The following is a 58,502-nucleotide window of genomic DNA, read 5'->3' on the forward strand; positions in this document are numbered from 1 at the left end:
ACTGTGATGAAGTGTTTTGTGGGGGCAAATCACAAAAGTCACAAAAGTGATTGTGCTGATTTTTGTAGTGGGCTGCATGTGCATGATATCTACTGGAGGGGCAACCACCCCCCAACCTATATATAAATTCCTGCAACAAAACCACTCTGAAAATTATAGCTCTGCACCCTTAAACTTCCAGTATCCTTTGGGGGAAGCCACAACAGTTTAAAATATCATGATATTGCTTTAAATGGATAGTGCCGATGCGGCGTAGAAGATACTTGGTTATGTTGATGTTCCAGGGAGCTGTATATATCACACTGCTGTTATGTTTCCAATACATGTGTGGAAGGTGAATGAGGTATCAATGTTCAATAGACATCATATAGATGTCTTGAAAAGTCTCTGCAGAAAACCACCCTTTATCAGCAATGCACATGTACACATATGCATATAGATGAATTAAACTGCATGCAGAAATTTCAGTACAATATCAAATGTACCAGTCAGAACCACGATCTGGCCAACTCGCATTACAGATGTGGCTGTAGCACTAATGGACTCCAGAGTGGTTTTTATAATGATCATGCCTAAAGGGTTTTGCCACTCATTTAACTGGGCAGCTTGACATCCAACCCATTGCTTACAACTAAATCTAATTACAAATTGCATGTCCCATGCAGTGTAAACACAAAGTCCTCAAAAGGTCATCAGATTTGATGTTTTTTTTTTTTTTTTAAAGCCACAAAGTTCATTAGCAGGACATTTTCCAGTGCACACTTTGGTCCTTGGATATAATTTTTTGGGAAGTTGCTGAAGTGAGTGTGCTTGCAGCTGAAGGCTTTGAACATTTGTATAAGAGGGTACAGCTCCCCTTTTGCTGTTGACTACTATGTTTGTTTTTAATATAAAGAGCAACCTTTATGTCAGATGGGAACTAGAAATAGTTTTTAAAAAAATCTTGAAGAATAGTGGAAAATGAGGCCCTTCATTTTTCATCTGAGATGTTCTCTGGTAGGAGGACAGGGTCCGGGGTTCGGTTTTTCCTCCATAGACAACATGCCAAGTCCAGCTCCACATCCAGTTCCACTTCGACGTTTCCATAGTTTACTCCACGTCCGTTACTGCAGCTGCAGAAATGCAAACACCCAAATATATTGATATACGCAACGGGGAGAAACAAAACCCAGTTCAGCAATTGCTAAGGAATTGACAGCAGCATAATTGTTGACCTCACGCCCTGTTCCCATGGAGGTTGCAAAGCAATGGTCAAGCCACACAGGCTGGCACACTGTGCAATCATGACGCCAGCTGTTGAGCATTGCTTGACGTCTGGCTGCTATTACTCCATGGGGTTCCTTTGTCTGCATTTCTCTGCCTACCACCTGATCCATTTTTTTATTTGTTCTTGGCAGTTATTCCGTTAAGTTTTTACAACAGCTTTTTTAAAAATATTGAACTGTTTTATATTGACGTGAGCTTCTCAAAGAGTGTGAAGAAGGGTGGATAAGAAGGAAGGATTTTAAAAATACAGTTTTGGCAGGCGGGGAGCGTATTTTTGAGCCACACACTGTGTCAAAGAATGGATGTTACTCCTTTTCAAACTGCTACAGGAACAATGTGCCACATATGTTGTCATTGTGGAGCAATGCACTGGTTTGATGTGCATGACGCATCAGTATTGGTTTGAGATCAGTTACGTGGGTGATGCTTTGGTCTAAACCACTCAGCCTCTTGGGCTTGCCAATCGGAAGGTTGGCAACTTGAATCCCCACGACGAGGTGAGCTCCCATTGCTCTGTCCCAGCTCCTGCCAACCTAGCAGTTCGAAAGCACACCAGTGCAAGTAGATAAATAGATACTGCTGCGGGGAGAAGGTAAACAACGTTTCCATGCGCTCTGGTTTCCGTCATGGTGTTCCATTGCGCCAGAAGTGATTTAGTCATGCTGGCCATATGAACTGGAAAGCTGTCTGGGGACAAACTCTGGCTCCTTCGGCCTGAAAGCAAGGCGAGTGCCACAACCCCATAGTTACCTTTGACTGGACTTAACCGTCCAGGGGTCCTTTACCTTTTTGACCTTACTATTAGCTATCACAGGCCTGAAGTGGGGAGGGAGTATGTTTCAGGAATGACAAAAGGAGAAGTTTCTTGCTTCTCTCCTCTTCCCACAACTTTTTACACTGCTATTTGAGGCTAGAGGATATGTGCTCTCTAGATGTTGTTGGGGACTCCCAACTCCTGCCAGCCCCTGCCAGCATGACTAATGGTCAGGGATGATTGGCCACTAATATATTCGAGAAATGCCTGGAGCGCCCACAGATTGCTCATCCCTGCCCTAAGTAGAAAAGATTGAACACGGCCAAGACATAAGTAATGTCCATGCTTGGACTACCACTAGCCAACCATGGCTACCCGCTCCTGCATGAAGCATTCCAGTGGATCATTTTGGGTTCACCCACTGCCTACCTGATGACCAACACTCACCGCTGACTGAGGAAACCATTGGCTGCCATCACAAGAAGGCCAATGGCATAGTGCCAAAAGAAGCACATGGTCAGGAAGTTCTTGTTTCCATGCTCCTCTTGTTTCCAGCCTGGACCTCCCCATGGTGGATACAGAACAAAGCCAATCTGAGGGTTGCAAAGAGAGATGTCATATCATCCAGAGCTACAGGAGTATAATATAGGAGTTACCAGGATAGCACCCGCTGGTGTACAGGTGCCCAACAGAGGCCTTCCCTGGTACCCTCATAATCCCCTCTTCTTCCCCATCTCTACTGAAATTCAAATGAAGCGTTTTGTTGCAGCCAGTTAAATTGGGTGTGTGTGTGTGGTGCCCAATAATTTTTCTCCATTTCGCAAATGAACCCTTAAACTCAAAAGGAACTTTGGTTCACAGAAGTGGTGCTGTTAGCTAATCTTAGGTTGCATTCACACCAAACCTCTAAAGCTCTGTGATGATACTACTATTACAGTCAAGACTTCCCCTCCATTTTTTTTTAAAGGAGATGTAATTTAAGAGTGTTGGGAGTTATTAGAAGTCCTTTATTCCTTTCTCAGAGCCACATTTCCCAGAGTGGTTTAACAGTCAATCCCTCTACACAGCAAACTCTGGGAAATGTAGGATTGGGACAGAAATAGGAGACAACTCCCAGCACTCTTAACACAGCTTCTAGAATGCTTTGGGAAAGAATCCATGACTCTTAATTTAAAGTTCTCCCATAGGGCTTTAAAAGGATGGGGCAAATGGTCTCCTCCCTGCTCTTTTTTAGATGGCAATGTGTACCACTTCACTGACTTCAAAATGTGATAAGCCTGCCTTGCTGCAACTGAGGCCCCTCCTGGTCATTTTGCTGCGTGGGTCCCTGGACTTCTGCCCTAAGGTCCTGCCCTGATGTTGCCACTGGCTCACAGCCACGTTTTATTATTCCAGTGCATTTCTCATGGCAACACTTTTCTCTTGGCACACACTTGCACTCCAGCACATATTGTGTGTGTGGGGGGGCGGGGGTTATTGATTTAAACATTTCACAGACCTGGACATTAAATCTGAAGCACAGGCATCCCCCCCCAGGCAGTCCCCCTGCTACTAACCTGCCAGAACCAGGATCCTTGGAGGATGAAGAGGCTGGCCCTGAAGAGCTCCAGGAGGGTGTGATCTCGTTGGAAGACCTCCAGCGAGGCACAGAGGGCAGCTCCAAACACAGCGATGCTCATGAGATTATAGAGATGTTCCGTCAACGCGGCGTCCTTGTAGTCATGGAAATGGAACAGGAAGCCTGCCAAGTCCAAACCACAGGGGACGATTACTCAAGAGCATTAGCAAAATTGGACCTTCAAGGATTCTTAAATCAATATGCGTTGGGAAGCCTGCCTGCATGTTAAGCAGGTGTTTCCCTCTGCTTTCTATGTGTGGGCAGTCAAAGGCCATTTCAAGCTTTGGCCCATTTTGTCCCTGGCTGGCAGTGGAATATATTTTGATCATGCCTCCCAAGCTCCTCATTCCATATATTCTGGGGTTGCTGCAATCTAAACAGAGGTGGTGTTTTTACTCAATGAGCATTGTTCATTGCACTGCAGCTCTTTGAGCTTTTGAGTTGATCTTGGCTGCAGAATGTGGACATTTGTGAATGACCCAGAAGCTGTATGCCGGCTCCCTCAACCAATAAAGCGAGATGAGCGCCGCAACCCCAGAGTCGGCCACGACTGGACCTAATGGTCAGGGGTCCCTTTACCTTTAACAGTACGACTAGGGCATGTTTAGCGAAGCTGAATGCTGGAAGATTCGGGGCAGATAAAAGAAAGCAATCTCTTCACACAGAGCATAGTTAAAGCATGCAACTCATTTCCTTGGTAGGCAGTGATGTTCACCAACTTGGCTTTCAAATAGGCTTGCACAAGTTAATGGAAGGTGAGGACTATCAGTGGCTCTTCTTCATGGCGGCTGTGCTTGGTCTCCATGGTCAGAAGCAGTCTGGAAATCACAACAAGGGAGAGGGTTCTGGTGCTTCAGAGAAGTGTGGAAGACGAATACTGTAATAGCTGTGTTGTGGTTCACATATGGATTCAGGAAGTACGAAAGAGGTAGGTTCACATCACATTGCGAGCTGAACAGATTCCGTCCCTTAAAAGCAGGATTGTTTCTTGCCACCCTGCTAACATTTTCATTCGATAGCAGCTGATTAAGGTGGAGTTCATCTGCAACAAAGGAGGCTTTTTGTTTCGACAGCCTTTGGAAAAAAGCAGCCACTGAAGGTGGGATCCTATGCAGTGAGGGATCACCAGCTTTGCACGCAGAAGAGACTTTGTCTGGTTCTTGGACCCTTAAATTATAAAAGGATGTAGAGCAGCTGGGCTGATTGCGGGGGAAGTGGGGAGAAATACCCCCTGAAAAGTGTTGGAAAGGTGCTGCTAAGAGCAGACAGTACTGATCTAGATAAACACAACAGTGTGACTCAGTATAAGGCAGCTTTGCGTGTCTGGTTATTGCTAAATTAATACATCAGGGTACATTCAAAAAAAATTTTTTAAAGCTGGGGTAGGAAACTATAATGGAAAATAAACTAGCCTCTTCCATAAACCGTAATTGCCCCCTAGTGGCCATTTTATGTAAATAAACTACTCGCCAATTCTCCAGTTGCCTATTTGCTGCGATTAGGTGATCTGCATGTATATTCAAGATCACATAATACAGTCTTGCTAAGCCTCAAAGTACTTAACGCCCCATGATTCTGTGCTTATAATGGCTAGCAAACATTAGAACATTAGAATTACCGCTCCACACTTGAGTGCATGCTAAAAAGACGGAGGAATAAAGGCTTTCCCCCCATGTCCCTAATTATGTGTACAAAAGACAGTTACTCGTCAATAAATCACAATGGTCCTAGCCCACAGGCTTTTGTGCTCTGGTGCTCAGGGTGGGAGTGCCATTTCTTACGTAGTCCAAATGGCATCAACCTCCTGCAGAAGAGGTATCAGCAGGTGTTGGGGAAACTGTGGTTTGCAGAACCACAGCTCATAGCAACCATGAGCTGTGCCTTCAGTTTCGTGGGCCCAACTCCATGGAACTCCCTGCCACAAGAAGCTAGGCAGACACCATCTTTACTGAGTTTCAGATGCCTAGTCAGAACTTTTTATTTCAGAAGAGCACTCTGGCTTCCCGAAACTGGTATTTTAAAGCATTCTTGCCTTTGACCACCAAGGCAGAACACAGCCATCCTGGCTAATAGCCATTTATAGCCTTCCCCTGCTTGAATTTTAAAGCCATCTAGGTTGTTGGCAATCACTGCCTCCTAGCTAGCAAAATGTCTTGTGTTTACCCTGCCCCAAGGCTCCAAAGCTTGGAGAACAATCCCTGAACAGGGTCTTTAGTTGGGGGCAGCTGCCATTTCCCATCACGACCCTTTTGACTTGTCCATAAACTGCTTCGGACCGTTAGCCTCTGTTCATTGCTCACCTTCTGCAAACAAAGCCAGAGCCAACAAGAGGCGATCCAGCCCCACTGGCAGCTTGAGCGACGTGTGGACGAGGACATCCGCCACTCCAGAAAAGCCATAGAAGAGGTACATGGTCATGTGCTGCCAGTTCATCAGCTGGACCCAGTCTTGGGTCTCACTGTCGTAGAGAGAAAGGTGGGGTCCTCCCGGGACCAGCTGCTCAGCCAATATTCCTGTAAGGCAGGACACAAGTCATTTTGCTTCCTTAGCAGAGTGAAGGACTGGGCAAAATTTGAAGGCAGATGTACATGATAGGGTGGAAAGGAAGAACAGAGCACACAGCAGAAAGAGCTCAGTAAGTGCAAGAATTAAGGAAGCCTCCTGACCTTTAACTCTTACTGGGTTAGCAAGTAATCATGTGTCTCACTGGGGTTCTTTACAAGTTATGACAGGCACCCCCAAACTCGGGCCTCCAGATGTTTTGGGACTACAACTCCCATCATACCTAGCTAACAGAACCAGTGGTCAGGGATGATGGGAACTGTAGTCCCAAAACATCTGGAGGGCCAAGTTTGGGGGTGCCTGGGTTACACACAGGCTAAGGATGAGCCGCATGTTTGCTGATTTCACACTAAAACTTGCTATTTCAATGGCATTTTTTTACATACACACAAACTCAGCAACTCTGTTTCCCCAGCTGTTTGATGTGAGGCAGTTATTCAACTCAGTGGACTTTCTCAGACCTAGAAGACTAGCCACAATGTCTATGCTCTGTCTCCGCCATGGGAGGCAATCTGTCTCTGAATATCCACCGCTGAGAATTGCAGGTGGGGAGGGTGCTGTTGTGCTCACATCCCGCATTCCTACAGGCATCTGGTTGGCCGCTGTGAGAACAGGATGCTGGACTAGTTGGCCCTTTGGCAACTCCAGCTCAGGCTGATTTGAGATTTGTGGCCCTGCCTAGAGAAAGCCGACCAAATGACACGTTTCTGTTAAATCCAGACTACCGTATGGGGCTGCCCTTAGAGATGGTTTGGAAACGGCAGCTGGTACAGAATGCGCCCAGCAGGACACTTGTGGCTAGTCTGCAAAAATGGGCAGAAGATCCCACTACACTTACTCTGTGCCAGTTATATTGGCTGCCATTTCAGTTCTGGGCTCCATTAAAAGTGCTGGTCTTGCCCCCTGATGCCCTAAACGGTGTGGGACCAGGTTGTCCGAAAAGTCGCCAGCATTAAGATCAGCCTCTGAGGCTCTGCTCTCTGGCTTGCAGTCAGAAAGCTGGCGCAGAAGGTAGCGGCCAGGTTGCTTTGGAAGCAAATTGCCACCAGCACATAGCACCGTGTGTGGAGTATTTGCACTGCCTGCCATTCTGCCACTGGCCCAAACCCAATGTTTTGGTGTCAACATATAAGGCCCTGTGCAGCTCAGGACCAGGTTCCTTGAGAGACCTTATATACCCATTAGGTTGCTGCATTCTACAGGAGAGTTTCTCCTTCATTGGAGGCTTTGTTTAGAGGTTGGGTGGCCATCTGTCAGAGACTCTTTAGCTGTGATTCCTGCACTGCAGGGGGTCAGACTAGATGACCCTTGGGATCCCTTCCAACTCCACAAAGTCCCTAAAGTATCAGAAGCTTTGCTCTCCAGGAACTCAGAGCAGGGCTTTCAGTGTGGCTGCCCCTGCTTTGTAGGACAGCATTCCCATTGAAAGTGCATATCTGCACTCTCCGAAAACAACTGAAGTCATTTTTTGTTGCAGCTAGCCTTTCCAGGAATATGAAAAGGTCTCTGCCCTTAAGGGTTCATTTTGTACTGTTTTCAAACTTATTTCCAGTCGTTTCTATGGAAGAAGAAGAAGAAGAAGAAGAAGAAGAAGAAGAAGAAGAAGAAGAAGAAGAAGAGTAGGAGTAGTAGTAGTAGTTTGGATTTGATATCCCGCTTTATCACTACCCGAAGGAGTCTCAAAGTGGCTTTCCCTTCCTCCCCCACAACAAACACTCTGTGAGGTGAGTGGGGCTGAGAGACTTCAGAGAAGTGTGACTGGCCCAAGGTCACCCAGCAGCTGCAAGTGGAGGAGCAGGGAAGCAAACCCGGTTCACCAGATTATGAGTCTACCGCTCTTAACCACTACACCACACTGGTAGGACTATAAATTTCCCCCAGACACAGTGCCGGAGCAACATGCTCTGGCACCCGGAGTGGCGCACAGGCGGGGGCAGGGCTGGTGCATGTCGCCCCCCCCCGCCCCCACGTTCATCTGCCAGTGCCAAGACATAGATGTAAAAAAGATGCTTCATAATGGTACACCATCTCTCTTGCAGAAGGTTGATGACGTTGGAGTATAGTACCTCCTAGAGCAAAGAAAGCTTTCACTGTTCCTTCGATAATATCCATAGATTGGGTCCAATGGCTGTGTGGGTTGCCTGAATCCAGCTTTAGAAGAATGTACTTTATGGGGTATTTGATGGACCACCACAGGCCGAGCATCAGGAAGAAGTTCCCGCGAAGAGCACTGCCAATAAAGCTCGGCATCGTTGCGCTTGACCCTTCAAAACAAGAAGAGGAAACCCACAGAGAATGTCAGTGACTGCATGTGCTATATGTGAAACCGTTCCTCTGCCCAATGAAACAGCACAGTCAGTTGAGGATGAGATTCTTAATCTCAGGGTTGTGGGTTCAATTCCCATGTTGGGCAGAAGATTCCTGCATTGCAGGGGTTTGGACTAGATAAACCTTGTGCTCCCTTCCAACTCTACAGTTCTATGGTTCTATGTCCTTATTTCTGGACAACAGTGAATGCCGAGACCCAGAAGGGGGGGGGGGGAAACGAACTGTGTCAAGAGTGCTGTGGCTGGCTCAAATCTGACTCAGTGAATCACTGAGGTCACAATGCTGACGTCGGCTGCATTCATACGACCGTTTATTCCATTTCCCTGTCAGTTCCAATATTATATTTGAGCTTCCACACACTGTAAAAGCCACTTCTGTAAATATACAGTGGTATCTCGGGTTACATACGCTTCAGGTTACATACGCTTCAGGTTACAGACTCCGCTAACCCAGAAATAGTGCTTCACGTTAAGAACTTTGCTTCAGGATGAGAACAGAAATTGTGCTCCGGCGGCACGGCAGCAGCAGGAGGCCCCATTAGCTAAAATGGTGCTTCAGGTTAAGAACAGTTTCAGGTTAAGTATGGACCTCCGGAACGAATCAAGTACTTAACCCGAGGTACCACTGTAGTGGAATATAGCTTGACTTGAGTGCCTTTACCAAAGGTGTCATGGGCTTTGAAGATGCTTGAACTCAGGATGCAAGGGAGAAATGTGCTAAGAGGAAGGCACGCTTGGCAAACTCTCACCATGATCAACTCCTGCCCAGAAACCAATGTCCCCACTGTGGAAGGATGTGTGGATCCAGAATCAGCCTCCACAGTCACTTACAGACTCATTGTTAAAACCGTGTTTATGGAAGACAATCTTACTCATCTACAAGTGATCGCCAAAGAAGAAGATTTATTTCCAGGGGAAAAAGTCCGTCTGCAAATAACACAGAAACAGGCGCTTTATTTGTGCTATATTCTGCTATATTTATGGAAGTGGCTCTTATGTCATGTGACGGTTCAAATATTATGCAGAAATTAACAGGGAAATGTCGGGAGAACGGAAGCTGTCGGTTACCAAAACCAGCGCATGAAATTTGGAACTCTGAAGAATGTTACATACTAGATATCATCCCTTTGGATTTTCAGGCACTTTGGGGAAACTTTTAAAAATGCCGATAGGCCTATGCTGCTCTTTAAAAGCATCTTGATTAGCCAGGCATTCTAATGATTATTTTGTCCCATTTTTAATGGTTTTTCACTTTTCATTGTTTACATGCTGTTGTACACCCCTCTTATGTATAATGAGATGCTAGAAAAGAAATACGTTCCTGGTTTTCTTTTTGTATTGTCCTTATAATACACACACTTATTTGCACAACACCCCAATCTCTGAGCGGTACAAGTGTCCAGGAGCTCCAGGAGCTTCCCCAATGCTCATGTTTTATTTTGGGAATGAGGCACAGGGGAGACTGTAGTGTCTTTAGCATATATGGTTTATTTACACATATGTACAAGCCAAGCTTACAGTGGAGGGATTTGCAGTATCAACACCCCAAAAAGGTCTCGTTTCTCCCATAGCCACAGCTTTGGATTCAAGCAGAGATCCACCATTTCTCTACCTCTCTGGCTTTTCCGCTTGCTACCTTGCTTCTCAGCCACATAACTCCTAACTCTCAACACTGCCTTCATTCATTCTCACTGTCTGCGAGCTGAGAGATTTGCGTCTCCCACAAAGCCCCTTCCTTTGGTCTCCTTTCGCCTCACCTAGAAGCTAGCCTAGCTTGATTAGCTTTTAACACCTGTTGAATCCAAGTCTGGCACCCATCTTAAATTCCCACATTTACTGGATCCAGGGATTAGAGAGGTCTTGCGCCCACAAACTCAAAACAATATAGATGCAGAGGCAAACATAAGGCACATTGGTGTTTTTCCAGAGACCATTTGTCTCTGGAAAGCTGCAATTTCGTACCCTGAATTTTATGCTTTGAGCTTTTATTTCATTTTTGTTTGAACTGCAGTTATTATAAGCATAATTGCAACACCATCTTTCACTCTGCTTCTCTCTGCAATTTAAGCCTAACTGTATATATCTGCCTGCCTGCCAGGTGGATAAGTACTTCCACAGCAAGGTCTGCATGTTTTCCATCTGCTCAGCCCCACTCAAGGGAGTGGGGAGGCTTTAACCCTTTCTGAAAGAACCTTGTTCCTTCCCTGCATAAATTTGCTTGCCTGCCCTGAAATGTCACTTCCTCTGGTTTCATGCACCCAAAACGCTAAGCCAATTTATACACATGAAAGCTCTCTAACACATAGCATCAAGAAAATTTGGCAAAGTATGAAGGCAGTGCTGAAGGAAAATTGCATAGGAACTCCCTACGAAGTGCATAGGGAGTCTACAACACATTTCCCAACAAGAAGAAAATAACCCTGTTGTGCAAGGAGGACAGCAAACTTCCTTTCCAACATGGCAATTAATTTGGCAGACCTGTACCAGAGCCAGGCTGCATGTAGCTTTGCCAGAGCTTTGAAAAACCCATTTAACGTCTTTATCACCAGTGAGCTGCAGATTCAAAAGCCCAGCCAATGATGGTCCTAATCAGAGTAGACCATAGGCGCCGACTCCATGGGGCCTGAGGGGGCCCGAGCCCCCTCAAAAATTCGTTTGGGGGGGCTCTGCCCCCCCAATAATTTAATAAAATTATTAGTTATATTATGCTTTGTAAAATCACAAAATTATGTTGGTATTTTTTATTTTCCTTGTTGGACGATAGTTACCTTTTAAAATACATTCAGTAATGAGTTAAAACAAAGCCACTCCCGATCTAGAGAGGGGGTGGGGTTGCGGGCTCTCGACCCATCAACAATCTCGCGGGGCTGGCGTCAGCCCCGCGAGAAGCGGGGATTCCCCCTAGCTCATTAATATTCACCGCCAACGGCGGCAGCCAATCGACTGCCGCAAAGGGCGGGCCCTCACAGGTTCACTTAAGGTCGGGGCAGCCCGGGGCTCGCCCCTTTCGTTCCCCCAGCAGCAACGGTTTGGAGGTCTTGGGCCCCCCCAATATTTTTTATAAGTTGGTATGGGCCCCCGCCCCCCCCAATATTTTTTATAAGTCGGCGCCCCTGGAGTAGACCTATTCAAGTTGATGAACATGAAGTTTGTGGAATGCTTTCCCCAGGAAGGCTTGCCCAAGCACCTTCATTGCATATCTTTTGGTGCCAGGAATACATTCCTTTTCAACTAGGTGTTTGGTTGTTAATCTATGGCATTTTAAAGTGGGTGGGTCTAACAACAACAACAAAACAGTGTTTGAGAGAGGGAGAAAAACAACAACAACAACAACAACAACAACAACAACAACAACGAAACAGTGTTTGAGAGAGGGAGAAAAACTTCTCTAGCCACTTTCTCCAAATCAAGCATAATTTTCTCCAAATCGTGCATAATTTTATAAACTTCTATCATTCCATGCTGCAACGTTCTATTGCAGGTCCCACTAGTTTCCTCCAAGGTGCTCAAGATGGCATGCAGTGGTCTCCCTCCTAGAGAAGGAGAGGGAGATAGACTGGTCTAGTGGGCATCACGGCTGAGTAGGGTTTGAACAGGGCTGGATTAAGACACACTGAGGTCCCAAGCTATGCCAAGCTAAAGATCCCCCATAGCAGCACCAAAAAACATTTTTTCTAAAGGAATGGACAATGAAAATAGAAATAATAAAGTAACTATTTCTTCCACATCAGAATAATAATGTCTGATTTAGCCTCTGTAACATTATGTTCCAACTGGACTACTGCAGGACGCTCTGTTTGGAGCAACCTTTGAAGGTTGTTTTCTTTTTCCTTTACCGAGTTATGCAAAACTTTAAATTTAGTCATTCATTTTGTATTTAGAGGCTCCAAGCTAAAGCTTCCTAAGCTTGTGCATAAAACTGCTGGTGGTTTTGAACCTGGGTCTCCCACAGGCACCCCTTTTTTCAGCTGGAACTTGCTGGAACACAGTTCCGACACTTCTCAGGTGGGTGCCATTGCCATTAAAGTGGTACCTCCAGTTACAGACGCTTCAGGTTACAGACTCTGCTAACCCAGAAATAGTACCTCAGGTTAAGAACTTTACCTCAGGATGAGAACAGAAAGCACACACTGGCAGTGTGGTGGCAGTGGGAGGCCCCATTAGCTAAAGTGGTACCTCAGGTTAAGAACAGTTTCAGGTTAAGAACGGACCTCTGGAACGAATTAAGTTCTTAACCCAAGGTACCACTGTATAAGAGAACAAGGGAGGTGTTCATGGTGAGTTCCAGAACTTCTTCTTCTAGGAAAAAAACCCATCACCTCAGTCCTCCCTATACATTCCCCTACTTTCCTTTACTGGATTCGGTTTCAGAAATACTTGCTCCGTAAGGATGTATATACATAATCAAAAACGTCCCTTTCAGGAGGGCACAGTGTGGTACTTACTGGTGTGGCGGGTGCTTCTTTTGCTTAGGCCCCGGCAGATCCTGCCAAATTCAGGCTCTCAAGTGTGAACTGTGGCAAGCAGGTCTGTGTAGGAGTAAATCACAGCAGGCAAGGGGAGGAGCAGGGCAGGGAGGAGGCTGCCCTGCTGAGCTCTCCACCCTATACATCATTTAAACCAGTCGGCACACATTTGTAATTGGATATGCCTTCTGGAAGCCAAGGGGTCAACTTCCCAGGAGACTACAGGCACATTCCAGGCACACAGTCACCCCAGCCTTTTTGTTGTTGTTTAGATGACTTCCTCTAACATTTTACACACTATACAACAAGTCATAGCAGCACCCATGGCTCCAATAAGGTTCTCACCTGCCCTTCCTCCTGCAATTTCCATCCCTCTCTGAGCTGCATCAAGCTGCTGTTTTCCTTCTCCCAGATGGGAATGTGTCCTGTGTGTGTTTTTGAGTGATTTTTCAGAATAGTGGAATAACAGGAAGAGCAGCAGCAATCATCATCATCATCATCATCATCATCATCATCACGCTGTATTCACCATCCTCTCCTGGTAGTTACCAATAAGAACAGGGATTCCCTCCCTAGCCACCCACAGTGGTGGTTGTGATGGAGTCCCTCAATCTCAATTAGCAACCCCCGTTGCTGGAAGTTCCTGCCCCCACTTGGCAAATGGCTGCCTGCATTCGCTTCAGTGCCATCAGATGATGCAGATAATAAACCCAAGAGCCCAATTAATTGCTCTGATTCAAACGACTGCCTGGTATCCCAACCACGGGGAAATCTCTGCTTCCGGTTGTAACATTCTTCTGCTTTTTTGGCAGCGATCCTGCATCGCTAATGGCATTTTCCTCCTGCAGAGAAGGATGCGGTAGAGGTAGTTGTGTGAGTGCGTGTGCATTTAATTAAAGTTTTGTCAAGCAGCAGATTGAGGGGTTCTGTTGTTTGATGGCAATGACCATTATTAATCTGCACGATAATCCAGAGGGAGGCAGGGGACCTGTGCGTGGGCAGGGCTGGTTCTGAATCATATTATCCCGTCTTGCAAAACATCTTGCTTTGAAGTGGAGGAACCAGTAGGAAGGTAAGAGTTCGGTAGGAAGGTTAGGAGGAGGAAAAACCTGCTAAGTGTCAGGAGCCAGAGTTAACTCTTTATTCAAAGAAACCCAAACAGCTCAGGCCTAGTGATCACAGCAACTCTTCCCAGTAGGTCTTGTCCCAATGAGGCAGTTGTGAGAATTGAAGGTCTCCACCTTCCCTCTGGGACGCAGGTGGTGCTGTGGGTTAAACCACAGAGGCTAGGTGGGAAGGTAAACGGCGTTTCCGTGCGCTGCTCTGGTTCTCCAGAAGTGGCTTAGTCATGCTGGCCACATGACCCGGAAGCTGTACGCCAACTCCCTTGGCCAATAAAGCGAGATGAGTGCTGCAACCCCAGAGTCGGCCACAACTGGACCTAATAGTCAGGGGTACCTTTACCTTCCCACCACTGTCTAAGGTTCCTCCCCTGGTTCCTTCCCTAGCAGCCTAAGGCTGTGTCACCTTGCCTTCCTTTGCTCTGCCCTCTTCATACCTCTCTTGTTCCTGGGAGACTAGGGGGAGGGGAGCTGGTCGCCACAAGAGGGGGATACCCCTTCGCTTCTTCATCAGCCTGACTCATCTCTGCCTCTTGCCCCCCCCCCCTTTTCTCCAGCTCCCGCTTCTGCCTCCAATTCTGGGCTGCTCTCTTCCACAGCCTCTTCCTGCTCACTAAACCCTGTTGCTTCTTCAGCTTCTGACACAGTGGGGTGTGTGTGGGTAAGTCAGCACCCCTGTCCTGACTGTTAGGATAGAGTTCCATTTCACCTTTAGAACAGGCATGTGGAGTTGTTGTATGTCACATGTCTGTTTACTTCCAGCACAGTCTGCTGGAAACGTCCATTGTATATAGCTTTTGCCTATGCTGCTGTTTTGCTTGGACATGAAGGGAAGCAGACATGTTTTTCTTTTGTCCTGATGCTGAATAAACACTTGTAAATATGCTTACATATGCCTCTGTCTGCTACTTCCGTTGCAAAGAGTTCTTATCTCTGCTGGCTTGCGTGCTCAGTCTCTAAAGGTCTCTGAGGCTTGAGTCGCAGTTTTTGATGCTGTTCCGAGAATCAGAGTTCGCCCGGCTGCCAGCCGGTGGGCTGGAACCAGCTGGGGGCCTGCCAAATACCCGTCGGATGCATCCCAACACTGACACCTCTTTCTCCTCCCACTCTGCTCCCTCTTCATAGTCGTCCCACCACCAATCCCTTGGCTCTGAGCCTTCTTCTACTTGGGGGGTTTCTCCACCTGATGCCTCCCACCCCTCCTCTTCATCCAAGCCAGTATAGGACACTGAGCTTGAATACTGCTACGATGGAGGCGCTGTGGGTCTGTAGCTCCCACGTCCAAGAAATGGGTCAGTTGCCTACCCTGGATGGGGTTTCACGCCCCCTGAAGAAGCAGGTTCGCAGTTTGTGAGGGCTTCTTGGTACATCTCTGTGGCTGGAGTCTCAGTTGCTAGAAGTGCCTTTTATCAACTGCAGCTGATTCTACAGCTGCAGCCGTTCCTGGACCACGAAAACCTTGCCGCAGTAGTTCATACGTTGGTTACCTCAAGACTGGACTGCTGCAGTGTGCTCTGTGGGGGGCTTCCCTCGCACTTGAGCTGCAGTTGGTGCAGTGCTGCAGTGCAATTGCTGACACTAGAGCTCAGTGGTCTGTGCTGTTTGTGCCAATTTGCTACTGGGCCAAGATCAAGGTTATTACCGTTAATATAAAAAGCCTTTAGCAACTTGGGAACTAGTTTAACCTATGAGATCTCCTCATCCCACCTGTGCCCACTCGACCACTTGGATCCGTGGAATGGCCACAGCTGCAGGTGCCACATAATCCTCTTTCCACATTTGTAAGAACTTGGTCATTCAGTGTGTCGGCACCTACGCTTTGGAACTCCCTGCCTCTTGATATAAGGCAGCTGCCTTCATGGTACTCTTTTTGGCACTAGCTAAAAGCGTTCTTGTTTAGACAAGCCTACCCAGATGCTTTGGGTAGGCAGCCCTGTTTAGGGAAGTTTTTAATGTTTGATGTTTTATCGGGTTTTTAATATTCTGTTGGGAGCCGCCCGGTGTGGCTGGGAAGACCCGGCCAGATGGGCAGGTTATAAGTAAATAATAATAATAATAATAATAATAATAATAATAATAATACTATTTGAAAGCTCAGGTAATTTTAATCCATTTTTGCATTTTAACTTCTGCATGTTTTAAAGTCTGACTGTAATTTGTTTCTTTGTAATTTAATCCTTTTGTGAAACACTTTGAGAGTTCTCTTTTTTAAAAAAATGAACAATCAAACTGTGTCTAAATGTTATGCAGTAAGTAAATAAATAAACCCCCATCATCACTCACCATTGGACCTGCTGGCTGGGACTAATAGAAGTCCAACAGCACCTGAGGAAGACACAGGTTCTCTGTCCCTGACCTATTTTGCATCCTGGTGGCTGCTTCTGGTGAGCTCAGAAGCAGGGTGCGAACAATGGCGATGCAGCCATTTATTCCCACACACTCCCTTATTAATCGGAATCATAGAGAGTATCTGGGTTTATGATCATGAAAGAATCAGATTCTGTTTCCCTTTTAAGAAAAATTGCAGATTGTTTTAACCAGGAAAATGGATGCAGAGACTCAAAACTGCAAGTTGTTTAAATAAAACAAGGCCCCCATCTGCAAGGTATACAGTGGTGCCTTGCAAGACGAAAAGAATCCGTTCCGCGAGTCTCTTCGTCTAGCGTTTTTTTTGTCTTGCGAAGCAAGCCCATTGACGGCTTAGCGGCTTAGCGCTATTAGCGGTTTAGCGGCTTATCGGATAAGCGGATAAGCGGCTTAGCGGCTTAGAAAAAGGGGGGGGGAGGGAAAAAACCCCGCAGGAACTCGCAAGACATTTTCGTCTTGCGAAGCAAGCCCATAGGAAATTCGTTTTGCGAAGCACCTTCAAAACGGAAAACTCTTTCGTCTAGCGAGTTTTCCGTCTTGCGAGGCATTCATCTTGCGGGGCACCACTGTATTTAAAACAGTCTCTTTTTACCACTTTACACAGTCATGACTTCCCCCAAAGAATCTACACTGGGAAGTGTAGTTCAGAGTTGTTAGGATATCCCTGTTCCCCCCGCATAGAGCTACAATTTACAGAGTAGTTTATCAACCCCTCTTTCCAGGGAACACTGAGAACTGTATCTCTGAGAGGGAAGGAGGGGCTTCCCATCACCCATAACAAACTACAGTTCCCAGGATTCTTTGGTGGAAGCCATGGCTGTTTAAAGCGGCATGGGTTATTATGGGTTGGAACTAAAACCCCACACTTTGAGATGACAGGCAGAATCCGTAACCTGGGAGAAGAGAAGATGGAGGAAGACTGGGAGAAATTCAAGAAGTATCTACAAAAACATTGTAATTTGGTTGAATGCTAAGAAGGATGCTAGATTATAAAAAACTGGCCACCACTAAATTAGATTTGAAATTTGATGATAAGTGAGACTAAAGAAAATATAAAATTTTTTGGAAGAAGTGCTAGATTATATTTGAATGAGTGGACATGAGATTGTAAACAAGTTGATAATTTGTTTGGAAAAAACTTTTAACGATGTAAATGGGAGCAGGAGACGTGAGGAAGTCCAAAGAAGTGATGAAATTATGTCTGTGATAGAAGTAAGACTGTTTATTATTTGTGCATTTATATTTAAAAACTTTAATAAATATTTATAAAAAAAAAAAAAAAAAACCCCACACTTTGGTTTTGAGGTTCCTTCCATTTCCCTGTGTAGTTGTGTGTTAGCCTGTTTCTCAATAAACAGCCACTTGTTCTGGGCTTATAAAATGAGCACCCCTGCCTTATATTCAGTGGGGCTGGCCTCAAACATAAAAGCCCAGACAGATAGGGCTTTTTCTTTCTTTCTTTCTTGGTTGGGAACCCTTCTCTGATGAGGCCCCTCCAACGGTAGACTGTGTTGGAGAGAACCACTGCAGTCTTTTTCAGGAGAAAGATTAATGGTGTGGAAGGAGGAGGAACAGACCAGGAGGAAGACACACACAGAGAAATGGACTGGTGTGTTCAGCTAAGATGAAGACCAAGACTGAAGAAGTATCTTGTATTGCACCACATTCTCTACAGCTGCACTCAACCCATACATTCAAAGCCCATGACTTTCCCCAAAGAATCCCAGGAACAGGTCATTTCTTGATGGTGCTGGGAATTGTAGCTCTGTGAAAGGGGAAACTAGAGTTCCGAGGACTGCACGGAGGAGATGTCATGCTCTTTCAATGTACTGCGTGGTACAGCAACCTATGTCTTTACTGAGGCTCTGCTGCCCTCTTTTGGTCCTGTATTTATTTGTTTTTTGCACTCAGAGAACCTTTTGAGTCGTGTTCATCACATTAAAATAGCAATGCTTTTCAAAAGCAGAAACTGGAGCATGGGAGAGGCAGGAGGTCGATGTGACAGATCTCTGGGTTTTATGATAATAACAACAAAATTGCACACACATACCAAATTAGTACTAGTAACAAGAAGGAAGCTGGTGCAGGTGAATGGCTTAGGTGTCACCAGGAGCGGATTTTGTGTGTGGAAGGACTATGATGAGCTCAGTTCAGCTCTAGTACACCAACCAAATTTCCCTGGCTCAGAATTTTTCAACCCTTAAGGGTACATCTTTCACACCAGGCTCTGAATCGTGGATCTCAGGGTTCTAGTGAAAAACAAAGTAGATCATGTGAGCCTGATTTTTTTTTTAAAAAAAAATAAATTCCCAGAGGGTGACTTTAATATCTGCACAGAGCCTTCTCTTGGGCCGCCTCGAGACTTCATGGCCTCCATAGGTCTCTCTTGGGCGATCATCAGGCCAACACACCAGGCAGGGCACTCTCTTGATTCACTGTAACTAAGTCAAGTTTTACAGCCTGTGCTTTCTGACTGATGTATGGAGAGGCACATGAACCTGACCTTTGAAGAGCTTGTAAGTAAACCAATTTTTAACTTACCAAACTTGTGGCCTTTTAGGGAAAAAGGGGAACTTTGGAAGGAACTTGATAGAGCAATTTTAAAGGTCTAACGGTCTGTATTTCCATGCTTTACTTTGCTGCATGTTTTGTGATTTTAAATCTCTGCTGGGGTTCTCTCACCAAAGAATACTTGCCACAAATCTAGATCTTAGCATACAGGAATTCTCATTTTATACTTTTTCCTTGCTGCCAACACCTTATGCTATATTATTCTGATTAAAGATTGTATCACTGCTTTTTAGTCTGTATTCAAGCCTGATAAAGAGCACTGAAATTCTTTCCACTAGTGTTGCTGTTGCTACCGACTCCAGAAGAACTCTTGCGTTTGGCAAAACATTTATGTATTTATTGTATTTTTTAAAAATAATATTTATTAAAGTTTCAAAAATTACAGAAAGAAAAAGTAAAAAATGCCACATTAAACAAAAGCAAAACAACACATCACAATATATATAAAAAGAAAAAAAGACACAGAGAAATAGAACCCGCTAAACAAAAACAAAAACACAAAGAAAAATGCATCAAATCTCCTCATTACTAATCTTTCATTAGCTTATTTCCTTGACCTCCTCCCACCTCCCTTTTTTGTATTCTAGGTCAATTATCCATTTCAGCAAATCCTTTCCCTCTTTTAAAATTTTTGTCCTGTAAATTGTCTTAATATAATGTAACTTTACTTTTCCTCCTTTCACCAATTAACAGTCAGTTATTCCCAAATCCTTTATATCATTCCTGCTAAAATCATATAATATTATTCCAACATCCTTCTAACAGATATTAATTTTACAATGTTTCTGTAAATAGTCTTTAAATTTCCTCCAAATAACATTTCTGCTAAATCCCATTTATGTATTTATTGTAAGCCACAGCGATTAATTAACAGGTGCTAGAATTGCAATGAGTTACAAACTGAAATTCAAAGGCATCTCATTGACAAAATGGATGATGAGAATCTGGGATCTGCTGCTTGTGTGGAAACTTTGCAAATACTATTGCAATCGCTGAAGTTAGATTGGGAAACAAAAGCTTTGTTGAATAATGGACCATTTCTGTTATGCTTTAGAGCAGTACAGTGTCGGGTGAGGTTCTGTCTTGTGATTTACTGAGAACACTGTGAAACAGACCACATGAAACAGGGTTGTGATGAGATAGAGAGGGCAGGATATGAACCTAGAAAGTTATTGCGACACATTTGAAAGGGCAGAAAACAATGATATAGTATTTATTTATTTATGTACGAACCCTTCACCATAAGAGCAACATCATAACCATACAGATACCAAAAACATAAAATGATTCTTTTGATGCCACTCACAATATAAGCGACTGCACCAAACCCTCATGCTCATTTTCCCTAAGAAATTTGCGAATATGCAATTGCTGGTATTGAGATTAACACTAGAGGGGGCTTTGAATTCACAAATGCCTTCAGAAACCCCCAGAGGAGCTGAAAGGAGCTACTTCAGTCCATTTTTGAATGTGGCAAGGGAAGAGATCAAGGACTTTCTTCTGGAAAGCAACCTGGGGGGGGGGATGGACGACAAAGTTACCTAATTAGCACTCTTCGAAGCAATAGATGAAGCAAAATCTTCCGAAATTTGCAGTTACCTTTGAATGTTACGATGCAGTGCTCCAACTAATCGATGTGCACAGAAATGCACACATTGCTGTTGGAGTGTATTGGTCCTCTACCCATGCTCAGCCTGTATATTTGTATATAAAATGCCACAGCCTCCTGTGGCTTCTTTCCACAGAAAATAAAACCTGGTCAAATGCTGTGCCTTGGGAAAGTCTCAACAGTAGGGAAAGAGGGAAGACTGTAACTCCTGTCTGTTGAACTGGGATAGCTCACTTGACAGAGCATGAGACTCTTAATCTCAGGGTTGTGGGTTCGAGCCCCACATTGTGCAAAAGATTCCCAATGGTCCCTGTGGTCCCCTCCAACTTTACAATTCTATGGTTTTGATTGCCCTTGGTTGTTGTGCTCAATTCCTGATTTCAGGCTTCCTATATAGGTTAATGTAGTGATGTATGGAAGTGAGAGCTGGACCATAAAGAAGGCTGATCGCCAAAGAATTGATGCTTTTGAATTATGGTGCTGGAGGAGACTTGAGAGTCCCATGGATCAAAGATCAAACCTATCCGTTCTAGAGGAAATCAGCCCTGAGTGCTCACTGGAAGGACAGATCCTGAAGCTGAGGCTCCAATACTTTGGCCACCTCATGAGAAGCGAAGACCCTGCAAAAGACCCTGATGCTGGGAAAGATGGAGGGCACAAGGAGAAGGGGATGACAGAGGACAAGATGGTTGGACAGTGTTCTTGAAGCTATCAGCATGAGTTTGACTAAACTGCGGGAGGCAGTGGAAGACAGGAGTGCCTGGTGTGTTCTGGTCCATGGGGTCATGAAGAGTCGGACACGACTAAACGACTAAACAACAACAACAACATATAGGTTATCTATCTATCATCTATCTATCATCATCATCTATCTATCATCATCTATCTATCTATCTATCATCTATCTATCTATCATCTATCTATCTATCATCTATCTATCTATCTATCTATCTATCTATCTATCTATCATCTATCTATCATCTATCTATATCTATCTATCATCTATCTATCTATCTATCTATCTATCTATCTATCATCTATCATCTATCTATCTATATCTATCTCTCTATCTCTCTATCTCTCATATCTATCTATCTATCTATCTATCTATCTATCTATCTATCTATCATCTATCTCTATCTCTATCTATCTATCATCTATCTATCTATCTATCTATCTATCTATCTATCTATCTATCATATCTATCTATCTATCTATCTATCTATCTATCTATCTATCTATCTATCTATCTATCATCTATCTATCTATCATCTATCTATCTATCTATCTATCTATCTATCTATCTATCTATCTATCATCTATCTATATCTATCTCTCTATCTCTCATATCTATCTATCTATCTATCTATCTATCTATCTATCTATCTATCTATCTATCTATCATCTATCTATCTATCTATCTATCATCTATCTATCTATCTATCTATCTATCTATCTATCTATCATCTATCTATTTTTCTATCAATCTAATCCATGGGGAAACTGTGCTTGACAGCTGCTTGTCTACAACTCCCATCATCCCTGACTATCTATCTATCTATTTAATCCATGGGGGAGGGGGGCACTTTGGGACTGCAGCTGTGAGGTTCGGGCAATGCACTGGCAGATTCAATCTAGAGCTCCCTCTGCCCCATCACTGCCCACTCTCTTCCCTGGTACTTGGTGGCAATGCTGCTGCGTCAAGGGGGCAGGTCCTTCCTTGCTGGCTGCCCTTGGATGGGAGGTGGATCCAGCATTAGGGCCACAGGTCCCCCCAATTCCTGATCTGGGTTGGCATGAACCAACCAAAGATAAACACAGGAGAGGTTTAGGCAGCATCAGGTCTGCCGATCAGTGTGGTCCAGTGGGCTTGAATAGGGTAAATCAATCTCACAGGTAAATTTTGGAATGAAAACTTTGGCAGCAATTGAGCCAAGAGTTCGAGTGCTGTGTCCACAAGTGGGAGCATTTTTGTTTTTAGATTTTTAAATTGTGTCTAAAGGCAGTTAACCTGAAAAAGCAGAAGAGGCACCCATCAGGAAGAGATGGCCTTTGCAGTAGCCAGCCCCTGATTACCGAGCCAGGTTCAAGGTCCTTGTATTAATATTCAAAGCCCTGGACAACTGAGGTCAGGGACTGCCCGAACCCTTCTATTCCAGCTTGATCACTGATATCATTTGCTAGGACACTGTCAGTCATTCCCCAAGTTGGCGAGGCTCATTTGACAAAAAAAAAAAAAAAAAAAACACACCAAAAAAACACACCAAGCCTTTATGGTCATCAGCCCAGTCCTGTGGAACTCTCTGCCACTTGAGATTCAGCAGGTGCCTTCTAGGTGAACTTTTAAATGCCTGCCAAAGAACTTCAATTCCACCAGGCCTATGCAGGCAATTAAGAATACACCCTTCCACCATGGTTAACTGATGTCTGTTTTTTTATATATATACTTTGCATGGCTTTTTATTGTATGGTTCTCATGGCTGTAAATCGCTGTAAATTGTGAGACACAGCAGTATACAGATATTTATTAATAATAATAAATAAAACAATGAATACATAGTTTCTGCTTGATTCAAGTAGGTCTGCCGTAGTCAAAATAAATTAAAACAATTCTTTAAAAAGATAGTTAAAAAGACTCTTCTTAAAAACATAAGAACTCCCTTAAAAAAATCAAGTCCTCAGAAAAGTTATATAATCTAAGAAAGTCTTTAAAAGAATCCTCCCAGAAGAATTGTAAATTAAAAAGTAGCCCCTTAGAGACCAACTGAGTAGTTTTAGGTATAAACTTTCGTGTGCGTGCACAGTTCTTCAGAGAGTTCTTCAGAGAGTTCTTCAGAGAGTTCCTGTTTGCCAGCCATGTCAGCGCTCCACTGCGTTTGCTTGCACCAGATGGAAGTTCAACTTCCCAAGCAAGTCGGTAAACAAGTGTTGGAAATAATTGCGCAGTTGTCACCCCCATCATTGAGCAGAGCTCTATTTTAAAACGCCAGTTTAGCCCCAAGGTTCGGGAGGGAGGGCAGGGCAGTTTCTGGCAAGGCCCAGCTGTCTGAGTGCAGCATACACTGGGCTCTTCAAAGCCCCAGGCCGGGTGTCTCAGCGCCAGACTGTCCTGGCTGGGAGAGCAGGGAGGCTGAGAAGAGCAGGCAGGCCTTGCTAATGGTGTTTTGACGTATCACTTCAAGCACAATCTGCGCCGCTCGGAAACAGCTGCTCAGAACCCGATGCTGGATGATGGAAGAGAGGAGGGTGAGATGGAGGTTGGAGGTGGAAATTAATGGGAGGTCTAACCTTTTTCGTGTGTGTGTGTGTGTGTGTGTGTGTGTGTGATACAAAATAATGCAAAATACAGCATTACAGACCCTTCAAGTACTCTTGTTTTCCAGGGAGACCGTCCTGGATTTGCAGAAGCCATCCCAGTTTCTGATTTGATCCTCAGATGGTCTTCATTCCTTAGGACGTCTCTATTTTCGCTAGAGGGTATGGAATGAAAAGGTAAAGGTAAAGGGACCCCTGACCATTAGGTCCAGTCGTGGATGACTCTGGAGTTGCGGCGCTCATCTTGCTTTATTGGCCGAGGGAGCTGGCATACAGCTTCCGGGTCATGTGGCCAGCATGACAAAGCCGCTTCTGGCAAACCAGAGCAGTTCACGGAAATGCCGTTTACTTTGCTGCCGGAGTGGTACCTATTTATCTACTTGCACTTTGATGTGCTTTTGAACTGCTAGATTGGCAGGAGCAGGGACCGAGCAACAGAAGCTCAACCTGTCGCAGGGATTTGAACTGCCGACCTTCTGATCGTCAAGCCCTAGGCTCTGTGGTTTAGAAATCTGGGAGGCAGGGCCGTGGTTAGCAGATGCGGCACCTGTATGCAAATAAGCAGCTTCGGCAGGTGAGAAAACGAGCATAGAAGCAGCACTGAGGATGGGGACACGTCCATATTTCCCTTCTTAGCATTTTCCCAGTCAACATTGCCCCGCAGCAACCCCCCAGCCATGTTTTCACCCACAGGGAACAATGTTTACTGTTCAAAGCAATGGGTCGGTTGTGATTGGGTGGAGCAGGCTAAACTAATGAGAGATAAGAGATGGCAGGTTATTCTTTGAGTCGTTGGATGTATGGTACAGATGGGGCACACATAGTCACCTTAAACTTACAAGTAAGGCTCTTTTACTCCACACTACTACTGCAAAAGCGGGGGGGGGGGCACAGTGTTAAAAGAGGTACTCAGATCAGGATCAGCACCCCCGTAAGTCCTCCTAGGCTGCAGTCCTAAGCTACATTCACATCATACCTTTAAAGCACTATGACACATACCTCTCAACTGTCCTGTTTTAAGTGGGACATCCCGGAATTACAGAAGCCATCCTGAATCCCAGGATGTCCTGTGTTGGTTCCTGGCCCCGAAAGACATGTGTCTCAATTTTCCTGTGCAGCATGTTAGAGGGTATTATGATACCACTTTAAACAGTCATGGTTCCCCCCCCCCCAAGCATCCTGGGAAATGTAGTTTGTGCAGAGACCCCCTATTCTCCTCATGGAGCTACAATTCTCAGAGTGGTTTAACCATCCATCCCTCTTCCCAGGGAATTTTAAGCATTGTAGCTTGGGGGGTGGGGTGGAGAGGAATGGGGTCTCATAATATTACATAGCACCCTGAACGAACTGCATTTCCTAGGATTCTGTGGGGAATACCATGTCTGTTGAAGCAGTATAAGACTGCTTTAAACATTGGTATGGTGAGGCAAAACCTACTCCAGGGAAAAAGCGAGGCAGTAACTTGCCTGCTCATTTCTCCCCCTCACATAATCCATCTTTAATTCCATTTTCTGAGCCAAATCATTCCTCCACGGCCCAGCTTGAAATTCACAGGATCCCTGAATGTGCAGTACAGGAAGATGTCAGTTTTTAAAGCTATGGGTGAAGGGTTTATATATCCTCAGGCAGTACGTGATGAGATGCTGTTGAGAGGAAGAGAGGCAAATCATGCCAAGTGGCTGATTTCAAAGAGGCTTCCAGAAAGTCCTTAATGCCAGAAATGCACTCCTCAAACTTTGCCACCACAAAGATGGGCTTTTCTGTTACTGCACTCCTCTTTCTCAGGAAACTGTTTAATGTTGGAATATGGTGTGGCTTCCAGTTGAATTGAGCACTCATCCTGATTAAGAGCATAAGAAGCAGCCTTCTGGATCAGGTCAGTGGCCCACTCAGTCCAGCATCCTGTTCTCACAGTGGCCACTCAGATCCCTCAAAAGCAGGACCCCCGAGCACAAGAGCCCTCCCCACACTACTGACTTCACTTACAGGTATTCAGAAGTATTAGTAGAGTGGTACCTCTTGTTACGTCAGTCTCTGGTTGCGTTTTTTCAGGATACGAACTTGGCAAACCTGGAAGTGTATACCTCTGGGTTTCGCTGCACGTGCATGCGCAGAAGCGCTCTATTGCACCGCGCATGTGCGCAGAAGCGGCACTCTAGTTGTGGACTTTTTGGGGTGCGAACGACACCCTGGAACGGGTCGAGTCCATAACTAGAGGTACCACTGTACCTCCAACTGCGGAGGCAAAACATAGCCATCCATAATCTTATCCTCCATGAATTTGCCTTACCTTCTTTAAAAGCCATTCCAGTCGATGGCCATCACTGCCTCTTGTGAAAGTGAGTTCCTTTCCTTTTTTGTCTGCCCTGCATCTTCCAACATTCGGCTTCATTGGATGCCCATGACTTCTAGAAAGGGAGAAAATCTTTCCTAAATCTATCCCCCTTCTCCATGACATGCGCCCCTACCGAGTTTGTTTTGCAGGCATAGCCAGACCTGTGGGGTTTGTCCATCAACTGTAGAGAGAGCTCCCATCTCAGCTTTTGACTCCCACGAGCCGTTTTGTGCGTTTGGGGTCCATGCATGCGGAGAATGTGATGCTGAACTATGCAGACTTCTTGCCCCGATGCCAAGAAAGCGGCCAGATTTCAGGCAACCAACTGCGCACTGTAAAAATGCAGAGGCCAGCGATGACATGACGAGGAAGAGTTCCAGCTTGGTTGGGTCAGGACCCCGTTTGTGCAGGTGGCACGGAGAGAAAGGAAGTTTTGTTCCAGCCAGAGCTCAGAGCAGAGGCAGCATGGGAAGGGCTCTTGGTGATGGATTGCCCTGTGAAAAGAAATGGCAGGAGGGCTTTCTGTACAATTCTCTTTTCTAAAGCTCCCCACCCCCACCCTGTGCCATCATCCATAAGGTTAATCTTATCATCAAGAAAACTGATTGGAATGGCGTTGGTGGCTGCATCCCTGGAACCATCTATCTTTGAAGACAAGGAAGATGGACATCATTTGAGTCTCCTTCAGTCTGCAATATGTGTTTGTCAGGGATGTTGGAGAATGCTGACAAAATTGGAAAGGGGAGCGGTAATTGGGTGGTGTTGGAAATCAATCCGGGGAATGCAATCCGCATTCGCTACTGTTGCTGCTTTCAGCCTGCAAGCCATACATGCTTTATTACACCCACCCCTCATCTGCACGGCATTTCCTTTGCACAGACATGAACAGGGTGCAACAATGCGACAACAAAGTGATTTATGTCACTTACGTAAGTTACATAATTTTGCCCCAGCAAAAATTTCATTTTTGGTGGAAGTTGGCCTGCAGTGGAATGCAAACAGTGCTGCATGCAAAGAGTACTGACTGGAGTGGGGAAAGGTGCCTTCTTACATCCCTAGTAGTTATATTCGGCAGCTGTGGACATCTGGCAGCCACACCGTTTTAATGCCTTTGCTTACAGTCCAACCACCAATATCTGATCACCCCATCTGTGCATATGTAGAAGCGAAAGAGCTGAGATAATAATATCAACAAAGGTTGTTTCAGCCTTCATCAACCTAGTGCCCTCCAGAAGTTATGGACTACAATTTCCATCAGTCCCAGTCCCAGCCAGCTTGGCAGAGGTTGGTGTACACATTTGTGTTGCTTTTGTGTTTTTTTGGTTTGCTTGGGCCGTGTGCGAAATCAGGGTTGAAATTGCCATGTGCCTTTGTTCTAAACCCACAGTCCCCAAATTGCGGGTTGCTCTTTTGATTTTAATAGGAGCTGAATTTTACCTCTTCCGATGCGGAGGAAAGAGTTTCTATTTATCTGCTATAATGTTCTCGCTCAAGACCAGTTGAAAGGAAGAAAACCTTTTAGAACATTAAGGGGAAGATCTGGACTATTAATTTTAATGGGAGCTGGGTCCGTATATCCCTTAGGCAGCTTGGGCATGGGAGGGGGGAGCCCTCCACTTAATGCCATCTCTGCTTTTCAAAACCTCTAGAAAGCATCTATATTCCCCCCCCCCCCGGTGGTCCTTGAGAGTCAGGCCTGCATGTAGATCTGGCGAGGAAAGCGGCAATTTATAGAGGCAAATGCGACAAATGAAGGAATATCACTCCCCGCTTTGCATTACAACAAGGGAGAAAGGGGATGGCTTTGGATCTGCTTGCGCTCCCAGGAGGTCACTGAGAGTTGAAGTCCCGTTCAGCCGCTCGCCTCACCAGGTGGAACAATCTGCAATGCGCAGCCCCTTGGCGTCAATGCACAACATCCCGATCTCAGCCTGTTTTCCCCATCGGCAAATGCCACAAGCTTGGCTGGGCGGCTATTGATGTTACAAACACACAGAGAGATGCAGAACCTGTTGGAAAAAAGGAGCCTCTGAATCAAGAGAGTCCCCCCCTCCTCCCCACAAGAAATGGGCCTTTTGAGCACGGAGCTCAGCAAGAGGAGAAGGAAACCAGATCGCTGGCTTTGCTCCTGCTGGGTCTTCCTCAGACAAACATGGAATGTGTTAACATCCATACGTCTTCCGAGTTGATGAATGGAGGAAGGGTTCAAGGTCATAAAGTCATGGAGAAGAGTTGCCTCGAAATCCATGTTAAGAATGTAAGGAGGACCCTGAGCTGCATCAGAATGACTCTAATGAAGCATCTGGCCCAGCATCCTGCACTCACAGTGGCCAATCAGATGCCTGCATGGGAAGCTGGGAAGCAAGACTTGAGCACAACAACCAAGGGCAATCAAAATCATAGAACTGAAGAGTTTGAAGGCACCTTGAGGGCCATCTAGTTCAAGCCCCTGAAATGCAGGAATCTTTTGCCCAACGTGGGGCTCGCTCAAACCCACAACAGTGAGATTAAGAGTCTCTGACTCTCCTGACTGAGCTATCCCAGTCAAGGTAAAGGTAAAGGGTAAAGGGACCCCTGACCATTAGGTCTAGTCATGGCCGACTCTGGGGTTGCAGCACTCATCTCGCTTTATTGGCTGAGGGAGCCGGCGTACAGCTTCCGGGTTATGTGGCCAGCATGACTAAGCCGCTTCTGGCGAACCAGAGCAGCACATGGAAACGCCGTTTACCTTCCCACCAGAGCAGTACCTATTTATCTACTTGCACTTTGACGTGCTTTTGAATGCTAGGTTGGAGCTCACAGGGATTCGAACCGCTGACCTTCTGATTGGCAAGTCCTAGGCTCTGTGGTTTAACTCACAGCACCACCTGCGTCCCAGTCAAGAGGGCAGAGCAATTCCTCTATGAAGGAGAATTGCAGTATTTGGGACCTCTTCGTTTAGGGAAAAGGCGAGCGACAGGCGACATGGTAGACGTTTATGAAATTATGCATGGCATGGAGATAAGCTTTTCTCCCTTTCTCATAACACTAGAACTGGTGGGCATCTAATGAAGCTCAGTGTTGGGAAATGCAGGACAGATAAAAGAACACCCTTCTTCATGCAGCGCATAGTTAAACTATGGAACTTGCTCCCATGGGAGACTGTGACACCCAACAAACTAGATGGCTTCAAAAGAGGATTAGAAAATTCATGGAGGAGAGGGCATCTGGTTGGCCATACGAGAATGGAATGCTGGAGGAGATGGGCCATTGGCCTGATGCAACAAGCTTCTCCTATGTTCAACAGCACTCTCCCAACTTGGGATGCCCAGGAGGAGCTGGTATTCAGAGGTGTACTGTCTCTGGCAGTGGAGGTAGAGCACCGTCCCCCTGGCTAGTAGCCACTGATAGCTTTATTCTCTGTGAATTTCTTTAATCCTCTTTTCAAAAAACATTTGAGCTGGTGGCCTTGGCTGCACCTTGTGGAAGCAAATCCCATAGCTTAACTAATGCACTGCATGGTGAAATACTTCCTTTTGTCTGCCTTGATTCTTCTAGTCATTCAACTTTATTGACTCTCCCCAAATTCTCATATTGGAAGGGAAGGAGGAAAACTGCTCCCTGCTCACTTTCTTCACACAACACATAGCCCGTCATCTAGCTCAGTATAGTCTATAGTGGCCAGCAGTGGCTCTCGAGGTTCTTAGGCAGGATGCTTCCCCTGCCCTACCTGGGATACTAGGGTTGGAACATGGGGCCTTGCAAGGCACATCACTGAGCTACGACATACCCTGCAATTTTCCTCTGATGAAAATAGGGACATTCTATTCAATAATAATAACTTAATAATAATAATAATAATAATAATAATAATAATAATAATAATTTATTTATACCCCGCCCATCTGGCTGGGCCTCCCCAGCCACTCTGGGTGGCTTCCATAGAAACCAAAAATACACTAAAATATCACACGTTAAAAACTTCCCGGAACAGGGCTGCCTTAAGATGTCTTCTGAATGTCAGGTAGTTGTTTATCACTTTGACATCTGCTGGAAGGGCGTTCCACAGGGCGGGCGCCACTACCGAGAAGGCCCTATGCCTGGTTCCCTGTAGCTTTGCTTCTCGCAATGAGGGAACCGCCAGAAGGCCCTCGGTGCAGGACCTCAGCGTCCGGGCAGAACGATGGGGGTGGAGACGCTCCTTCAGGTATACTGGACCGAGGCCGTTTAGGGCTTTAAAGGTCAGCACCAACACTTTGAATTGTGCTAGGAAATGTACTGGGAGCCAATGTAGGTCTTTCAAGACCGGTCTTATATGGTCTCGGCGGCCGCTCCCAGTCACCAGTCTAGCTGCCGCATTCTGGATTTGTTGTAGTTTCTGAGTCACCTTCAAAGGTAGCCCCATGTAGAGTGCATTGCAGTAGTCCAAGCGGGAGATAACCAGAGCATGCACCACTCTGGCGAGACAGTCCGCAGGCAGATAGGGTCTCAGCCTATGTACCAGATGGAGCTGGTAAACAGCTGCCCTGGACACAGATTTGACCTGTGCCTCCATGGACAGCTGTGAGTCCAAAATGACTCCCAGGCTGCACACCTGGTCCTTCAGGGGCACAGTTACCCCATTCAGGACCAGGGAATCCTCCACACCTGCCCGCCTCCTGTCCCCCCAAAACAGTACTTCTGTCTTGTCAGGATTCAACCTCAATCTGTTAGCCGCCATCCATCCTCCAACCACCTCCAGACACTCACACAGGACCTTCACCGCCTTCACAGGTTCTGATTTAAAAGAGAGGTAGAGCTGGGTATCATCTGCATACTGATGAACACCCAGCCCAAACCTCCTGATGATCTCTCCCAGCGGCTGCATGTAAATATTGAAAAGCATGGGGGAGAGGACAGAACCCTGAGGCACCCCACAAGTAAGAGCCCAGGGGTCTGAACACTCATCCCCCCCCACCACTTTCTGAACACAGCCCAGGAGGCTTCACCCATCTGACTGGGTTGCCCCAGCCACTCTGGGCAGCTTCTGACATATGTAAAAACATAATAAAATATTAAACATCTGAAAACTTCCCTATGCAGGGCTGCCTTTAGACATCTTCTAAAGGTTGTATAGTTACTTTTCTCCTTGGCTTGGGGGTCACATAACTCCATACCTTCTGACATTTCTTGGATGAAAATAGGGACATCCTAAGGAAAAGCAGTTGGACGCGGGTGGCGCTGTGGGTTAAACCACAGAGCCTAGGACTTGCTGATCAGAAGGTCAGTGGTTCGAATCCCCACGATGGGGTGAGCTACTGTTGCTCAGTCCCTGCTCCTGCCAACCTAGCAGTTTGAAAGCACATCAAAGTGCAAGTAGATAAATAGGTACCGCTCCGGCGGGAAGGTAAACGGCGTTTCCATGTGCTGCTCTAGTTCGCCAGAAGCGGCTTAGTCATGCTGGCCACATGACCTGGAAGCTGTACGCCGGCTCCCTCGGCCAATAAAGCGAAATGAGCGCCGCAACCCCAGAGTCAGCCACGACTGGACCTAATGGTCAGGGGTCCCTTTACCTTTAAGGAAAAGCAGAACATTCCAGGATCCAATCAGAAACCAGGATGGCTTCTGTAAATCTCGGACTGTCCATGGAAAATAGGGGCAATTGGAAGGTCTGCTACAGCCTTGCAAGTTCTTGACCCCCTCTGCAGCCTCTCTCCCTCAAATGCCTTGCCCTGAGGCATGAACTAGGTCAGCAGACCAGCTTTTGACATGCTGCTAAATGTGTGACCTTATTCAGGGTACCAGGTGCCATGCAAACAGCCCAGGTGAAATATGGCTCACAGAACGCAGGTGAACTATTAGTGAAGCTGTGGCCAGAGTTTGGTTGCCCTGTTGCTAAGCTTGGCGGCTGTGCTGTCTGGACTGTGGGCCGTGGTGTGCCTCCCTGGAATCTGGGCCATTTGTGGATTTCTGTGCCATGTTGAAATGTTGGTCTCCGTCTAGGAAAAAGTTCAGGCAGGACCCCTTGGAAGATCAATGGAGGGTGTCGGCGAGGGGTGGGGGGTGGGAAGCAGGTGACCGCCGGAGTCTCAGCCAGACAGGGCTCGTCTTTCAGCAGCTGTAAGCCATTTATTAGTTGGGTTTTAATGTTTCCGAAAAAGCCCCGTTGGGTGGGCAGAGGCTGGAGAGAGACAAGTGTGGGGAAGGGGGAAAAATGTGTTAATTACCAGTCCATTTGTGTGACGCAGGTCTGGCCCAGTCTGTCATCTCTTCTCCCCCCCACCCCCCGACTAGCCTTCCATTTTCATGTGGGGATCCCGGTGGGGCCTTTGTTGCCCGGGATCACCATGGAGACGGCAGCTGCAGCTGACTCTCCCTGTTAGAACAAACCGCCAGCGCCTCAGAAACCATTTTGGAAGCATTTGTCCCGACAGCTTCTGCTAATCTCTCTTTCATTTGTAATTATCTTATCACACAAGCATTCTCGCGGTGCTATCACAGCATTTCCTTTCTTCCTCTCCCACCCCCCCCCCGCCATTGCCGCCCACCCCACACGGCCACAAATGCCCCTCGGGGCATTTGGGTGTGTTAGCAAAGGTAAAGGGCAGCGGCAGAGTGCCCAGCCTGAAATGGACAGAGCAGGCTTCAAACAGGCCTGAGTCCCAACAGGCCTCCTTGTCATGGGTCTGGCGCAATTGAAGTTGGCCGAGTTCTGGGGCTTGGAGCCCTTTGAGGCTGGCCGTGATATCTCTGCCAAGAATAATTGAACAAATAGTTTTATCAGGGAGAATCGACAGCTGTAGAGAGAGCGAGAGCAGGCGATTTCTAGAGGATTAGGGAAGAGCTGTGAAAGGGGACTCTCACGGGAAGTGGATTCGGTCAGCCAAGAACAAATGTTGAAGGCTTTGAGGTTTTTCTCTCTTATTTGGGGGTTTGTTTTCTTCGTTTATTTTTTCATTTGCAGAAAAAATTATAAGTTGCTGAATAATAATAATAATAATAAATAATCTCTGAAAGTGCAGACAGAAAACAAAACGAAACATCCTCTTCTACTATATTGTCGCACACTACCCCAATCTCTGAGCGGTACCAATCGCTGGTTTCCTCAGAATGAGGGACAGAGGAAATTGTGGTGTCTTCAGGATATAGAGTTTATTTACACATACATACAACCTGAGCCCACGATGGAGGTGGGGGAATTAATTTAGCTAAAAGTTCGTCCATTAAAAAAAATCATTTTACATTGAAATCTAGATACCGAGGAAGAAGGTTCTTGCCACAGCCCTCTCACTGAAATCTTCATTTTATTAATCTGAGCAGATACCAGGGTGGAAAACAACACAAAGACACACCCACAAATTCACATAATATGCAACAACAAGACCGCTAGAATTCCTTCCAATCAACTGGAGCACCTAAAAATAGGATTAAGCCAATGCCAATAGACTAAACAACTGAAACCCTCCGGCCTTTGCCAGACGTTGAATTTGCGAATTTTAAATAAGTCCTCATTCACCAGCATTTCAGTGCAAATTTATTCTAACAGGCACATTTTTGTCCAATATACACATTTTTTTGAAAAGCTATTTCTCCTAATGTAATGCATTTATGTACGGTATGCTACATCCCTCAGTGGGTGCAAACTTTGCCCTAGTGCACACAGTTTTGTAGGTATCACTTGGCGTGGCAAAATTCAGGGAAGTGCAAATTTCAAAGAGGGTTTGCCTTTAAATGTGAACTGAATCAAATCGCCCCACCAATCCCCACCTCCACGTCCTACACCCATTGAAATAATGGCCTTGTAAAAACGACATTTTTGAGAGGGTCACAGTGTCCTTTCTCTTGGCAGATCAAGATGAACAGGTGACAGCAGAAGATGCAAGGTTTTTGACCGGGGCATTTAGAATAAGATCCATTATTTGACTATTGATCCAAACCCCCAAAATGTATTTTATATAATTAACTTTTTACCTTTATCCCGTGTATACTGCATTTTGTTTCATTGCTATGGCTGGTGGCTGATGCAAATAAAGATCCACTCACTCATTCATACATTTTTAAGAATGTAGGCCTATGGGCAATCAAACGAAGGAAATACTTAGCAGAGACCAGAGGAGGAAAGGAAGAGGCTAGGAACAGGATGTTGGGCCAGGAAGGAGGAGAATCAGGAGCAACTGGCTTTCGTTCATGGGAGAGGATGAAGCCAGACTTGATCAAGGCCTGGGGCTCGGCAGCCTGGGATATGAGATGTGCACTTTTTAAGCAAACAACTTCCCGAGAAAGAAGGATACTCATAAATAATAATGTTCTGGCATGTATGAATTCATGAAGCGCCCATGACCGGAGGGATGAGAAAGAGAGAGAAAAAGAGGGGAAATGCTATTTATTCTGGAGACTTTAATTTAATTTGACAAATAGACATCATGGCAACTGACACCGTGTTATCTCCATTTCAAGAGGCAGAGATTTACAGTGCAATCCAACCACAGATCTGCAAAGATTGGGAAGGTTTGGATAGAGCTCACCTTGGCCCTTTCTCTAGAAACCATTGAGACTGATGGAACTGATGAGGCTCTGCCTGTAGCAAAAAAAGACATACATTGGGGTCCAAAGGGTCCTTATTCTGAAAACAAATATTTGATTGTTTGCTTGACTCCTGATCCCTCAGCTCTCATCCCCAACTTAAACCAAGCTGAAGTTTGCTCACATCCACCCCTTGAAAGGACTGTAGCTGAGTGGGAGGACACCTGCTTTGCCTACAGAAGGTCCCAGTTTCAATCTCTGCTGGCATCTCTAGTGCACAGCTAGATTGCCCAATGGCTCTGACTTTGTATAAAGCCACTTCCCAGGTTCCTGGCTAGCTATCTCTCCCTTTGCTCTCTCCCCACTGTCAAAACTGAGCTCTTCTGACCTATCCTCTCTCCCCCCCCTCTTGCTTGTGATACTTCATTTACACCAGACCCACCAAGTTTCCCTGTTTTCCAGGGACAGTCCTGGATTTACAGAAGCCATCCCAGTTTCTGAGTTGATCCCATAATGTCCCGCTTTTCCTTAGGATGTTCCTATTTGCATCAGAGACATGTTGGAGGGTATGGAGATATGTGACCCCCAACGCCAAGGAGATAAGTCACTATACAACCTTTAGAAGACATCTGAAGGCAGCCCTGTATGGGGAAGTTTTTTAATGTTTAATGTTTTATCATGTTTTTATAAATGTTGGAGTGGCTGGGGAGAGCCAATCAGATGGGCAGGGTATTATTATTATCAAACCTATCCATTCTGAAGGAAATCAGCCCTGTGCTCACTGGAAGGACAGATCCTGAAGCTGAGGCTCCAATACTTTGGCCATCATGAGAAGAGAAGACTCCCTGGAAAAGACCCTGATACTGGGAAAAATTGAGGGCACTAGGAGAAGGGGACGACAAAGGACGAGATGGCTGGACAGTGTTCTTGAAGCTACCAACATGAGTTTGACCAAACTGCGAGAGGCAGTGGAAGACAGCAGTGCCTGGTCCATGGGGTCATGAAGAGTCGGACATGACTAAACGACTAAACAACAACAATTATTATTATTGGAAAGGATGTCCCTATTTTCATTGGAGAAATGTTGGAGGACAATACAGTGATGGTGCTATGCACGAATAATAATAGTGATGATGATGTCATTATTTTGGCTATTTGGGTCCAAACATGACACCTGCCCATTGGCTGAATGAAGAAGAAAAGAATCCTGTGAGGGATGGAGAAGCCTCGCTTTCGTATTAAGAGCGTTGATTGCTTGTTTTCCCAACACAGTTCAGTCGCTCTGCTTATCAAAGAGCCCTTCAATCAAATCTCATTACATTAGTTAGTGCTGTATTGATGTCACTGCCAAAGAATTTCCTCTTGGCTTGGCCTGTCTGCTGCAACACGCTGATGGCAAGTTAAAGACATCTACATATTTGCAAAGTTGAAACTCCTTGGATACATCCTGTGTTTGTTTGTTTCGCTTTAAATGGAAGTGAATTAGTTTTTTTTGGGGGGGGGATTTTGAAATGTTTGGAGAGTCTCCTGGCAGTGGTGCACATGGGTGCGGTCACCTTGAACATGGATGCGCACATCCCAGTATAAATGGCAGAGTGGGCAAGTTGGTAGGATTTAGGGGCAACTACATCTGTCTGTGATCCTGAAGGACAGAACTGCCCAGGGCTGGAGCCACCATGATGCTCAGGAATGCACAGAGCAAGGCTCTGCAACTCAGGTGGTTTCCCATGCTGCAATGTACACCTGCCATGCTTCTTGTAGAAGCACGCTAAACATTTCCTGCAGCTCTGAACGTAGCAGCTTCTGCTGTCCTCTTCGGAGAGGAAACGGGAGCTTGCTTTCTGTTTCTAGTATATTTGCCTGCTTTGAATTCATTCTATCGTCTTTCTAAATTTTGTGAGCTGCCCTGGGAATTGTACTGAAGAGTGTGATACTATTCCCTCGACTAAATGAACAATCCCAGTTGTAGTAGAATCCAAGACACTGATAGGTCAAGACAGGTGGCAGTTGTTTCATGAGAGTGGTGGCGAGGTGTTATAAGAGAGCCTTCCCATGGCCCCCTAAGCTAGCCTGCTGCTCTCAGGATGATGCTGTCGCAGTGTCAAAATAAAATTCAGCTGCCGATCCAACCAGCTTCTGTATCTGAAATGGGGGTGCTAGCTTGTCCTTCACCTCAGGCTGCAGAATGCCTTAAGCCAGCCTTAGGAGCCAAGTCCTAGGGGCTGAGGTTCTTTCGGACCCCCAATAAAATATGTGAGAGGGGCCAGCTCCCTCAAAGTTGATGGGCATTGCCTGGCTCCCCCCAGTATTTTATCCAACTAGGCTGGATGGGAATCTGGGGTGCTCTCCCCATGGGTAACTACATTTGGACATGTCTTGTGATTATTTCTGACCAATGGAACTGTAGAGGCCTATCCTGTAGTTTAGCATGGGAACTTTATGGGTTTTTTGAGTAGTTCTGCTGGTGAGAGCTCCAAACCAAATGAGTGGAATGTCTGAGCATAGACCTCTGCACATATATGTACTCAAATCCAAATCGAGATATGGAAGATCCTTGCAGATCTGGGAATAAATGTTGTTTCCAAGCAAATAAATAAATCCACCTTCCTTGCAACCAGGATCTGTTCAGGAACTTCCTGTGCTTTCTGGGGGCTTTAGACCAGAAGTAGCCAATGCCTAGCTGTTGTTGGGCTACAAGCACCATCAGGCTTAACCAGCTCAGTCAACAGTCTTGGATGATGAGAGCTGAAGTCCAACAACATATTGAAGGCACCATGTTGGCTTTGGAGATGATGTGCTATAAGGACAAGGTATTTTATCTGCAGTACATCATTCAGCCACCAGATGTACCTGTACACTCACAGAATACACTTTTAGGGCACAGCGACTGGGGAAAGAAGAGGACATGGATCCAATTTTCCTGCTCAAGTGAGAATCTCTGTGTAGGGGGGGAAAACCAAACATGCACAGTTCTTGAGAAGAAGGGCGCAGAAAGTGTACAGAGGTCATAAAGCCACTCACTGCATCAACCGTATGTTTGTGGCAGAATAAATACTGATACCATTTTTCTGAAGTTAAGATGTGCAAGACGAAATCATCTCTGTGTTGAACAACATTATGTGTGAGATGGGACTCCTGTCCAATGTGGCAATACACCATGAAGTGGCCATGGGGAGACTTCTTCCATGGAGGATTTTCGTCTGGACCTAAAGCAGGAGCAGGTGGATTTTAGGCTTGTTGGATCTCTTTTGTATTCCACTAGAACCCCAAGATCTACCAACCAGAGCCATGTGCAAAGTACATATAAGTAGAATTAAAGAACAGGGGGCCTCTCAGAACATTCTGAGCCTAGGACTTTGTTTTCACCAGCAATGCTGGTGGATTATTATTCTTTTTTTTTCAACAGCTGAATTTAAGTGGGAAATCAGTGTCTGAATGGAATATCTCCTGAGAATCACTTATAGATGTCACCTTGGGCTCCATGATGGAAGAAAGGTGGAACATTTGTGTAAGAAGATGTATTTCTTATCCACTGTATGTATAGTGACTGGTCTTAGGAATTCTTTGACATCTTACTGACACAAGACTAGGGCTTTTTTTCAGCCAGAACTTATTGGAACTCCATTCTAGCACCTCTCAGGTGGGCACCATTGCCATTATAAGAGAACAAGAGAGATGTTCATGGTGAGTTCCAGCGCATTATTATTTTTTTTAATAGAAAAATAGCACTGCATAAGACACATATTGGATCCTTGGAAAGATGGGTTGAGCCAGGAGGTTGTAGGTTACCTCAGAGTTGTGCCTATGAATTGGCTATCAATAAAATCCTAGCTGTTTCCTCTGTCTTTCAGTTGTATTGTTGCTATTACATAAAGGATATGATTCCAGCTCTTCTGAATTCCAGGAGGCACACATTGGTTTGACTAATCATGCATGTTCTTTGTAACCATAGCAAGGTTAACACCTCTAGGAGCCTCGGTGGAAGAAGATTGGAAAAAATTTAAAGATTATTTACAGAAATACTGTAAAATTAAGGAGCTTTAGAAAAAAGGTGGAATGAAGCTATATGGCTTTGGCAGAACTGTAAGAAGGAACTAGGTACAGATAGATTGTTAATGCATTAAAAGGGGAAAAAACTAGGTTACAATATGTTAAAATTAATTATAAGACAGGAAATAGATGAAGATGGAAAGGACTTGCTGAAATAGTTAATTGAAGTGGAATACAAAAAGGGAGGCGTTGAGGAAGTCAATGAAACAAGTGTATGAAAGTTAAGATCGAAAATGTTGGAAGTGTTTTAATTGTTTTTGTTTTGTTTTGTCAATTTACTGTTTTATGTAGTGTTTTTGTTTTTGTATGTTTAACTTTTCTTTCTTCTTTTGTAATCTCCAAAATCTTAATAAATATTATTTTTTTAAAAAAAACACCTCTAGGAGCCTCCTTTTTCAGAGTCATGGTGAACACATGTCTCCAAAAAGGTGTGTGTGTGTGTGTGTATCTGTTGCCATATATATATATATATATATATATATATATATATATATATATATGGCAACAGATACACACACACACACACACACACACACACACACACACACGTGTATATATATTGCCTAATTAAAAAATGCATTTAACTTAATTAGGCAGTAGATTGTTAGACATGGGTTAACTTGGCTGATGGAAATATTTATATCCAGACCCAAGGCAGCTTAACAACCATCCTAAGAAACGGTGAACAACACACACTAATCAAACCAGCAGCTGAAGTAACTATGGACAGGGGAGAAATTCAGCTAAGTTTGCATTTAAATACTTCCCTCCCCCATTCACACTTCCTGAAACAATACCTGAAATGCACTTCCTTCAGTGTTGCAGCTCTGACTTTTGCAATGCAGTTCTCCAATTAAATGACATGCACAAAAAAAGTTACCGTATTTTTTGCTCTATAAGACGCACCAGACCACAAGACGCACCTAGTTTTGGGAGGAGGAAAACAAGAAAAAAATATTCTGAATCTCAGAAGTCAGAACAGCAAGAGGGATCGCTGCGCAACGAAAGCAGCAATCCCTCCTGCTGTTCTGGCTTCTGGGATAGCTGTGCAGCCTGCATTCACTTCATAACACACACACACACATTTCCCCTTACTTTTTAGGAGGGAAAAAATGAGTCTTATAGAGCAAAAAAATACGGTATATTAGGGGAAAGAATGTACCGTATATCAATGCATGTGGTAAAAATAACGCACCAAAATGCATCATTTTTAGGGAAAAATGGCAATGTGTATGTTACCCTCTGGCTTCTTGTTCGTCATTCTTTTTGGAGTACTTAAATACTTTCTGATATTCAGGATTGTAATTTGGTGTGCTGGTATGCTCTTGTTATTTCATTCTGCAACTCCATATTGCCTTTCCTTTTTCTTTGTCACCTCCTTGTTTTCCCCCCTGTCTATGTGTTTTTGTATGTAATGAAAATTCAATAAAAAGCTTTTTCTAAAACAAACAAACAAACAAACAATATGTATATTGAGAGAAAATGCATATCTGAGGAAATCTGCACTAAAAATTGAACAAATTTTCAAGAGCACATTTAAAAAAAACAAATAATTCCCAAACTAATGTCTGTAATGTGGTGAACTCTAAAGCTGGAAAAATGAGAAACGCAGAAACCAAAATGGACAGATTTATCTATCTCTTGTAAAAGCAGACATAAGTGATATTAAATTATCCAAGAACACCCTTACTGAGAAGTATATCTGAAGAGTGTTGATGTTGGTTTTAGTTGATGCCTAAATTAACAAAGAGAAGGAGCTATCTGGATCTCCTGTAACATGCCCAGCCTGGGTGTAACCAACAAGGCTGGGTGTCACCGATCAAGCTGGGTGCCACTAACAGGACGACATGGGAGAAAATGCTGGGGTGCCCTTGGGGGTGGCCCTGGGAAGATCAGCTCTTTTCTGCTCCATCCCAGTGGTTCCCAAACCTTTTCCAGCCACCGCCCCTTAGTTCCACAAACTCATCCCCAGTGCCCCTACCCTATACAAAGCATTATTCATTATTCGGTTTGCACGACCCACTAAAGAAGATAACACAGCAAAATTCAAAACAGTAACAATTAATTGCACATTTATTCCAAATCCAATTAAAACTGTTTAGATTAATTAATTCAGCAAAATGGATGGATTTGATCCAGTGATAACAGCTTTTCAAAGTCTGATAGTCAGCGTCCCCCTTGCCTCTTAGCAGTGGCATAGCGTGGGTTGCCGGTGACCAGGGCTGCTCAGAGGGGTGTGGGGGCGGCAGGGAAATGGACAGACCACTCAACTGCCTAAAGGCATCTCTGTCACCCAGGAGATCTCAGCTGCAGAGATAAGAAAAGAAGAGTCATTCTGTTGTCCGGAGAGGTTGCTTCCTGGTTTGTGTGGAGAAGCCGTTTTCTTTTCTTTCCCCTCCAATTTTTTAAATTACATTTTTCAAATTTATAACAAACATAAACAAAAAACATCAAACAAACAAACAAACAAACAAACAAACAAATATCCTAACTGCAAAAATTCCACTTTTGTTATCATTGTTGGGTGACTTCCTCGAGTCCCCCTGGCTGAGTTTCCATATAAATCATTGTAGCAGTTTTCCAAAACTAATTTCACATAAAATTTATTTGATCCATTAACCTCTTTCTTTCTTATCATTTTAACTTTTATTGATAGTATTCTACAACATCACATATTTAAATCCTAGGCCAATCTGATACTCACAAGTAATTCTATTTAATTTATCTTAACATATTTAACTAAATAATCTTTGAATTTCTTCCAGTCCTCTTGATACTTTTCCTCCTTCTAGTCGCGGACTCTTCCGGTCAGGTTGGCTAGCTCTGAAAAATCCATCATCTTCATCTGCCATTCCTCCACTGTTGGTGCTTCTTGTGATTTCCAATTTTTGGCCAGCAAAATTCTAGCAGCAGTTGTGGCATACAAAAACAATCTGACATCTTTCTTGGGCAATTCCAAACCTATTATTCCAAGTAGAAAGGCTTCTGGTTGCTTAATAAATGTATATTTCAATATTTGGAGAAGCCGTTTTCAGTGGAGCCCAGCAATGGAAGCGTACAGCTGTTTTGAGGCAGCACCAGGTGTCGAAATTTTTTGCCCCTAACAATTTTCCACCTGGGGCAACTGCCCCCTGTGCCCCCAAGCTACATCACTGCCTCTTAGCACCTTCCCAGGTGCTGCCCACTCTGGGAACCACACGGCTCTGTCCTGAGTTATGCTTCCAGGTCATGCTCTCCTGTGATGGGATGCTGGCGAGTGAAGGGAACACATGCAAAAGTACAGGCTTGTAACACGATAACGCAACTGAGTAAGAAAGTATGATTGGGATTGCTATTATTTTCACTTACGAATCACTTCCACCGAAGTACCTCAAATATACATAAGGCAAACAAGGCTGTGCTTTCCCCCACAACACCATCTTTATGAGCAGTAAACAAATGAGTAGACTCGGAAGGGGTGTGTTGTCTGGATAATGAGCCCGACTTTGTAGCCCAGGAGATGAGCCACACAAGTGATCCCTTGTGTGCTCGTCTCCTGACTGGAGGTCTTTTGTCTTTATCTCGGAACAGAACAGCTGGGTTACTTGAGCCAAAGCAATGCCTCTTTTAAACCCAAGAGCCAGGCCGGCTTTGAAATATTTCCCTGGTAATGGGGGCTGCCAGGCCATGAGCTGCCTCTTGGGCAATTTGCTCGTACAGAGTTTCATCTGTTGCTTAATGAGCCCTGGAAGGGTCAAAGCACTTGAGTTCTGCGGTCGGAAAAAAAAGGCCCCCAAGAACTGATGATAGCTGAGTATCTTAAAATGGAAAGTCAGGAGGAAGGGATGGGGGGGGCATGCAGAATGAGCAGTAAATCAGGGTGAGCTGTTGACACATTGCAAAAAAAAAAAAAAAAAAAAAGAGAGAGGAAAATGTTGCAGGAGGGATGGAGGAAGACTGGCCTGGTATGATGTGCCTGTGACAGTTAAAGAGATTTGACAAACTGAGAACCACGCTGGTTGTAGTGGTTAGAGCATCAGGCTGTTAAGACCTGGGAGAGTTCAAGGTTCAAATCCCTTCTCAGCCATGAAGCTCACTGGGCCTAGTCACTACCTCTCTCAGACTAACCTGCCTCAGAGGGTTGTCGTTGTGGGGATTAAATAAGGACTAGGATCTGGGAGAAACCAGGGGTTCAAATCCCCATTCAGCCACGGGGCTCACTGAGTGACCTTGGGTCAGTTGCTGCTTACCTCACAGGGTTGTTGTGGACATTAGATGAGGAGGGAGAGAACCGCATATGCCACGTTGAGCTCCTTGGAGGAAAAGGTGGGATATAAATAAACAGTGGTGCCTCGCAAGACGAAATTAATCCGTTCCGCGAGTCTCTTCGTCTAGCGGTTTTTTCGTCTTGCAAAGCAAGCCCATTGACGGCTTAGTGGATTAGCGCTATTAGCGGCTTAGCGGCTTTTAGCGGCTTAGCGCATCAGCTGATAAGCGGCTTAGCGGCTTAGAAAAAGGGGGGGGGAGGGAAAAAACCCGCAGGAACTCGCAAGACATTTTCGGCTTGCGAAGCAAGCCCATAGGGAAATTTGTTTTGCGAAGCGCCTCCAAAACGGAAAACCCTTTTGTCTAGCGGGTTTTCCGTCTTGCGAGGCATTCGTCTTGTGAGGCACCACTGTAATAAATAAAATGTGTGGGGAGGAGGAAGGAGAATTTTAAGGTTTAAAACAGGCACCCCCAACCTGCGGCCCTCCAGATGTTTTGGCCTACAACTCCCATGATCCCTAGCTAACAAGACCAGTGATCAGGCATGATGGGAATTGTAGTCCAAAACATCTGGAGGGCCAAGGTTGGGGATGCCTGGTTTAAAACGTTTTCCTCACACCTCTTCATTGCTCCTCTCAACCCCAGCATTACTCGCACTCATTCTTTCCCCTCTCCACCGCTGCTTTGACAGTGATGCTCCCTAGTTGTCCTCCGTCCTTGAGTGATCCCAGCCCAATTAGAGATCCAGTGATAAGAAGGATGCCAGAGTGCCGCCTTGCCAATTAGACTTGTCTGTGTGACAACATGCGACAGTGATTCGGCGTGAGGACAAAAAGTGCTGAGTCACAAATTACATCCATGTCCCACCCTTCATCCATAGTTTATGAGGCTCCTCACAACAACCCTGTGAGGTAGGGCTATACTGAGGGTGTTGAAATTTTGTGCCCCTAGCAATTTTGTGCCTGGGGCAACTCCCCCGGTGCCCCCACCACCACGCTACACCACCGCTGTGAGAATAGGGTGCTGACCTAGATGGTAGAGGCAGATTTAGGAGAGTGCAACCAATTTGGTCACACTGAATGCAGAGCCTTGGGAGCACCGCAGGAGACGCCACAACTACGATTTAGAATGGAGCACGAGAGGCGGAGGGGCACCAAATTTTGGCATTGCACAGAGCACCGTTGACATTTGAAACCCCAAGGTCCACCCCTGTAGATGGGTCATTGGACTGATCCAGCAGGCTCTTCTAATGTTCTGACATTCCATGGAAAGAATCTGACCAGCTGTGTCATTAAATCTTCCTTCAGTACCAGTGGTAAGGTAGTTTCCCTCACTGTACCTGAAAGCAGAGGGACACAGGTGGCGCTGTGGTCTAAACCACAGAGCCTAGGACTTGCCGATCAGAAGGTCGGCGGTTCAAATCCCTGCAACGGGGTGAGCTCCCATTGCTCTGTCCCAGCTCCTGCCAACTTAGCAGTTTGAAAGCACGCCAAAGTTCAAGTAGATAAATAGGAACCGCTCCAGCGGGAAGGTAAACGGTGTTTCCGTGCGCTGCTCTGGTTTGCCAGAAGCGGCTTAGTCATGCTGGCCACATGACCTGGAAGCTGTACGCCGGCTCCCTCGGCCAGAAAAGTGAGATGAGCGCCGCAACCCCAGAGTCAGTCACGACTGGACCTGATGGTCAGGGGTCCCTTTACCTTTACCTTTTACCTGAAAGCAGCAGGCAAAGCTTAGGAGGGATGGTGGGGAAACTTCTGCCAATCCAGGTAGGTATCGCCTGAAGTGGCTGCCTCAGCCTACCTAATGGTTGGAGCGTTGGACAGGGAGAGAAGGTGCATTCTCTCTCCCTTCTGCGTAGAGGTATGTTTGCTGCTTGAGAAGTGCAAATTATTAAATGCAAAGAAAATTGAATTGTTCTCCCCCTACCGAGTTTCCCCCTCCCTTACAGGGCTCTCGACAGTTCCATGAAGCCTCCCCTCCCCGCCATCATCTTCACCCCGCCTTGACGCACGTACAAAACTTCTTTCCCTTCCGCCCAGATGCACACCTGCAGGAAAACTTCCTGGCTTGCTCTCCTTCGGAGCTGTCATGGAGTCAAATAGTTTATGAGTCACTCGATGACAGATGAATTAACTGTGGAGAATGCGAATGACTTAATATATTCTGTGCTTTAAAATTACTTTTATACATGAGGTGTCACCGTTTAATTTATAACTCAATCTGCACGGTTTATGTTAGGAGCCGCAAGCTTCCTTAGGTTCCTGCTATCTTAGGTGGAACCCAACTCATTTTGCTTAAAAGACAGACAGACAGACAGACAGACAGACAGAGAACATTGTTAAAATGTAAAAAAACCCCAACATTTTGTGTTTAACAGCTCTGCAGATCTGGGCAGAGAAAAACTATGAAGTCTAGTCGGAATCAAACAACAATGCTCTTGTTAAAAGATGGGATAACAGGCAAATTAAAAGATTGGATAATGGGTCTGTTTTGCCCCTGCAGGGTAAACAACAGCTATAGAAGGCTGATCCAGATTGGGAAAATTGAGAGAGAGAGTTAAAATCCTCTCCTGCAAGCCATGTCTCCAATCTGAATCAGCCTGCCATCAAAAGCTGCTACACAGGGATCTATCCTGTCAACGGATCTCCTGCTTCACATCTGATTTCATCCTGAGTTTGTTCACCAACATGGGACTGATTTTTGCAGAAATGCATGTATGTTTTCTTATTTTCTATCCAAGCCTGTACATGTCTACTGAAAAGGGAGCCTCTCTGGGTTCAGCGGGGCTCACTCCCATTTACGTGGGTGTAGAATTGCAGACTAAATGGGGATTTCACACCCTGGGTATAATACAGCAGAGGGGAGAGAGAGCGAGAGAGAGTTACTACCTTAGTAATCTTTACAACAAACTTGTGAGGTGGATCAGTATTGCAGACGGGGGCTGAGGTTGAGAAATGATTCCCATGTTAACAGAAGCATCTGCTTGCCAAAACCTCTTCCCCAGCCAGAGCACCTGCCCCTCCATCATGCCTCTCCAAAATGTTACCAAAATGTGCATTCCCTCGCTTGGAAATACAAATATCAGTATTTGCAATGCCTGCCTCAAATGTAAAGCTAGGTGGTACCAAACACATGGGGTGGCATTCAATGCTAGTTTTTTTCAGAGTAGACCCACTGAAGTTAATGGGCACGAGCAGCTTTGGTTCATTCGCTCATATGCCTTATTTGTGGTCAAGGACAGTCATTAACTCTTTCATTTGTATAGGCGTAAATTCTTAGAATGTATTTTGTAAAGCCAACCACTTAGTTGTATCTGACTATACTTTATTGTATTTGATTCATTTGCTGTGGTTTGTGGCTGACACAAATAAAGATTTTTTTTAAAGTCTAATTTTAATAGGTCTACTTCAAGTAGGAGTAGCACTGAACGCAACCCATCTGATTAAAGGTGCATTTTCTTGGGCTGTAGGAGCTCCCAACACAAACTCTCTTGGCATGAACGAAAACATTCTTCACCACTGGAATTCTTTAACAGTAAAGGATTGGCACTGCAAACTGCCATTTGCTGATGGATCTAAGAAAAGCAGCTTTCAGAATCTTTTCCAAATATACAGTTTCATTAATAGCTGCCACAAAGCTTCCTGCTTTTCTGGTTTTTTAATTTTCCTCCGAAGGGAGGACTGATGACAATAGGAAACCAGTGAGCCTTGGCTATGGGAAGCTTAAAACACCTGCAAGTGTCTCCTTGAACAGGAGGTGATACAAGAAAATAAACCAGCAAATCCTCAGGAAATCAAGTATCTGACAGCGAATTAGCCGGCTGAGACCCTGCTTTGGTTCAGGGGGAGTTCAGGCATTCTTTGCTCATCAAAGAGTAGGAACTGGCTCTCTTTTTGAACATTCCAGTTGGTTGCAGATGGAAAGGCATTTAAAGCACAGACTAAAATCTCGGTTACACCTTCGTTTTTCTTTGTCAGTATCTAGCTTTGTACACCAGACATTAACAGAGTCCTAGTCTAGTAAACGGCTCCGTGAAATTTGCACATAAAAATCCTTCGGTTGGCGTTTCGTTTGAATCCCCTTTAATGCCTGACCCAACAACAAAGTTGGGTCAAAGTTGTTACTGTTTTTAAACTCAATTTTATTAAATGCTTTCAACATATAATACAATAAAAGCCAAACAAAGCTAATATCTAAAGAGAACAGAATAATAAGAAAAGGAGAGAGAGACAAAAGGAAGAAAAAAGAAATACATCCATACAAGCACTAAGCAACAACAAAGTTGATAATAATAATAATAATAATAATAATAATAATAATAATAATAATAATAATTTATTATTTATACCCCGCCCATCTGGCTGAGTTTCCTCAGCCACTCTGGGTTAAAGCTTTGATCCAACAATTGTATGATATTGATAGAAAAAATCTATATATTTCCCCCCATGATCTGTGGCATTCTGTCCTGTTATGGCACTTCACTTTCCTAACTTGTTTCTGTTTAAAATATACAAGTTTCTAAAGCATTCATACTTCCAAGATTTAATGTTTTACTAATAGCAGGACTTCAGGAAAATCACATTTCCAAATAGGCTGCGCCCATGTAAGGTGGGCGTCCCTGAAACCCAGACACGTGAACTTTTATACTGTAATTTCTACTTTGACTTGAGTTGTCATGTAATTTACCCTCTTCTGACTAGTTTGCCACGGCATCCAGAAGAATTGTAATGCCCTATTTATTAGGCAAAGTCCCATAAATCACTGAACAGGTGGCCAACTTTTCCTAAGTGTCGTTTGCGTAAGAGTTCAATTGATTGGTTGCAATACTTACATTGTCTGTATCGTTGTTTGTGCTCTGGGTTTTAACCCGAACTTGGATTTATGACCATAAGAATAACCCAGAGATTACAACAGTCATGAGTGAGAGTCAGAGCACTTTCCACATCGGGTCAAATGTTAAAGTTTAGCAAATGGATGAAATGTGTCCCAAGCAATTTGAACACCTCTGGCTGCCTCTGTGCTATTCTGAATGGGAACCGTTGACTCTAAATTATTCTATTGGGTGCTTATGCAGCATCATGTGCATTCTGGCCAGACCAAATTAATTTAACTGCTTTGGCTGATTCTGCATTCCAAAGCTTAAAAGCAATCAGTTTAAGAGAGGAGTCAGGCTGCGTCAAAATCAACTTATGTATCAGGAAGCACAGCAACTGCAAGTTAAGGCACTAAGACTTACTGTAACTTCTGCGCTATTTAATAAATCAGGCATAGGCAAACTCGGCCCTCCAGATGTTTTGGGACTACAACTCCCATCATCTCTGACCACTGGTCCTGTTAGCTAGGGATGATGGGAGTTGTAGTCTCAAAACATCTGGAGGGCTGAGTTTGCCTGTGCCTGTAATAAATAAACACTTTTTACAGTATCATTGTTTATGCTCCCCTGCAGCAGCAGGGATGCGGAAACTTGGGCCCTCCAGACGTTCCAAGGACTCCTGCTCCCATCAGTCCCACCAGCATGGCCAGTGATCAAGGATAGCTCAGTTGGTAGAGCACGAGACTCTTAATCTCAGGGTTGTGGGTTCAAGTCCCACATTGGGCAAAAAGATTCCTGCATTGCAGGGGGTTGGATTAGATAACCCTCATGGTCCCTTCCAACTCTACAATTAGAACAGCCTCTGGAGGGCTAGAGATGTCCCCCACCCTAGCAGGAGCTGCTTCAGGCATTAGGTCTTGAGAGGGAAGCCATAACACCCTGAACTGGACTTGAAAGCAAATGGGTAGGCAATGTAGCTCTTTCAGAATCAATTTCTATGATCCCATCTGGCTACACCACAATGGGTTATGCTCTGCCTCCGCTGTCAGAGGCATTACACCTCTGAATTCTTGTTGCTCCGAATCGCAGGTGGGGAAGATGCTCTTGTGGTCAGGTTCCACTCACGGACTTCCCACAGGCATCTGGTTGGCCACTGTGAGAGCAGAACACTGGACTAGGTGGGTCTTTCACCTGAAGGCTCTTCTTATGCTCTTGTGAACTAGTGACTATTCTGACAGCAGCATTGTGTGCCGATCAAAGCTTCCAAGTCATCTTGAAGGGCAACCGCATGCCATACATTACATTCTTGAGGTAACTAGAGCATAGGAGACCTGCTTACATTAAGAACAGCAGCAAAGGGTGTTGGCTGAGTCTGATCTTTGTGAATTCTGAGATGAACGGACTTGGTCTTCACCTCCTGGACTAATATCAGATCTCAGGGGTTGTAGCCAACTAACTTTGACTTAGAGTAGACCCATGCAAATTAATGGACGTAAGTTTGCCATGTCTATTCATAGCAATGTGTCTGCTCTGGGTAGTATTGGCAATTGAGACAACCCCTAGGCTGCAATCCTAACCTTGCTTACCTGGGAGTAAGCCCCCTTGAATTCAGTAGGACTTATTCCTGAGCGGTGGAGGTTGGTCCATTAGGGCTAAGGGGCACTGCCCCACCAATCCCAGCCTGCCCTCACCCAGTCCCTCCTCCTTCTCCTCCTTAGTCTTGTGGTTGCCCTTGTAGAACCCAGCAGGGAGAATCACGGGGCAAAAATAGAATTTTTGTTGGCCCCCTCTGGTCATTGGCTCTGGTGCCCCCTACTGTGGGTCTCCCTTCCTCCCATCCTACCCGTCCCCAATGGGCACCATCCACCACTGGTGTAGCTGTGCCTTGTGAAGCTACCAGCTGCATGCAGCCAAGAGATATTTTTGCACTTAGCTTGCAATCTGCACATCCTCCACTGGAGGCTAAGTGTCACACTACAGTGAACTTTCTCTTGCTTTGCCTGCATGGATCCATGTTGCTCTTCTCCTCTGCAGAAACTCTTGAGTGCCTTGGCTGAGGCCTTTAATCCACTCCCTCCCCATGCGCTTCCAGTTCCGTGAGATTCTCTCTGCACTTACGACAGCGGCTGTCACCCTGCTGGCTTGCGGCTCCCCACCAATTTATGCACAAATAGGACTAAGAAGAAGGAAAGCCTTTGTCTGGCAGATGCTCCTTTCTAAATCCGACCACAAATGATTATTTCTCTACACCTATCGATGACTAAGTCTTTTGTAACCAGGATGGGAAAGTGTCTTACCTAACTGACGTTTAATGGGCTAAGTATTTCTGCGGTATTAAATCACCGGGGAATAATTGCTTTATTTAGATTTAAATGAAGGACACTTTGTGGGCTGAGGAGACCTATGAGAAGGTGTATTCATTTCCTTGGGTTCCCATGAGTAATGCACATTAATCAATGACTAATCGGTTTGTGCATGTGTGCACTGAGACATGTACAAGGATGAGCAGAAAACCATGTCCATTTCTATGACTCTCTGTTTTCCCTTGAGCACCTGGGAAAGTTCTAATCATGTCTTTTTCACAGACCACTCCATTTTTCTAAAGGGAAATGCAGATTTCCGAAGGACAGCTGTGCTTCAGTTTGTGTGTTTGTGTTGAGAAGGTGAAGCTAGGTAGGTTCACATTAAGATACAAACCGGATGAACTTTTCTCCTATCCCTAATGTGGGGCCTGTCTGCTGCAGCTGCTCCTTGGGTTACCTGAAAACCAGCCAGCTGTGAGTCCTGCAAGATGTGGTCCTTGACCTCTGTCTGGATCATTTCCATCAGGCTTAGGATGGGGGAGCCCAGCCTGACTCCAGCTACAGATGCTGCACACCGTACCTAGAAACCATCAAACTGGAGTCTTAAGAACCTCCTCATTTCCAGTTCCTGATGCTGAATTGGCCATTGAAAAGATCTCCTGCTAGATTTCTTTTTAAAAATAGGGCTTTCTATTCCATGGTGGTCTTTGCCTGAAAACAATATACCCATTTTTGGTCTGTCTGCGTGCATCTGTGACTGCTTGGAGAGTGGCAGTTTGTTCCTTTTCAACTTGAGAATTCCAGAAAAGAGATCATGGATTTTATATTTTTCTGTCGAGGTATTTTTCCATAGAGAATGACAGGTGTGTGCAAGAAGTCTGTGTGACCATTACAATCACCACCTTGAACCCTCATTATGTTGTTGTCATCTTGCGTGTCTCCTAAATCCTCAGTAATTTGGCTGACTTGTTTGTATAAAATGTTATTTTGTCCAGAGCAACAGTAATTAAAAACATTAAAAGACATTAAAAAAAAATTAAAAACAAGAAGAAGAAGAAGAAGAAGAAGAAGAAGAAGGAGAGCCATGCTAGATCAGCCCATCTAGTCCACTTACAGTGGTTGGACGCGTGTGGCGCTGTGGTCTAAACCACTTGGGTTTGCCAATCAGAAGGTTGGCAGTTCAAATCCCCACGATGGGGTGAGCTCCTGTTGCTTTGTCCCAACTCCTGCCAACCTAGCAATTCAAGAGCACACCAGTGCAAGTAGATAAATAGGTACTGCTGCAGCGAGAAGGTAAATGGTGTTTCTGTGCGCTCTGGTTTCCGTCACGGTGTTCTGTTGCACCAGAAGCGGTTTAGTCATGCTGGTCACATGACCTGGAAAGCTGTCTGTGGACAAACCTTGGCCTGAAAGCGAGATGAGCGCCACAACCCCGTAGTTGCCTTTGACTGGATTTAACCATCCAGGGATCCTTTACCTTTATCTGCCAGAGTGCAATAGTGCATTACCCATTTGTGATTCCCATCAACTGCCATACTGCCTCAAAAAGTGGAGGTAGAGCACAGCCAGTGTGGTTTGTGGCCATTGGTTGCCTTCTCCTCCATGACTTTGCCTAATCCTCTTTTTAAGCCTTCTTGTTTCAGGACAGAATTTAATTTGAGAGAGGATGCATTTGCATAACTTCCTTGTATTTCTATTGTTAGCCCTTAGTATGAATTAGCCATGGATTGCCAAACCTTTGTGCAACATATATGAGGTGTTTCGATTAGCTTATTAATAGTAGTATTATTATTTGCATTCATCTGTCCCTTTGCATAGACAAAAGGCCTCAAAGTGACTTACAACATAATGAAACACAAAAACAGCTAAAATCAGTTTTTAAAAATAACAACAGCAGCAATAACAAATTTGACAAAACTTCCGAAAGTGCTCATCCAGTAATACTATGAAAAAGACAAATCCTAGCACACACCCTATTTAAAGATGACCAGCACCTAAGAGGCCAGAATCATACTAAGGTGTGGTCCAAAATTAGCAACCAAAAAGTCTGGGATAACGTGGAGGTCTTCTCCTGGTGCCTAGAAGCTTATAATGATGGCACCAGATTTGCTACACATTCCACAAATGCAGTACCACCACTAAAGAGGCTCAACCTCACATTGCCACCCTCTGGTAGTCATTTTTAATGTATCCTGTAGCTGCTACTATCTTAGTTGTTTCTCAATTTCACTCATTCCCCAAGTGGATGGTACAGCCCCCTGCGAGGTGGTGGAATTATTTGTTGTTTAGTCATTTAGTTGTGTCCGACTCTTCGTGACCCCTGGACCAGAGCACGCCAGGCACTTCTGTCTTTCACTGCCTCCCACAGTTTGGTCAAACTCATGTTCGTAGCTTCGAGAACACTGTCATCATCTCATCTGTCGTCCTCTTCTCCTTGTGCCCTCCATCTTTCCCAACATCAGGGTCCTTTCCAGGGAGTCTTCTCTTCTCATGAGGTGGCCAAAGTATTGGAGCCTCAGCTTCAGGATCTGTCCTTCCAGTGAGCACTCAAGGTTGATTTCCTTAAGAATGGAGAGGTTTGATCTTCTTGCAGTCCATGGAACTCTCATGAGTTTCCTCCAGCGCTATAATTCAAAAGCATCAATTCTTCGGTGATCAGCCTTCTTTATGGTCCGGCTCTCACTTCCATACATCACTACTGGGCAAACCATAGCTTTAACTATACGGACCTTTGTTAGCAAGGTAATGTCTCTGCTTTTTAATATGCTGTTTAAGTTTGTCATTGCTTTTCTCCCAAGAAGCAGGCGTCTGTTAATTTCGTGACTGCTGTCGCCATCTGCAGTGATCATGGAGCCCAAGAAAGTAAAATCTCTCACTGCCTCCATTTCTTCCCCTTCTATTTGCCAGGAGGTGATGGGACCAGTGGCCATGATCTTCGTTTTTTTTGATGTTGAGCTTCAGACCATATTTTGCGCTCTCCTCTTTTACCCTCATTAAAAGGTTCTTTAATTCCTCCTCACTTTCTTCCATCAAGGTTGTGTCATCTGCATATCTGAGGTTGTTGATATTTCTTCTGGCAATCTTATTTCCTGCTTGGGATTCATCCAGCCCAGCCTTTCGCATGATGAATTCTTCATATAAGTTAAATAAGCAGGGAGACAATATACAGCCTTTTCGTACTCCTTTCCCAATTTTGAACCAATCAGTTGTTCCATATCCAGTTCTAACTGTAGCTTCTTGTCCCACATAGAGATTTCTCAGGAATCAGATGAGGTGATCAGGCACTCCCATTTCTTTAAGAACTTGCCATAGTTTGCTGTGGTCGACACAGTCAAAGGCTTTTACATAATCTTTGTCTTTCTGGAACTCTCTAGCTTTCTCGGTAATCCAGCGCATGTTTGCAATTTGGTCATATCCATTTTTAACTGTAGCTTCTTGTCCCACATAGAGATTTCTGGGGCTTGAATAACTCAGAGAAGCTATGAGCTATGCTGTGCAGGGCCACCCAAGATGGACAGGTCATAGTGGAGAGTTTTGACTAAACATAATCCACCTGGAGCAGGAACCGGCAAGCCACTCCAGTATCCCTGCCAAGAAAACTCCATGGACAAAAACAACAGGGATTACTTAGAGGGGCAGATAGAGGCAAAGACATGCCAGCATATGTGTGCGGGAAGTGTCAATGACTATCAGACTTTAAAAAGCTGATATCCCTGGAACAAGTTCATCTTTTTCTTTTTGAATTAATTAAACTAAATACTTCTAATTGGATGTTGAGTAAATGTTCAATTAATTGCCGCTGTTTTGAATTCTGTTGCATTATTTTCTTCCTTAGTGGGTCATGCAAACAACTATTCCAAATAATGCTTTTTACAGGGCAGGGGGCACTAGGGATGAGTTTACAGAACCAAGGGGACAATGGCCTGAAAAAGTTTGGGAACCACTGTTCTATTTTATTATGTCAACTTTTCTGATGTTGTGGATCTCTTTGAGTATTGGTTACCATGAGAAAGCAGCATTACAGATCAACTGGTGATGATAAATTTACCTTGGGAACAGGCTAGAAAACAGGAACCGTCCTTGGAAAATAGGACAATTGGAGCACATATATTAGCACTCACTTAATCGCCCTGTATTGTAATCCCTTCGCATGTAAAAATAGATTTGTTATTTTCTCCCATCAGCTGAAAGGGGTGTCTGAGCAGTGCTCCCCTCAGGTCTTGGCAGATCAGTTCCTTGTATGCAAAGTGCCCGACAATTTATTAACAGTTTCCATCATGATTCCCCCCCCCCCCCCGCTGCCGTGACTGCTAACGAAGCAACTGATTTCCAGCCAGGGTAATTAATTTAAGTAGCAGAAGTGGATCCAGCCTGACTTCTCCTCCGTTTACATGATGTCAGCAGAAACTAAGCCAAGCCAGACATAACAACGACATGATAGCCAAATCCAATACAAATCAGATCTACCTAGGGCCATGTTCTCCTCCCATCCACACTGGGCCTGCCCTGGAATAACCTCACCAGCTCTGCCAAAGAAGCTGCTGGTTGTCCTGATGAGACTGAGAGGAGAAAAGATGCTTGGCAGGTTTTCCCTTCACACGGCATTTGCGGGAAGATGCCGAGGGACTGCAATTTCAACTAGAACATGAATGCACTGATAACATGTTGAGAAGGAAACCGTGCATCTTTTGTGCGTGTGCAAGAGCACAGTTAGAGGAGAAGGAGGAGATACTTGAGAGTCGTAGGGTTGTGTCCAGAGCAGCGCCATGGAACTCATTCTGCAGGCAAGGATTTCTGCTTGCGCAATGCAACTTCTCCCTCTCCTTCCACACTGCTAAATCTGTTCCGGGGGATCTTCCAATCCTCCGGAGCAGATTGGGGGAGGCTGTAGGGCATCAGTGTATGAGAAGATCCATTGCACAAGTGGAAATCCTTGTGCGGGCAGGATGCGTTAGTTGGATCCTGCCCTTTGGGTTGCATCCAATGCTTGTCCTACTCGGAGTATGGAAGTGAGTGGACATGGGTCTACTTTGAGGAGGTCTTAGGTGGGTACAACCTATTGAATAATGGAATTAGACTTCATTTAGTCTAGCACTGGTGTGTTGGCTGTCCAATCTATGCAGGAAGACTGCCAGTGAGGAACAGTCTACCCAACCCTCTTGGTCATTGGTTCCATTCCCAAACTGCTCTTAATATCAATCTAGCGCAGACCCACAACATTCGTTTAAGGTGCACTCAATGCACATCTCAAGCACATGGCTTCCCTCAAAGAATCCCAGGAACTGTAATTTGACCAGGGTGCTGGGAATTGTAGATCTGGGAGGGAGAAACTTCGGTTCCCAGGAACTTTGGGCAAGGCACATCCTTTAAATGTGTGCTTGATATGCTTTAAGTCTATGTGCTTATTATTGTTGTTGTTATTATTATTCGTTATTAAATTTATTTATATCCTGCCTTCTTCCCAAACCAGGATTCAAGGCAGCTTACACAAATAAAAACAACACTGATAAAACACAGGAGGCTAAATATATATATAATAAAAATAGAATTAAAAAAATATATAAACAGATCTGTAAAAATACAGATAGTAGGAACAGCACAGCACCTTTTAAAAACCCTTTCCATTAAATAAAAGTAAGTTCCCAAAGGCCTGTTGGAATAAAACAGCCTTTGTCTGCTGGCAGAAGGACAAGGAGGGAGCTAATCTAGCTTCTCTAGGGAGAGCTAAAGTCTGGGAGCAGCCACCAAGAAGGCCCTGGTGTGTTGTGTGCTTTTAGGAACATAGAAAGCTTCCTTTTACAGAGTCAGACCCTGTCTACACTGACTGGCAGAATCTCTCCACAGTTCAGGACTTGAGCCCAGGACCTTCTGAAGGCAAAGCAGATGCTCCATTGTCAAGCTGCATGCCTGGGCTACAGTTTTTAAGCACAAGGCACATGCTTAATTGTTGAGCAAGTGCGGAGAGTTAAAATCAAGATGTGGAAATATCGACGAGAGGCAGGACTGAGATTTGGACATGCTTCAAGGTTCAGACGATGGGAAGCCGTAAAATTAATAATTACAATTTGGAAGATAATTTTACCTCTTTTTATTTTAGTTTTTTATTCTTATTGGATTATGAATTGATATGTTAATTGGATGTCTTTTATTGGAAAATTAATAAAAACTATCTAACAACAGAAATAATAATTGTTGAGCAAGTGCAAACCTTTGTTAGAAGCAGTGGCATGCAGTCAGTGGACTAGGGGTACTAGGCTAGTCCCCTAAATGTTCCCGGTAAATTAGAGTATTAAAGTATTTAAGCCTGCCACCTCCTTCCCAAAGCCCGGGAAGCCTCTGCCCAGCTTAGGGAGGGAGGCACGATGCTCAAACATACACTGTTACACCCCCCCAATTGCCTTTGCAAGCTGGTGCCTCTGGCCTTAGCTGTTCTACGAAACATTTCACCACACACCACTGGTTAGAAGCTGACATTTTCCTTGGAGGCGCAAGCTTTTGCTTATCGCTTTAGCATTTCCCTTCCTCCCTTAACACTGAGTGAATGCCACAAAGCAAAGCAACAGCTCTTCTCTCTACAAAAGGTAGGAGCCAACAGCCACTGTTTGCCTGCCCTACAAAATTCTTCCCCTCTCCCCATCAATGCCTTTTCTTTTAATTGCTGGAGAAATGCCACAGCACACTTTGAGAAACACTTGAAAAATCTTTAAAACATGACATAGCAATTTTGGAATGCAACCATTGAGCTGGGTGCCCTCTGGGCCCTTCAGATGTTTTCTCTTCTCAATCCTTTGGTGTAAAAATAAAAGGAACAGAAAATAAAGAACAAACTTATTTATTTCTGCTCTCCTTTCACTGTCCTATGTGTCTCTCCTTGAGATGCCTCTGTCTGTAGTCACATGAACAAGTGATGTCTGTCCAAACAGGTTCATCGTCTTGGAGAAATGGAAGAAGAGGACAAAAGTGTGATGGGGTGATAAATGGTTCACAAGAACCCCAAACAGTGATGGCGACCATCTCAACCTTTAGGAACATAGGAAGCTGCCAGAGTCAGGCCTTTGGTCCAACTAGCTCAGTATTGTCTACACTGACCAGCAGCTGCTTTCCAGGGTTTCAGGCAAGTGATCTCTCCCAGCCCTGGGAATTCATTCTGCAACCTTCTGCAGGCAAAGCGGATGCTCTCCCACTGAGCCATGATTGTTCCCTTTTAATCATGCCTATCGTTACCTTTGCCAACAAAGGTCCTTATAGTTAAAGCTATGGTTTTCCCAGTAGTGATGTATGGAAGTGAGAAGTGGACCATAAAGAAGGCTGATCGCCGAAGAATTGATGCTTTTGAATTATGGTGCTGGAGGAGACTCTTGAGAGTCCCATGGACTGCAAGAAGATCAAACCTCTCCATTCTGAAGGAAATCAGCCCTGAGTGCTCACTGGAAGGACAAATCCTGAAGCTGAGGCTCCAATACTTTGGCCACCTCATGAGAAGAGATGACTCCCTGGAAAAGACCCTGATGTTGGGAAAGATGGAGGGCACAAGGAGAAGGGAACAACAGAGGACAAGATGGTTGGACCGTGTTCTCGAAACTACCAGCATGAGTTTGACCAAACTGTGGGAGGCAGTGGAAGTCAGGAGTGCCTGGCGTGCTCTGGTCCATGGGGTCACGAAGAGTCGGACATGACTAAATGACTAAACAACAACAATTGTTATCTAGTGGAGTGATAAGAAACACTGAGGGTCGATTCACATGACCCAGGATTCATGCTCTAAAGGTGGCTCAATGAATTGTGTGCACTTGTTTTAAGAAGAGTGCATTCATGATGCTTTGAACATTGAAATAACCACGTATTTCCCCCCTGGAAAGCCATGCTTCCATCTTGCCCCTTTCTCTCTTGTCTCCTCAAACCAATTATAGTTTGCCAGTCCCTCGAAAAAGGAACCCGTCGGACCTGTTCTTTGCAGACTGTCATGCTAAACAAACAAATAAATAGGGCTGTGTGACTTTCCTGTTTCACTCTGATCCTGCAGTAAAAATGCCTCCATAAGCTGAGGGTGAATGAATGAGCAGGAGATGCATTCTAGGCAGAGGAACAGGGATCTGGGGCCGCTGATAGTGCCTCTTAAAACCAGCTGCTGTTACAGGCAGCTAGAGGCTTCTAGTCAAAATAAGAGCTGCTGTTTAGGATTCCTGTGCAAACTAGGTACTACAGGTAATAAAAAGTGAAGGCATTCCTATGAGCCATGCTAAAATACTTGTTCCGCGTTTGCAATAACTCTTATCTTAAAGTGTGGTGACACCCACAC

At 44.9% G+C, this 58,502-nt stretch overlaps 1 protein-coding gene and 1 long non-coding RNA gene across 2 annotated transcripts; both read right to left on the reverse strand.

Moving 5' to 3' along the window:
• Nucleotides 1-388: 388 nt before the first annotated feature.
• TMEM45B (transmembrane protein 45B) lies at nucleotides 389-13,077 on the reverse strand. Its single transcript, XM_081844335.1, has 6 exons — nucleotides 12,973-13,077; nucleotides 8,267-8,464; nucleotides 5,939-6,151; nucleotides 3,577-3,761; nucleotides 2,468-2,613; nucleotides 389-1,112 (listed from the first exon to the last, which is right to left on the reverse strand). Exons 2-6 carry the CDS (start codon nucleotides 8,448-8,450, stop codon nucleotides 971-973), a joined length of 870 nt encoding a protein of 289 aa, XP_081700461.1. The 5' UTR covers nucleotides 8,451-8,464; nucleotides 12,973-13,077; the 3' UTR covers nucleotides 389-970.
• Nucleotides 13,078-23,402: 10,325 nt separating this feature from the next.
• LOC309331169 lies at nucleotides 23,403-32,660 on the reverse strand. Its single transcript, XR_014151746.1, has 3 exons — nucleotides 32,497-32,660; nucleotides 26,267-26,805; nucleotides 23,403-23,885 (listed from the first exon to the last, which is right to left on the reverse strand). It is a non-coding gene; the product is annotated as an uncharacterized lncRNA (long non-coding RNA).
• Between the last annotated feature and the right edge of the window lie 25,842 nt (nucleotides 32,661-58,502).

This window comes from Podarcis erhardii, assembly GCF_964252035.2.
Source record: "Podarcis erhardii genome assembly, chromosome: 16".
Taxonomy (NCBI): Eukaryota; Metazoa; Chordata; class Lepidosauria; order Squamata; family Lacertidae; genus Podarcis; species Podarcis erhardii.

Bases quoted from the DNA above. Each gene is read 5' to 3' on its own strand.
- TMEM45B (XM_081844335.1), bottom strand. From the start codon at position 8,450: ATGCCGAGCTTTATTGGCAGTGCTCTTCGCGGGAACTTCTTCCTGATG. The intron at 2,614-3,576 runs GTTAGTAGCAGG...TGCAACCCTCAG, and splicing joins AAGGATCCTGGTTCTGGCAG to ATTGGCTTTGTTCTGTATCC. The intron at 1,113-2,467 runs GTGAGTGTTGGT...GCATTTCTGCAG, and splicing joins AATGGTTTCCTCAGTCAGCG to CTGCAGTAACGGACGTGGAG.